The sequence below is a fragment of the Eleutherodactylus coqui genome, chromosome 2 (assembly GCF_035609145.1).
Source record: "Eleutherodactylus coqui strain aEleCoq1 chromosome 2, aEleCoq1.hap1, whole genome shotgun sequence".
Classification (NCBI taxonomy): Eukaryota; Metazoa; Chordata; class Amphibia; order Anura; family Eleutherodactylidae; genus Eleutherodactylus; species Eleutherodactylus coqui.
In genome coordinates, this window is record NC_089838.1 from 214,175,245 (window position 1) to 214,247,333 (window position 72,089).

Genomic DNA, 72,089 nt, shown 5'->3' on the forward strand with positions numbered 1-72,089 from the left:
GTGAGCAGATTGAGTTTCTGGAGCATCACATTTGTGGGGTCAATTAAACGCTCAAAATGGCCAGAAAAAGAGAACTTTCATCTGAAATTCGACAGTCTATTCTTGTTCTTAGAAATGAAGGCTATTCCATGCGAGAAATTGCTAAGAAATTGAAGATTTCCTACAACGGTGTGTACTACTCCCTTCAGAGGACAGCACAAACAGGCTCTAACCAGAGTAGAAAAAGAAGTGGGAGGCCGCGTTGCACAACTAAGCAAGAAGATAAGCACATTAGAGTCTCTAGTTTGAGAAACAGACGCCTCACAGGTACCCAACTGGCATCTTCATTAAATAGTACCCGCAAAACACCAGTGTCAACATCTACAGTGAAGAGGCGGCTGCGGGATTTTGGGCTTCAGGGCAGAGTGGCAAAGAAAAAGCCATATCTGAGACTGGCCAATAAAAGAAAAAGATTAAGATGGGCAAAAGAACACAGACATTGGACAGAGGAAGACTGGAAAAAAGTGTTGTGGACGGATGAATCCAAGTTTGAGGCGTTTGGATCACAAAGAAGAACGTTTGTGAGACGCAGAACAAATGAAAAGATGCTGGAAGAATGCCTGACGCCATCTGTTAAGCATGGTGGAGGTAATGTGATGGTCTGGGGTTGCTTTGGTGCTGGTAAGGTGGGAGATTTGTACAGGGTAAAAGGGATTCTGAATAAGGAAGGCTATCACTCCATTTTGCAACGCCATGCCATACCCAGTGGACAGCGCTTGATTGGAACCAATTTCATCCTACAACAGGACAATGACCCTAAACACACCTCCAAATTGTGCAAGAACTATTTACAGCAGAAGCAGGCAGCTGGTATTCTATCGGTAATGGAGTGGCCAGCGCAGTCACCAGATCTGAACCCCATTGAGCTGTTGTGGGAGCAGCTTGACCGTATGGTACGCCAGAAGTGCCCATCCAACCAATCCAACTTGTGGGAGATGCTTCTAGAAGCGTGGGGTGCAATTTCACAAGCTTACCTCAACAAATTAACAGCTAGAATGTCAAAGGTGTGCAATGCTGTAATTGCTGCAAAAGGAGGATTCTTTGACGAAAGCAAAGTTTGATGTAAAAACAATGTTATTTCAAATACAAATCATTATTTCTAACCTTGTCAATGTCTTGACTCTATTTTCTATTCATTTCACAACGCATGGTGGTGAATAAGTGTGACTTTTCATGGAAAACACAAAATTGTTTGGGTGACCCCAAACTTTTGAACGGTAGTGTATATATATATATATATATATATATATATATATATATATATATATACGTACGCAATTACATTACATATGGGCGGTGTGGGAAATATACACAATAAAAAACAAGTGTACCGCGTATGACAGTGTGCATAAGTACGCAGTCATGCACATTGCAATTTCGCCACTGTACACAGGCCAGCTACACAGCTGTAAAAACTGGGTAAAATGCCTTATGAGGATTTTTTTACAGCAAGGCTAGCGTAACAGCTCTTAACACAATGGCTGGAGTAGTGAGTCTATTTGCAAGGGCTGTGGACCTGTAGGCTTTGTATTTGCCAAGTGTAAAGCCCCATTTAGACACGTGGATTATTGCTCGAAATTCGTTATAATGATAAAAGTGAGCGACGGTTTTGCTTTTAAAGACAGACGTTTTTTTCTTAACGAAAATTGTTGGAAAATGTCTGGCTTTTCAGTCGTTGTATTATCGTTGTGTAATGTTTGCATTGAAAACTGCCCTAAAATCGCTGAATGACTGAACGATGTCATTTTAACCAAACGAAAAGCAAACGGCCAAACGACGGATTTTAAGCGTACTGTAAGACAAACGATGAGTGAATCTTTAATGAAAACTGTACGACGGGCGCAAGATAGACACAACGATTATCGCTTAAACTACGGCCTTTGAGCGAATTTCGAGTGATCATTGTTGTGTCTAAATCAGCCTTAATATGAGATGAGGAAGAGGGTTTTTTAATGTCAGTAAAGAGGAAACTAGATTTGTGCCACTAGTGTTTCTGAGTGTCATGTTCTGCCACCAATATGTTCCTCTATCTCTTATGGTCCTTTTACACGGGACGAGCAGTCAGGCAAATGATGCCCGACCTTCTCCCAGTAAGGCTCATGTCCACGGGCGGGTCGGATTCTGCATGTGGGAGTCCGACCCTGCCCGCGGCCACGCACCATACGTACCTGTTCGAGTCTGTACAGCGGATGTGAGTGGAAGACTTGGCCAGCGCCCCGGGGCACATGCGCAGAACTTTTTTTTTTTAAACTCCTGTTTTCCCGCAGAATCCATGGCATGTCTGCAATGTCAATTGTGGAGGAGCCGCGGATTGGACAGCTTCCATTGATTTCAATAGAAGCCGTCTGTGCGGGAACCACACCAAAATGCAGCATGCTGTGATTTGTTTTCCACATGTGGAATCCGGAAAACAAGTGTGCATGTCAAAATTAAAGTGCAGATGCCCATGGTTCCCTATGGGTGGCTTGAACTGCAGATCTTCCGCACAGGGCACAATTCAAATCCGCCCGTGGACATGAGCCCTAATGCTTGTTCCTGTGCTGCTATACAGTAGCGAGTATCTCCAGCATCGCTCACAGAACTGCCGGCATGGAGGTGGAGCGGGCCATAGAGTGTTCTCCCCGATGCATCCATTTACAGTAAGCAGACCATCGTTCAGGGGTGACCGACTGCTGTTTACACTGCATGGTGCATTGTTCAGTTTTCTGCATGCATAAACACGGGACGATTATCAGTCAAATTCGTGTGCAGGAATCTGAACGACAATCATCCCGTGTAAAAGGACCATTCGTATCCCTCCATGTGATTGGGGTCACTTCATGATTGTGAGGATTTTCAATATCTTTTTATATTTGTACTAGTACAGTTATCCGCTCTCCCTTTTTAGCTGTATCTTAAGAAAGGTTATGATTAGCATACCATTTCTCTGAATACGTATATAATCATAGGAGAGATGGAGGGATCTTTTTATGTCATTCTGTGTGACTAATAAGTGAAAAAAAAAAGATTTTAATAAAGTGTAATAAAAGAACATCCCAATAAAAAAGCCTCACATTTTCCTTTGTGCTTTTGTTCAGAAAAAAAAGGTTAAAACTACACGATTGATATTGCCAGGTTCATAACAACTTCACTTCTAAGGCTAGGTTCACATGACGGAATTAGTTGTGGAGTTTTCAGTGGCGAATTCCACCTGGAAAAATGCATCAAAATCAGCATTTTTCTGTGGAATTTCAATAGCAAAATCCGCTTGTCAAGTTCTGACACTTAAAATCGGGAGTCTGCATCAAGAAGTGACATATTACTTCTTGACGCAGAAATTGGGTTTTTTTGCAGTGAAATTTGGTCAATGAGGAACATCCATGTGTGGATATGTGCCAAAAACTGCGAATTTTGACACGGTTTTTCAGGCAGAATTCACCATGGAAAATTCAGTGGCAAATTCTGCAGTGTACATACGCTAAAAGGTTCATGCTAAAATGATCATGATTAAAATCGCTGTTTTTGTTCATCTGTCTCTCAGAAAACTGAAAAATAGATATCAAGAAATTGCATATATCCCAAAATGGTAACAATAAAAATTACAATTGGTCCAAAAAAATAAAATTATGGGTCTTTGAAGCATGCAAATGGTTTTGGTGAAGTATTTTTTCCATTGTTGAAATGTCGAAAAACGTAAACCAAACTACATAGATTTCGTATCACTGTAATCATATCGGCCCACATAAGTTTATCATGGTTTTTATACTGCATGGTGAATGTGGAAAAAGGCAGAATTGCTGCACTTTGTTCAGCCTGACTTACTAAAAAATGTAATACAAGATGATCAGAAATAGAGATGAGCGAACGTGCTCGGCCCCGCCCCTTTTTCGCCCGAGTACCGCGATTTTCGAGTACTTCCGTACTCGGGCGAAAAAATTCGGGGGGCGCCGTGGCGGCGCGGGGGGTTGCGGCGGGGAATGGGGGGGGAGAGGGAGAGAGAGAGGGCTCCCCCCTGTTCCCCGCTGCTACCCCCCGCACCGCCGCACCTCTCCCCGCCCCCCGGCGCCCCCCGAATCTTTACGCGCGAGTACTGAAGTACTCGAAAATGGCGGTACTCGGGTGCGTAAGTACTCATTACGAGTACGTTCGCTCATCTCTAATCAGAAACTCTCATATAACCCAAAATTGCATCAATGAAAAATATAACTTGTCCTGCAAAAAACAAATTCTTACTCAACTCTATCGATGGAGAAGTAAAAAGGTTATGAATTTTTGAATGTGACCATAGAAAAAGACAATGTTTTGTTCTTTCTAAAAGTGTTTTTTTCTACAAAAATAGTAAAATATAAAATCTATGTAAATGTAATATAGCCATAAACATATTGAACTAGATAATAAATGTATAATTCTATTTATGCTGCATGTAAAACCACGAAACAACTGTGTCAAAATTAAAGCTTTTTTTCCCCAAAAAATTAATAATAATTATACAGTACATTACATGTATCTCACATAATGAGATTTAAAAAAGGCATCTTGCAAAAAACAAGTCCTCAAAAAGCTATGTCAGTAGAAACATAAAAAAGTTATTAGGATGTGACAATGAAAAAAGTGTAAAAAAAATGTCTGGTCAGTAAGCCCAAAATATGCCAGTCACTAAGGGGTTAAATATTACATTCATGATATAGATCATAAAAAAAATCATAGTGTTTGCAATTAGTTGTTATAGTGCCACCATGTGTCCAAATAGTCCAGCAGTGTGCATGCTCACCTGATGAGCTGAGTGCTGGTGGACATATTCACCTATGGTGCTTTTACACGGAACGATTATTACATTTACGCTTGAAATTGCTCAGTGTAAACAGAGCCGACGTTTGAACGATGAATGATAATTTGCTTGCTTAGCATTCATTTTATGCAAGCATGAAAATCATTGTTGGCTCATTCACTAATTGTTCGGTTTAAACACCTATGGTTCAGTCGTTCTCATTCACTGATACAGTTAACTGAATGATCCTGTTAAATAAAAAAGAAACAATTTATCTGTATACTGAACACCCGAGCAAACGGGCAAATTGGGATTTAATTTTTTTCTATAATAGTACAATGAAAAAAAAATATACCAAATATACTCGAGTATTAGCCGACCCGAGTATAAGCCAAGACAATAAGTTTCACCACAAAAAACTTTGAAAACTTATTGACTCGAGTATAAGCCAAGCTATACTTGAGCATATACTAGGTAAAAAAAACATCCATACTCACCTCCCAGCCGGCGTCTGTGTCTGTGCCACAAGCTGCTTGAATTCTCCCCGCTGTCATGCCCTGCCATCCTCTCTACTTGGCTCTGTCAGTGCTGTGTAAGTAAGCGCTGTGATTGGATTGAGCACCAGTCAATCACAGCTGGCGCTTGATCCAATCACAGCTCTTACTTACACAGCGCTGACAGCGGGGGATGACAGAGCCGAGCAAAGAGGACGTCGGGGGATGACAGCAGAGAGAATTCAAGTAGCCTGCCGCACCGTGCCAGAGACACAGATGCCGGCTGGGAGGTGAGTATGGAGGGTTTTTTTTTTAAGCCTTGCCTGACTCGAGTATAAGCCGAGGGGGGCTTTTTCAGCACAAAAATATGTGCTGAAAAACTAGGCTTATACTCGAGTATATACAGTATATATTAATTCACTTTCACTGTAATCATACTGACACAAAGAATAGAATTAGCATGACATTTTTACTGTCCTATGTTCACTGTGAAAACAAAACGATTCCAAAAATAGTGCAATTACTTTCCTTTTTTCAACCTACTCAGAAATTTTTCAATATACTTTATGTTATAGGTGGTACCATTTTAAAAAAATACAACTTGTTTCTCAAAAATCTAGCCCTCACATGGCTAAAACAATGGAAAAATTAGAGTTCCTTTTGTTTTTTAAAGTAGGGATTATGCGATGAAAATTCAAAAAATCTCTGATCCTCAAAAGGTTAAAAGGATTATCCCAAGATGTCAAGTTATCCCCTATCCACAGGTAAGGCATAAGTGTTTGACCGGTGGGGGTCCGACTACTTGAACCCCACTGATGAGAAGAGGGGGTTCCATGTCACCCAATATGAATAGACTGGTGGTTGAACATGGTTGCTGCTGCTTCATTCATCTCTTATGTGACTGTCTAAGTTTAGTATGGCTATGTCAGGCAGTCCTGAACGTGCATGGCGCAGCGGACATGCTCAAGCACGTTGACATCTTGGTGTAATCCTTTTAACAGTACAGCATCATCTATATGCCAATGCTGTGTAACTAACCCGGTTAAAAGGTGAATCTATGATAACAAGGTACAAAAGCTTATCAATTACACAGCTTAATTCCCTAAGTACATAGAGAGATATCATCTAGGCTATCTTGTAAGTGGACCTCTTGTTGCGCTAAGCCAGTCAGATTGATTTAAGAGCATTGGTCATGACACTCTTAAATCTTCTGGCACTGGTAACTCACTTATTTACTCAGATGAAAAATATCTGTCCACGATCTCTGCTTCTTCTTTGTCATGTGGAATTATACTTCTCCGTCTATCTTGTAGAGAGCTTCCGTGGCTACATTTAAACATCTAAGTATATTTTCTGATATTACAATAATTTAACATTTTTTATAAAGATAGAGATACATTACTAAAACACTGTTTTTTATGTCTCACCACATTTTTTTAATCAAACGTCCATGTGAATTACATTTGCTGTATAGATCATAAGACAAATTTAGGAAGAAGATCACTACACCAAATGTCAGTCTGTGATTCAGCCAGAGGATCAGCGGAGTGCACAAGACAGCTGTGATCAGCCTGACAATTGCTAGCAGACAAAGGAATTCCGACACCTCTGATATTCAATAAATCTTCTTTCTTCACTGCAACATGTTAAAACATATTTAAACAAGTAGATCATAGGAGAGCGTTCAATATAAGCATTAGACACCAATCAGAACAGGAGATAAAATGGTTGAAACCCATTAAATAGTTTTAAAATCTGTTGTCATATTTACCTGCATTGGAATGGAGATCTAAGATAATAAAATCAATGAAACATGTTAAATCTAATGGATATATTGTATTAAAACACAAACAAAATTTATTTTCTAGACTTTTTTTATGCACTACATGGCCACTTTATTAAAGACAACCATCTAATAACACGTTGGACCTTCTTTAGTCTTCAGAACTGCAGCAATTTATCTTGGCATAGATTCCACTAGTTGTTAAAATCGTTCTGCAGGGATATTAGCCCACGTGGATAGAATAGATTCTCGTACTTGTACCGCAGATTAAATGAAGGTTCTGGCATGCTTTGAACATCTGATAGGAAGGGTTCATTGATTCATACGACTTGTGCCAAATTCTGGCACTTCCATCAGCATTTTGCAAGAGAAATCTTGATTTACCTGACCAGGCCATGTTTTTCCACTACTCAGCGATACAATTTTTGCATTCTTTTGCCTACTGAAGTCTTGACTTTCTTGAATAGACAAATTTTGTGTTCAGACATCTTAATTAGAGTACCAGCGTTGTATTTGACTCAGGTTTGCTTGGCTATGTACCACCTGTTTGGTAGAATGATTCTTAACCTGTTAAGGACCAAGTGCGGTAAATATACAGCGCTTGGTCCTGGACTTTAATCCTGGCCGATAGTAAAAATACGGCAAGGGATTGAAGCCCTTCTCTTGCAATTAAGCAGAAGCAGGTCAAGTGGTCAGCTGTTAGTCACAGCTGAGAACCCAGAGAAGGGAGAAGCGAGTTTTAACCCCTTCTCCTTTCCATGGTACATAGCGCTTAATGAGCACTATGTACTAAGAAGTGAAAGTGTTTGTTCCACTGCATGGGTCGGTGGTCACGTGACCACCAGGATCCCCTGGCACAGCAGACCTGCAGGGTCCTAGCAGACCCTGATCAGCTCTACCAGTGTCTATTGTCACTACAGGGGATGTTTTTTTTCCTGTAACTGGAGCTCTTATGGATGCCCCAGCTATAGTGGGAAAGTGTGTATTAAAAAACAAAGTGACTGTCTTATATAGGTCTCATATGACGTCATGGGGGACATAGATGGTAAAAAGAATAATTACATAAGTTAAAAAAATTACAGAATAATATAAAAATATATACATAAGAAAGAAAATAACCCAAAGTCGGAGCCAACCAAAAGCGTCGCCGTATGCATCCTGTAACCCACAACAATATATATTAAATATCAAAATGTCTGAAACAAAATGAGAAACTCATTCCTATACTTTACTTTAGCGTAAATATACTAAGTTAAAAAAAAATTTTAAATTAGCGGGGAAAAAGTAAGTGAAAAATATATTTAAAAAATAGCGCTGTATGTCACAGAAAAAAAAGCAGCAAAAATAATTTTGGTCACTGAAGGAAAAAAATAGGGCAGTTAAGCCACCACATAGATAAAATCCCTAAAAAGTGGCTAGTCCTTAAGGTACCAAAGAGCCTGGTCCTTAAGTGGTTAATATCCTCCTCTGAACCCTTGCATCAATACATTATTAACATCCTCCTTTCACTAGATATTCCTCGAACAAACCATTTTCCGTATACACATAAAACCCCACAAGTTTGACAGCCTTTGGAATACTGGCACTGGCAAGTCTAGCACTGATGAAAATGCCTTTATTCGAAGTTGCTCAGATTGCTCAATTTTTCTATTCCTATGTGGATTCACACTGAAACTAATCCTCAGAAAGCCTTCTCATGTAATTTTATGCTGCACTCCTGAATTAATGGTCTAATTTGCATACAGGGAAGGTCCAATCATTAAGGGTCAAGGTGTCTGTAATAAAGAAACCATTAAGTGTAGTTTTAGTAATAAAATACTCTTGTCCACCACCTTTGTGGTAGTTTACAAACGTTGTTTTAATACTCAGTGAAACCACTTCAAAAGGCCACCTCTTTGGGAAACCCAACCTCCTATGCAGACCAGGAACTTTTAGTTCCACCATATATTATGCATACTGGCCATCTTCTTTGGGAAGAGCAGCCCCTTTAAAAAACACATGTAATGTGAATTTTGGGTAGTCGCCCCAGAGGTTTCGGTACTGTTGTACTTTGTCGACACCGGAAGCGAGGGTGTTGACAGCAGGTAACGCCTAGACCGTGCCCCTTGTTGGTGATTGGCGGCATGGCAGGGCTAGAGGGACAGGAGTGAAGGCACCAGAGTAACAGGGGAGCTGTGAGCCCATTGTGACTGGCGACAAGCAGCATCGATGGTAGACCGCCGGAGAATGGGATGCTGTAAAAGCATCCATTCGGAGGAGGCAGTAGTGGGAGCACACACACACCGCAGGCCGCACTGTAACTACTCCGCCATCTGTCAGCCGTGCTTTGCCTCTCCCCGGCGACAGTGTATTCAATGTGGCTGCAGCATGCCACAGCTTCGGTGTCTCCTCCAGCTGTGCCATGTGGACTCCGGCAGTATTCCGACTCCTGCTGCTGCCACGTACTTCTCCTTCACAGCTCCTGTAAGTTCGTAGGCCAGTCACCCTCCTGTGGCCCGCTCATCTTCTGAAGCCGGTTCCCCCTCAGGCGCTGTGATAGCTCCTTAATCTATCACAGTGCTGAAGGGTACAAGTGCCAGCCAATCCACATGTGGAGGTGTCAGGTGTTTAAAACTAAATTGATACAACATGCCAAAAATTCCACACACATTTTCTGTCCTTCTCTTCCTACTCCTTAACTAAAATATTATAATCCTAAGAATTGAAAGGCTTACTTTTTTTTAAACATAGAAACAGTGGAACTCTTGACTTTCAGCTATGTCTAGTATCATTTCCATGATTTATAAAAGGCCGAGCTGCTACACCAGCCCATGGACAAAAGTTAGGACCGTTTTACACGGATCGACTGTTAAAAAAAAAAAAAAAGAAAAAAATTGTTCAATTGTGCGAATTTGAACGATATCGCTCAGAGTAAACTCAGCCAATGATTGGTTTACGAATGAGAATTAATTCACTTCTCATTCCTTGTTCATTTTATGCAGGCGCAAAAATCATGGTTCATTTGTTTGCACGTCGTTGCGTGTAAACAGAGATCGTTTAGTCATTGTCATTCACTGTACACTGAAGGTGAATGACTAAATGAGCAAACAAACGAAATCTAACAGATTTCTCTCCCTGTGTAAAGTGTTTGGGCAAGCGAACTTTGTCATCATTCACTCGTTCAAACGAGTAGAAGGAGCCTTAGGAAATATAAAAAACAACACTGGTGTTACAGTGCAGCCTTACAAAGTATGAGATGAGAATAGATCCAACTTCTCTTTTATTAGTCAATTAAACAACCAGTAAATAAGACGTGTTTTGGAGTAAAGAACCCCGTCATCAGTTTAATGGATTAAGTACTACAATTAGTAAAAGACATAGAGGGGGGTCAGATAAAGGGTAGAGCAAAGATAAAATATGTGAGACTATATATACATATATATTTTTATTTAGGTAAGATACAAAATACATATAAATATGACTTTGCATAAAAACAATGTGATTTTCATTTACGGAATTAATATGAATAAACAAAACTGAATACGCATGGGATGGTTAATACATAGAAAACCATAGAAAAGTAATAGATAAAAGAAAACCAGACATTTATACATTAAAATAATATAATACTACTATAATAATATGATACAACACAATAAAGTAATGTAACAGGACTTGTATACCATTATAGATAGATCTATGGGCTCAGTCAGACGGGCGGTTTTTCGCGCGATTTGCGCATGCGCCCGGCGATTTTATAAAACCATTGCTTTGCAATGGTATCGGACACATGAGCGCTTTTTATGCGCTCGTCCGATAAATTATAGAACAGAAATCGCAGATCGCACCTATCTGCGATCTGCGATTCCTGTTCTCTTCTCTATATGCGCTCAACGGGGCCGGCGGCAGCAGCGCCGACCCCATTGAGAACATATAGTAGACAAATCATTCTCCTCTGCCACAGCTGTAACAGCTGTGGCAGAGAAGAATGATGTTTGCTCATTGAATTCAATGGAACCGGCAATACAGCCGGCTCAATTGAAAGCAATGGGCTGCCGGCGTGCGCGGGGTGAATTGTCGGGAAGGGCTTAAATATATAAGCCCTTCCCTGAAATTTGTCCAGAAATGTGTAAAAACAAAAAAAATATATATACTCACCTTGTCCCGGCAGAAGGAGTTCAGCCGCGGCGGGCATCAGTTCTCCTGAACTGCTCAGAGTAGTATTCAGCAGCCGGGGATTTAAAATCCCCGCCTGCTGAATGAGCTGCCTCTGATTGGTCACAGCCTGACCAATCAAAGGCAGCTCTCACTCACACCCATTCATGAATGGGTATGGGTGAGTGAGTGCTGCCTCTGATTGGCTCAGCGCAGGGACCAATCAGGGGCAGCTCTCACTCACACCCATTCATGAATGGGTGTGAGTGAGAGCTGCCTGTGATTGGTCAGGCTGTGACCAGAGGCAGCTCATTCTCTGAGCAGTTCAGGAGAACTGCCGCCGGCCGCGGCAAGAGCTCTGTCTGCCGGGACAAGGTGAGTATATATATTTTTTTGGTTTTTACACATTTCTGGATGCATTTCCGGGAAGGGCTTATATATTTAAGCCCTTCCCGAAAATTCATCCCGCGTTCACCCACAGCGCATTGCTTTCAATGGAGCCGGCTGTATTGCCGGCTCCATTGAATTCAATGCGCTGGACAGCTCCGGCCCGTTTCTATTGAAACGCGGCTAGGAGCAGTATTTTCGGGCGATTTTTCGGCCCCGGTCGCGCGATTTGCGGATGCGCATCCATCATGCGATCCGCAAATCGCGGGAAAAAACGCCCTTGTGACTAAGGCCTAAATGTGTATTATTTTCCCACTTTTAATAATAATAATATTATTATTAACTTAAAACATATGAATTTAGTGGCATGTGGGGTGATTGCCACTCTTCACCTATAAAAAGGCTCCCAGGGACTACTTGTGTGTCGTGGACCTCTTTTTCCACTTGCGTAATTTGAGAAGGGGCACATTATTGGCATGCAATATGCTGAATATATATTCTTACATGTTTTTTTCTATATTTTTCCTTATCATTTTTCTGACCCCCTCTATGTCTTTTACTAATTGTAGTACTAAACTGATGAAGCTGTTCTTTACCTTGAAGCACGGTTTTATTTGCTGGCCGTTCAATTGACTAATAAAAGAAAAGTTAGCTCTAATCTCATCACATATTTTGAAGGCTGCACTGTAACTCCAGTGTTGTTTTCTATACTTTCTAAATGTATTTACACCCGTCCTGGTGGGCGGCACTTACACCTGTACAATACCTTGTTTTCCCTACGACCCCACATCATCCAATAGGCCTTATCTGCCTATCCTATCGGGTGTTGCTCTAACCAATTTTTCTCTTTGAACCCATTCCATGGACAAGAGTGGCACTGTTTCTAAAATAAAAAGCAGACTTTTAAAATTGCACACAACCCCTTTGACTGATCTCATGCTTTCTCAGAACTGACACAGAATTAATGATAAATAGACTGATGCTTAATTAGGGACATAGACATATTGGTGCCATTTTAACCTTAAAGTAAATTTTAAATGTTGGCAGCTTCCCATCATATTTGTCCCAGCTTTCTCATACTACTTGTTAGTTCATTGAACTGTCTACTTATCGCTACTTCAAAGTTCCTCTATCATTCCGAAAACTTGTAGTTCTCAAAATTTTCATTCCCCTTTGATTTGTGTAGGTTAGTGGGTTATAGTAGCAATTAACACAAACTATTCTCTAAAATCCTATATTTTTAGAAGCAAAATATTGTTGCCAATTATAAATTTCCCATGATAGTCATAGCTGAAGACCTGAATATTTTTTTCTGGAATGTTGTTTCTATTCCTAATAAGCTTTTTGCATATTATACACTACCTTTGTTGAATTAGCAAATGGAACAGTCTCAGGTTGATCATATAAAGACTGTATATTTACTGTATTGAGGGAGTGCTGTAAAGTTTTATCCTAAATCAAAATAGCAATCAAAACAGTGGAGAGACAGTGGTTTCCTGTGTCCAGAGTGCAGAAATAGTCACCCAAGGTGATGCTATGTCTTTGGGATACACATGGGAAACTTCTTGTGACATACCTGCCAAAGGGGTCTACTATCATGGCTGTGTATTACACAACACTTGCTGATAAATTGAAGAAAAAAGGGTGTGGAAAGTTGACCCAAAATGTCGTGTTCTTGCACTACAATGCCTTATCCCACACAGCGAACATCACCTAGAGCAAGCTGGTTGACCTGGGCTTCAAGGTGTTGGATCATCATCCTTATTCACCTGATCTGGCACCTGCTTATCATTTGTTTTCTAATTTAGAGGAAACACCTCAAGGAAAACAAATTTGCCTCCATTTTTTAAAGGAATTACAGCGGCTGACACTTAGTTTGCTGCCCAACAATAGAAATTCTATCTGGATGGGTTGTAAAAGCTGCAACACCACAGTTAGAAGCGCACTGATATCATAAGGGACTATAACCAGAAGGGTTGTTGATCCGAGGATCTTCCAACTGCCGGACTTGCAGTCAGGTAGGAATTTTTCAAAGTTGATTCAAGGATTATTCTGACTGCCATTATGAAGTCAGGAAGGAATCACCCCCTCCCCATCCCCAAAATGGGGTACATTGGCTTTTGACTAATTGTAAGTGCTGTGGAATTAGTTGGCGCTATACAAATAACAATTATTATTATTAATTGGGGTTTTTTTTGCCTTCCTCTGGATCAACATGGAAAGGGGGTGGAAACAGACTGAACCGGATGGACATTTGTCTTTTTTCAGCCTAGCATACTATGTAGAATAACTGTGAAATTTGATTGTTTTATGTCAATTATTTGTGGATAACTTATCATTACACCCAATTATTGGGCACAAACGCATACATGTTTATTTGCCAAATCATTGGGTAATATAAATGATTAGCCGATGAACAAGCAAACAGTCATGTAGTAAGCAGTTTGTCTCGTTTATACAACAATAACAATTATAGGCAGCACATCTTCCTGTGTGAATAGGGGATGTGCTGCTGACAATGATAATACAATCATTTGTTTCTAATACAGCTGGCATCACCTGTTTAAAGGCGATTTATATGAGTTTAGATCGAGTTGATTGCCATGCATTTAAACAGTTTCTGTTCGCCCAAATAAATGGGCCCTAATTCTAGACCACAGCACACTCAAGTCAGCGATTAGAGTTGGGTGCACATCTTCAAAATACCTTTCCTGCCATAAGGTATCACTCAAAAATATGTGTGTGTGTATAAACAACTAAGGACAGTACTCTAATTAATGCATGTATGATGAAATTACAAAGCCTTTCATAAATTAGCAGAGCTGAACTTCAATCCCACACTCAGCCCATGAACAGACATAGCACTGTTTCTGCAAACACAATAAAAACTTTTTTTTCTAACCCTGGACTTGGGTTGGGACTTCGACACAAAAATATCGATAGTATCGACTATCGCTGAACAAATTATCGATTATTGTAAAATATCGGTGGAAAACTATTGATATTTCGATATATCGACTTTTTAAAATGCTGTATAAAAATAAAACCGGTCTAGGGTTAATAAAGCAACATGATCAACAAGAAAATTATAGTTTTCTTTTAAAACATTAAACTGTTGAATTTATTATTAACTTATAACTATTAATAACCATGAAAATATATTAAAGTTACAAATGAAAAAAAAAATTTACAGATGAAGCATATAATTAAAATTAGGTATACGAAAAGAAGTTTTTTATCATTGGCCCCAATAATCGTTATCTAATGAGCCAACAAACACACTGAAACAAGGTCCTGCCAGCCACAAGGAAGCCAAAAGATGGACGCTGGACCTGACTGGATGTGAGCATGATCTCTTTATGTGTGTGTTTGTGGGGCTGCGGGCCATGCATTTTTTTCAAGTTGCCGCTGAGGGACCAACGGGACCAACAATGCAGGGCCAGGTAACGCGAACACAGTGCTCGAACACAATTGTAATTGTGTTAGATGGGTCTCCCATCTTTTCTATGAGCAGTGTGTTCGCGTTAGACGCTGAACACGTGACAAGTCGCGTCTCCTTTTCTGGACGTGATTTTCGTGGATTCAGCGCAGCCCTCCACCTGCATGTGGAAATGCTTTTATTTAGAAAGCATTGCCCACAGCCATCGCGTTAGACGCAAGCGTTCAGAGCCTATGTCTAACGCGATGAACAAGCATGTGGAGAAGGGGCCTAAGACCCCACTTTTTCTGAGAGTTTTGCCTGAAGCAAACCTTATTGGTGACAAAGAGTCACCTCAAACTTTCCAAAAGTTTCTAGAACTTGTTTATAAGTTAATTAGTGCCTCGAGCAAAACTACATCCTGTGCCAACACAAAGGAAAGGGCAGAATTTAAAGAAAAAAAATCTGGTCACTAGACCACAAGACATGTCTCTTCTTTACAAAAATTGATATTATAGTCGCCTTAAACTATCGATGTTACCGATATATCGGACATAACTATCGATGAAAAGTATCGCCAAAGCATTAGCGATATATCGATATTTCGATGTATCGGTTTTCGATGTCCCAACCTTACCCTGGACCCTCCATTAACCCCTTTAGTGGCAGGTTATTACCATGTCAGGCCTCACAGGACATGTTTTTTAACCCGTTCCCGCTGCAGGGCGTAACTTTACGTCCTGGCAGCCTGGTAGTTCCCGCAACAGGACGTAAACTTACGTCCTGGAGATAGCGCGGGATCACATATGATCCCGCGCTATCCTGCAGCAGGAGCCGGCTGTCAGTCACAGCCGCCGTCCCGCTGCAACAGCGGGCAGGCATTGGATATGCGCCCCCCGCTGTTAACCCCTTCCCTGCCGCGATCTAAGTAGATCGCGGCAGGGAAAAAGTTCACAGAGGGAGCGGACTCCCTCTGTGTCTCCGGCCGGAAGTTGCGTGGTCATCGTGAGAGCCCGGCCTGTCACCATGGCAACAGGACGCTAGACACTGGCGTCCTGTATTGCCTATGCCTATGATCGCTGTATAAGCGATAAGGCATGGCAGAGCAGTAGCTCTGCCATGCCTTATGACAGCGATCATCAGGGCAGTGGTTAAAGTCCCTCAGAGGGACACAAACAGTGTAAAAAAAAAGAGATTAAAAAAATGAATAAAAAAAAAAAAAGAGTAAAAAAACATTTTTTATGCTTTTTCTCAGATTAGCATAAAAAAAGGTAAAAAAAAAATAAAACCCCACATATTTGGTATTGTCGCGTCCGTAACGACGCGTACAATAAGTCAATAAGTTGCACATGCTTTTGACTGTGCACGGAAAAAAAACGCAAAAAAAAAACCGCTAAAAAACTGAGGCAAAATGCAAATTTTTAGCATTTTGCCTCACTAAAAATGCAATAAAAGTGATCAAAAAAGCTGTATGTACCCCAAAATGCTACCAGTAAAAACTACAGCTCGTCTCGCAAAAAATAAGCCCTCACAGAGCGCCGTACATCAAAAAATAAAAAAGTTACAGGACTTTGAATGCAGCAATTTAGAATATAAAAAAGATTTCCAAAAAAAAGGGTTTTTATTGCAAACAAGTGGGAAAACCTAAAAAAAATGTAAGAATTTTGGTATCGTTGTAACCGTACCGGTCCGCAGAAAAAACGGAATGTCTCATTTATGCTGCATGATTAACGCTGTAAAAAAAAAATCTATGGCAGAATTGATGCGTTTTCTCTCCCTGCTATCATAAAAAAAAAAAAAAAAAATTTTTACAATATAGTCTATGTACCCAAAAGTGGCACCAATAAAAACTACAGTTCGCCACGCAAAAAACAAGCCCTCATACGGCCGCGTCGACGGAAAAATAAAAAAGTTATGACTTTTGATAAACGGAGAGGAAAACCCGCCAAAAATTGTTGCGTCCTTAAGCCCAAAATAGGCCATGTCATGAAGGGGTTAAAGAGTCAATAATGCAATTTAATCTCGCAAGTATTTATTAAGGAATGCAACAATCACATTGCAACATTTTTTTGTAATGAAAGAATACATTGGAACAATTTTAACTGCATGGTCAGTGCAGCAAGCCCCGGAGATTTTCCAGGTGTGCCACTAAAGGGGTTAAAGGAGGCAAAAAAATTATTTTATTTTCCCCCATCTTTACATCCTTAGGGTTCTTTCTCACGAGCGTATATTGGCCGGCCGTTTTCAGGGTCGGTCGATATACGCTATGATCTGATGCATTGGATTCCAATGCATCAGATCACAAGGCCGTATTCCCGAGATGTAAAAGCGCCCAGCCAGCCAATATAGCGCCGGGCCCAAAAGATAATCCTGGAACTATCTTTTGGGCCGAAATACTTCGGCCGCTGCATGGGCTCCTATGGGAGCCAATGGCAGCGGCTGGAGAAGGAAGGTGGGCGGGAGTTTAGCAGCTTTGTGTCGTTGGCAAATTTGATCAGTTTCTCATCAATTCCCTCCTCTAGATCAGTTATAAAAATGTTGAACAACACTGGGCCTAGGACAGAGCCTTGTGGTACCCCACTTGATACATTCTTCCACTTGGATGTGCAGCCATTTATGACCACTCTTTGAGTACGATCACTCAGCCAGTTGTGAATCCACCTAACAGTTGCCTTGTCAATCCCAGATTTGTTAATTTTTTTCAATAAGTATAGTCTGAGATACTTTGTCAAATACTTCACTAAGGTCAAGATATACTGTATCCACCGCATTTCCCTGACCTAATCAGTCAGTGATAGTGTCATAGAAGGAAATTAGTTTTGTCTGGCATGACTTGTTTGTTACAAACCCATGCTGGCTCTGGTTAATTACTCCTTTCTTATTGAAGTACTTGCATACATGCTGTTTAATAATTTATTCAAAGATCTTTCCCGGTATAGAAGTCAGGATCACAATAAATATTTTTAATCCTTTTCGGAGGTGGGATGAACAAACAAAACCATGCAACTCCGGAATTATTTTTTTATGAAATAATTAACATGTTAACATTATTAGGTGGGTTGCTGCAATTATGATGATACCATTTTTTTTCTGCTAGTTTTACACAAATTTTTTTTTCAGTAATAAAATTTCCCTTATGTTTAAAGGGAATTTAGAAAAAAAAAAACAAAAAAGGAAAAAACACAAAACATTGGGATAAAAAAAAAAGAAAAAAAAAAGCCACATAAAAACAAAATGATCCGAAAAGAATCCTATGACTTCTCCTAATAATGCACACATTGAGAGGGAAATATATACATTTGTAGGTAGAAAATACGATTATATGTATACACATATACATATATATATCGTTATTTTCTTTCTTTTTATATGTATACTAATTCTATTTTTCTATACATACTAATTCTATGCTATAGTACAAAAAATTGATATGTAGCCTTGAAAATCATAGCAGATATTCCAAAGCTTTGCAAGGCAGAGAAAAATATAATCCAGGGACGAAGTGAAGGTGAAGGAGAAAAAAAGGATATAAAGACTGCGTGCGTGAATGCTTTCTCAGAATTGAATACGTGATTCTTTGCACAGAAGCCAGAGACCAGATATGCCTTATCAAGATTCCTAGTGACGTAACCAAGAGTATAAGATCCCATGTAATTCTGTAATAAAGTGGGTAATATTTAAGAGGACTAAATGGATCAATGGCCGCACTAACATAACAGCGCAAATGTTTGAATAAGCCACTGGAACACTTCATGACAATCAATTTCATATCCAATCCATATTTATTGAAACTGGACTTTTTTATACAAATAATTCATCGAAAAAAAAAATTTGCAAATTATAGACTGGTTGACTAATATTGACAGATATAATACTCGCAAAAAAATTGGAGAAAAAAAAAAGGTACGTTTATGACATGAACCATTTAACAGTTGAAATTTTTGACAAATGAACTCAACAAAGTATATTAAGTTTTAAAGGAGTTGAGCTTTGTATGGAGGTTTCCACTAGAAATGTACGCCTGCTCCATGAAATGGCTTCAGTTATTCGGAGTTGTCCAAGCAGCAGGAAAACTTTGTCTTATTCATAAATACGTCTGGGTTCACCTAACACTATTCCTCCCTCAATCATTGCATTCCGAAATCTCTGCACCTAGAAAACAAAAAAGTGAAAAGAAAATGAGAAAAGAAAGTGAATATAAAGGCAAGAAAATATACAGGTTGGGTCACGGAGAAGTAGCCTAACACCACAGTCTTATGAAAGCTATCTAAAGTAAGATCTTTTTTATTGCCCATAGCAACCAATCACAGCGCAGCTTTCTTTTTAATTAAGTGCTATAAGAAATAAAAGGGGTGCCATGATTGGTTGCCATGGGCAACAAAGAGATTTTCTTTTAAGGCATTTTCACATTGTTTGATTTCTCCGAGAGTAATCCGTGACACAAGTCATGTAACCTGCTGGAGTGCATAGTACTCATGATCCAGCTGATACAATCATGAACAGCCTGTAGAAGGAAGATCTTCTTCAACCCACCCCATTCTACCCTGCTCAGCCAGATCACACCTGAAATAATAGTTATCACACTGAGAACTGGCTTTATACTTACTTGACTAGTACATCCTTGCAGTTTATGTATTTATTTCCATGCGGCACAACTGTCCGTCCAGGGCAAACTACACAAATTATTTTTAAACACTGGGCGCTTCAATCTTGATGATCTACTTTCAACCCTGCTCTTGGATGTAGCACAGCCAGCACAATCGGAGTATGCTCTGTGGTGTGTGCTCCAGTAATGATGAACAGCTGAAGGACGTGCTCAAGAGATACTCCTGGCATTGATGAAGAGCCTGGGAATACGTTCTGTGCATTGAGCAAGCTCAAAATGTAAAAATGAATATGCCTTTTGATAGTTTTCATAACAGTGTGGTGCCAGGCTACCTTTCCGTGGCCCACCCTGTACAATGAGGTAAGGTGCTATCAATATATTAGTACCTTGATAACATTGAAAATCACTGTTACCTTAAAAATGGGGCTCTCACATATGTAAATGACCTATTATAAATCAGAAGTAATAAGTGTTCCAGCATTTCAGTAGTTCAATTCTAGGTTTGACCAAGGCCACATAAAACAGCTTTCTAAAGAAACATGGCTCTTAAAGTTTTGTAAAATGAATTGCAATTGGTCATCTTGCGACAGAACAATGATCTAAAGTAAGCTTCCAAGGAATGCAACCTTTGACTGTCTTTGATGGACCGGCCAATCAACCACTAGATCTCATGGGATGAACTTCACAGACCGTTAGGGAGATTTACTTACAAATAAGTTGCATCTGAAATGTCAGTTGTTACAATGTACTGCCTATATCCCAATGATCAACATCCTTAAGGTTTCCATACACGGTGGCGCACGTGTTTTACCGCCAATTGCCAGGCTACACCTGCACTTGCCATTATTTCCAGTTGTAAGTTGAGGTGTAACCTGGCAATTTGCGGTAAAATGCCTGCACTAACCATAAGTGGTAGGGCGTTTAGGAGTTTCTTACAGATGTTTTGCATGGTCATTTGCAAATATTGCACACATCTGTATCATCATATAAGTTCTAGACTGGTGTTCAACAGTCATCATGAAGTCCCAAAATCAGTGATATAGGAAGACTACAGCTTTCTTCTCATAGAAATATAAAACTTCAGAAAGTGAATCTAGAGGGCACACACACATTTTTTTTGCTACTTTGGCACCTGATTTGTTTGACATTCCGACATGTGATTCGCCTATTTTGTTTAGTCAAAGCCTCATCATGGCCATATTCCTTGCTGCTTATGGTTGGTCACTTAAAGGAAACCTGGCATGTATGTTTGCTGCCCTCACTTTGTTGTTCTCTGTGAGGCCAATATGACATACATCAAGTTCCCTTAAGGAAGTTCCCTTAAAGTTTGTTTGTATGTGTTTTGTATGCTATCATAAATTAAGTTTTATAGCTGTCAGAGGTGGGGCATTTTTTGCAGCGTGCGAGAATGGCCAAGTGGTCTAGTCGCCAGACTCAAGAGCAAATTCTTCTACAAGGTTGAACATACAATAGATATCAGCAGCACAGGAAATGTAAACTTATAAAAGGTGCACACGCCTTACTAAACCCCATGCAAAAAAGGTCCTTGTAAATGCAAAATAATAGAAATCTGGGCGGCAAACAAGTGAAGCTCCATTACTGACCCATAAAACACTCCAGCAAATGTGACCCCTATTTATACAGAGCAGAGGTCATAAAAAGAAGGCAAAATTAATTATTGTGAAAATCTACACAATAATAATTCATAGTGTGCAAAACAAATACGTGACAATGAGCCTGGTTATCTCATATTGATCGTGTGAAAAGATGTATAAATATGTAAACATTTCATAAAGTGACTACTGCATAGTACTAAAGGGCTCTTCTGAATTATTTTTAAACTTAAATATATAAAAACTTAATAATTTTTTTTACATAAGCTGCCCGTGTTAAAAAAATAAAATATAATAGCCTATAAACACCCGTTCAGGATCCCTGCAGTTGCCGCCGGGGAGACCATCACGCCGGGGACACAGATGCAGGCTGGGAGGTGAGTATTGTGGGTTTTTTGTTGTTGTTTTTTTTTTACCTCACTCGAGTATAAGCCGAGGGGGGCTTTTTCAACATTAAAAAATGTGATGAAAGACTAGGCTTATACTCGAGTATATATGGTAACAGTTGAAATGTTGTATGGGTCAATAAAGTTGGGTGTTCTTGTTACCCCATGGACACGTGGGTTCAGCTTCCACTCTTGCAGTTTGTCAGGATGGCCGAGTGGTGTAAAACACCAGAAAAAAGATTTGAAAGCCCCGTCCCGTACGAAAGGCTTCTTATAGATACATCCACCAAAGAAATTAATCCCGATTATGGAATAGTTGGTAAAGACCTCCAAATATCCAAATAAGCTTCTAGTAACACAGATGTATAGCACACACACAGCCCAATACGAGCTGTATCAGGCTAATTAGCCGTTATCAGTGCAGGATATGGAAAGCAGCACTCTTGGGGAGTACTAACCTAGGTGAGGTCCCAAGATGAAAGTGAGGAGGGTCCTTGCAACTACCAAGGAAGTTAGGACCAGCCTCTTTATAAGTCATCTCTCAGACTTCTCTAAGCTTTATTAGATTTTTACATTATTTTTAATACATTTATTTCAACTTGCCTCATGGATGCTTCAACCGAGATCTGCTCCTACATGTCCATCCCTTAATGACCTAATCACAAGATAGGAACAAACACAGACCCTGCCAGAACCAAATGCACAGATGAGCTTTGGAAATGACCACACTATTTAGATATCCTTCATCAACAGCACTAACTAAGCCTGACCAACTGATGAATACATTTATGAACTGCTACTCCACTTCCAAGATAAATAAAGACGCTTTTAAGCTCAAACAGAGCAAATAAAAGGGACATATAAATCAATGACAACATGAGAAAACAGTGTGGGCACTCCTGTGTATATATTGACATGGCAATGTCCTTGTTTGTGCATCTAAAATAAAGGAGAACAGAGACAACCACAGGGGTTCGCACGCACATAATCGTGAGATTAAATAGAATAATCAACCACATTGAGTACATATAAAACACTGCGGATCTGTGCAACCAATTCAGGCTATTTTCAAGTACATCTATGATGGTTCGTGGAGATATAAGAGGCAATCAAAGCTTTCAAGAGGTTCAATTTCCTCATCAATTAGCATCTTTATTAACTAATGAGAAAGGGCAAGAATAGGCTATAAAATGTAATTTGTCTGTAGTTACATATGGAAAAAAGGTGATGAGAAAGTGTCTGTGTACATGGCCATGGAGTTCATGCTGCCCACGGCCATATTGGTCGGGCAGACTACGGCTTCCTTCACACAGGCTCAAAATTGGCCGGTTGCAACAAGAGACGATCAACAAAGCATATCTATCGCCATGGTTTACTGCCGTTCACAGATGGCGGAGGTTTGCCTGCATGGGGATGAACAGCTGTTAATATGCTTGTTTGTCCCCATACAGGTATAATTTATTGGACGTGCGTCTCCCTGTGTACAAAGGAAGATGTGCAGTCCAACGAACCAACATTATTATTCTTGCACAAATGAGCCAACCGGCTGATGAACGAGCATTTGCTAATTTGTCGGCTTATCATTACACTTTTTACATGGGGCAATGATTGGTGAACAATTGTTCTAATGAATGCCCGTTCACGATCATTGGCCTACTTCTAACTAATGATGACCTATCCTCTGGATATCATCTGCTCTTGATGACCTGAGGGTCTGCTGTTTGGGACCCCCTCCGATCAGCTGTTAACGCTGGCCGCAATTCTAATGTACGAAGCTGCTGTGTTGCTGCAAGCAGACAGCTCCCCGTTGAAGTGAATTGGGCTGGCAACAAGACAACTTAGTACAGTAGAATGGCAGCCTGGGATTAATAACTAGAGATGAGCGAACGTACTCGGTAAAGCCGATTTCGCAATCGAGCACCGCGATTTTCGAGTACTTCACTACTCGGGTGAAAAGATTCGGGGGGCGCTGTGGGTGAGCGGGGTGTTGCAGAGGGGAGTGGGGGGGAGAGGGAGAGAGAGAGAGCTCCTACCTGTTCCGCGCTGCTACCCCCCGCTCCACCACGCCACATCCCCGCCCCCCGGCGACCCCCGAATCTTTTCACCCGAGTAGTGAAGTACTCGAAAATCGTGGCGCTCGATTGCGAAATCGGCCTTACTGAGTACATTCGCTCATCTCTATTAATAACCTATCACAAGGATAGATCATGTACAGTTAGAATTGGAGAACAACCTTAAGGTCATTGTTAGACACCTCTGACAGCAGCATATGTTGCTTTTTCAATGTTTCACTACTTTAGTGTCACTATACCTCAAGCTCCATAACATTTTTATTCATCTGTTGATGGGGCTGTCTGTGGACTTGGTTTTTGTGGGATAACCTGTGGTTTTCTGTGTTACCATTTTGGGATACATATAACTTACATGAACACTTTTGATTCGGTCTTTTTGAAAGGCAGACAAATAAAACATGCAGTTTTATCACTATCATTTTAATGGTGTTCACTGTGCAGAATAAATAACGTGATACTTCTTTACTGCAAATCGTTAACACTGTGGCGATACAGATTGTGTCGTTTTTTAAATTTGTTTGTCAAAGTATTTGTGATGGGGAATAAGGTATTTTGTAGGGTTAATTAAAATATATATTTTAACATTTTACTCAAGCATGGGATTGCTTGATTACTGATCTAATATACTGCAATACTTTAGTACTGCAGTATGATATATCTCGGGTAGAATTTAATAGGAGTACAAGATGGCAGACCTGGAGGCCTTCATTAGGTCCTTGGTTGAAATGCAAATCCATTGTGACTCCATGATCACTTTGCGGGGCGCAGATTTGATGACAGAGTGAGCGTTTTCCTTCGGTCTAACCACTTAGATGCAATTGTCACTATGGACTACAGCCTCTGAGTCTAGTGGCTGATATGGGCCTGCCTGTACATAAAGCACAACATTCAAAAGGAAAACACACTAAAGGTCCATTTACACGCAAAGATAAACTTTCAAATAATTGAAAGTTTTGCATAAAGTACTAATGGGAACTAATTGCATGCAAATGAGCCTCCAGGAGCTGCTTGCAGAACTCAGCAGGTGGTCTGATCTCTGCAATTAGCTCTATTGTTCTGGCATGGGCTGCTAAGAGAAAACAATGTTATCTCTAGCTCCCATGGAGATAACAGCCTGTGGTCTATTTTCTCACAGAGGCTGCAGAGAGAATACAATGTTATCGCCTGCTCCTGTGGAGAACACAGCCTGAGATCTAAAGGATGGTTTTTCAGCTCACCTAAAAATCATCGTTCAGACAAAAAGTGCATGATGGTAGCATTTACACGCAACAATTATTGTTCATATGCCATTGTTTTAATGAATTTTGAGCGATAATCGTTGCGTTTAAATAGGCCTTAAGGCTTTCTTCACTTTGCATCAGAGGTCTGCTCAGTCAGACATTCTGAAAACAATACAAATAAAGTTGGACACCATAATGTAACCCCCTTGTAGTAAATGAGGTTTGTTGGGCACCCTGGGCGTCTAGTTTATGGTGATCCATCCCCACCATCACTAATGTGAACACAAACTAATAGCATGTTTAACATAACAAATATGGGTAGACGCATACTTATATAACTGAATATATAACCTCACTTACCCTACATACAAAATGCTGGACCAAAAATGATGTCATTAAAATCCTTTCAGCCATAATATTTGATTCTTAAGGACATTATCATACCAGTGACACAATGAAACAGCTCTGTAAACTAAAAGGGGCACTTTTAAGATGTATTCACACATCACCGATTTGCCTACAGATTTTGGTGCAAATAAGCAGCAGATTTCACTCCTACAGTTGAAACGAAGAAAATCCACACCAAATTCTGTAGCAAATCAGCAACGTGTGAACCCTAGAGGAGTTTCTGCATCAAAGTGACGGCATATCGCTAGGATATGGTACCACTTTCTGACCGGTGAGAATCTGGTCTTTTGGAATCCCTGATAATGAATGGACAGCGGTGCTTGGTTAGATTTCCTGGCCACCAGCTGTGATAACACAGCCTCACTCAGTTTATTGCTGTGCTCCTTTCATTCTCAGAGCAAGCTACGTGAGGGTTGTAAATTTTAAAGAGCATCAGTCACCTTGAATTTATTCTACTTATCAATTGCCTACATTGGATTAATATTCCTAAAATTAATTTTTACCTTTTTTCCCAGTAATCGTTACAACAATATTTTCAGGACCTTCCCTCTATAAGAGTAGTGAGCCAACATAAAGAGTCAGTCTTGCTAAGAGTTAATGGAAATAAATGGCCAACTGCATCCTCCACCTGCTGATGGCCAAGTATTTCAGCAGCCGGACCTGCAGTGCTCAACTTCTAAGCGCAGTGGCTTCATTCTGAGGAGCTGTTCAATCCCCTTTAATGCTAGGAGGACTCTGCTTAGTTTCTTATATATCTACCCCTTACTCAGAGTTGGGATGCAGTTGTGTATAACAGATGTAAAAACAGCGTCTAGTTGTCACCGGCCTAAGGTTGATGGCACACAACTGTATTTTGGCCAAAATACTGCAGCTGTAACTTGCTATGTGCCGGACTAAATTTATTGCATAACTTTCCCCAGTCTCTGACGTAAATTAAGTAGAAACCTGTTAGGCTGGGGCTGCCATGCCCTCTACTGATAAACCACACACTGTTTGCAAAAGTGGTGTGAGTCAGTATCCACGAAAAATTTTTGCAAGCCAGATTTGCACCAAAAACTGCAACTTTTGAACGCCACTTTATATTGAATAAATTTCCCCCAAATTCCATAAAGCAAAAAAGCAAAGTAATGTCTTTGTTCCAACTCTTGTGCTAAGAAGGGACTACTCTGTGGATCATTACATTTTGCTAGTCTCTAATAAAGTGCTTTCATATTTCTATGTCACCTGGACTTGCTACATGATTTGAGGACCAATACAGCTGTGTCTTACTAACATCAATATTCCAAGCTAGACATAATTTATTAAGACTGAAAAACTTGGCAGAATATGCAATGTGGATTCAGAAAACATTTTCAGCTTACCGACTCACAACGGAACACCCATGGAACCTCTCGAAAAACCATGAAATGTATTCCAGCCTCTAAGCAGCGCTCAGCCAAAATTCTGCCAATGTTCTCACATGCCATGGCATCTTTTGTACTGTACAGATGTTTCTTTACTGCCCACTCTTGGGTGGAGGCACAGAGTACAACATTACCATCAGCATGTTCAACTGTTGCATTCACGTGATGACCACTGCGTTCCAGCCGCACCCTTTAACAGAAATAAGCCTGTATTAGTTACAGAATTACATTAGACACAGAGCGTTTCTTTCTGATATTTGTCCCATGAGATTTAAAGGAGTTATCCAGGAAGGGAAATACTTACCTAATCCAGTCAAGTCAAGCTGTGCCGGTACTTCCAGCCAGGTTTTGACACCGGGTCACATGGTATGAAGTCTACCTACCACATCATTGTTGGTGAAGTCATCAGAGGGAACAGATTGACTGGCTCATTGCAATAACTATGCCAGCCCCTTTATCTAAATGAGCCAATAGGAGGACATCGCGATCTCTTGCCGCAGCTGTGACAGCCACGACGGGGATGAAGGGAACCCCTGCAGGAATGTGAGGCTGTATCCATGTGAAAAAGCCTCGCATCCAGGGGACTTCAGTAGGATTGCGAGGGCGACATCGGGCCGTGAGTCACAGCCCAATATGGCTCTCGCCAGTGTGCAGGAACCCTAAGCCTTATAGGAACATACAGTGTGGTGTAAGGCTCTACCCCAATCCCCTTCCTGTCTACAGCTGCCTTCCTAGTTAGTTCCTAGGACAGGGTTCCAAGAGGCTGCAAAGACAGTCTTTTTTTTGTTAATTCCTGTATACTCTTTTAAAAGGGGTTTTCTGAGATCATAAAAAAAAGTGTCAAAATGGATAAAATAACAGAAGAACCAATACCCACTTGTTAAATCCCCCTGCACCACCACTCTGATGGTCCTCGCTGGTTATTAACTTGTCTGCAGCGATGACATGTCCGTATAATCACATGAACACTGCAGCCAATCACTGCCTCAGTGGTCTCATGTGCACACGGTTAAAGCTAGTGATTGGCTGCAGTGGTAAAGTGGACATACAAGTACTTCACTGCAGCAGTCAAGCTAACCAAGACCGTGCAAACCACCGGAGCGGTGACGCAGGAATAGAGACGAATTTACAGGCAAGTGTTGGTTCTTACACAAAATGCATTCTAAAGAAGAATTCACAGAGCCAACTTTTTTATTAAGGAAATTTCTGCAATTGCAAATCAGTCCCATTTATCTGAATACGGTTGTTTTTCTGGGAAGAACATGGATTTCTGCAAACATACTCAAATTAATGTAACAGTATCAGTAAATTTCATCTGCTGCGTGTGAATATAACCTAGGGACCAAATATGGGCATGTCCTATATGGGCGGTATGGAAGAAGGATCTCCAGCACTTCCTAAATATTAAAATGTCTCCTTTATCGTAAACACATTAAAAGCAGGATGTTCCCACTGGGTTACAGTGTACAATGCTTAGACCGGTTTGGCATAAGTGGTGTATTCTGTAACCCAGTGGGAACATCCTGCTTTTAATGTGTTTACGATAAAGGAGACATTTTAATATTTAGGAAGTGTTGGAGATTCTACTTTGATATTACAGCACCCAATAGCTGACCGACGAGTCTCTCCTACTGCACTCTGCCATCCAGAAGGACTACATTGATGTGCGGAGAGAATCTCATTGCTTTTTCTATATGTCCTACATGACCCTGTCCAAAAAAATCCAAATTCACTTCCTTAAAAGAGGCCCTATAAGCTAAACGTATAGGTGAGTACTGAAAGCCACCGCTCAGTGCATTGAGGGCGCTAAGTAGTCTGCCTATTCTAATGTTATAATGGGCGGACTACTTACCAGCATCGCTCAGAGCACTGAGCAGCAACTTACAGTGCTGATGCCGGGGGAACGACAGGTGACCCTGGACTCAGAGGGTCACCTACTTTCAGCCCATAAGCTTAGCTTATAGAGCTAACAGTAGGTGGCAGAGTCTCTAACATATAGTATAATTTATATGAACACACACTCTCATTTCTCACTTATGCCAGTGCTGACGTGTTGTCCATACGGTGCTCCATCCCCGATCCTTCACAGCCAATGCAAGTCGTTCTAGGTTTCGAGGATTTCTATTGGTGAAGTCTGGGTTAACGATTTCATTCTCTTCTGTATCTACTTTGACCACCTCTGAGGTATGAACGCTGGCAGAAGTACTTGCTGGACGGATTGCTTACAGAGAAAGAAAAATTTATTAGTAACAAGCAACTAGAAAAATTAACATGATGATCACTATATGGTGACATGGAGGTCCAGAGTATTAGGATGGGTATGGCAGCCTTCACTAGATGAAGCGAGGCTTTCCGACATAAACAATGGACTATTCAACTATACTGTAAGTGATCTATCCCCACAAAACCCAGACCGGGCAGAAATTACAATGCATAGAAGTAGAACATTCCATGATGTAAGAGAATCTAGAACGCAGTCAGGTTTATTATATGGACTATTCAGTGGACAGAAAAAGGTTATACATTCCTGTTAAAATGCCAGGTTTCCGTCATGTTAAAAACAAATCTGACAAAGATGAATCATTTCAGATTTCCTTCCACCTTCAATGTGACCCATTATCTGTACAATTCCATTAAAAAACAAACTGCAATCTTTTAGGGTGGAAAAACGTAAATGTAAACTAAAATAATACATAAATATACACACCCTAAAAACTAATATTTGGTTGATGTACCCTTTGACTTTATGACAGCATTCAGTCTTTTTGGGTGGGTGTCTATCAGCGTGGTATATCTTGATTTGGCAATCTTTGCCCACTCTTCCATGCAAAAGTGTCAGATTACAAGGGCATCTCATGTGTAGCGCCGTCTCCAGGTCAATCCACAGATCTTCAATGAGATTTAGCTCTGGGCTCTGGCTGGGCCATTCCAAAACTTTGATCTTCTTCTGGCAAAGCCTTTCTCTTGTTGATTTGGAGGCATGCTTTGGGTTGTTTTCATGCTGAAAGGTTAAATTCTTCTTCATCTTCAGCTTATTAGCAGAAACCTGAAGTTTTGTGCCAAAATGGACTGATATTTGGAAGTGTTCAAATTTTTTCCACCTTCACTAAAGCCGCAGTTCCAGCAAAAGAAAAACTGCCCCGAAGCATAATGCTGCCTCCACCATGTTTCACTGCGAGTCTGGTGTTCTTCTGGTGATGGTAGTGTTGGCTTTACACCAAACATACTTTTTGGAATTATGGACCAAAAGTCCCCCTCGGTCTCATCAGACATAACACATTCTCCCATATACTTTTGGCAGACTTGATGTAGGTTTTGGGAAAACGTAGCTGGGCTTGGATGTTTTTCTTTTAGAGAAGGCTTCTGTCTTTCCACCCTACCGCCCAGACATGAAGAATACGGAAGGTGGTTGTCACATGCAATACACAACCAGCACTTGCCAGAAACTCCTGCAGCTCCTTTAATGTTGTTTTAGTCTTTTAATCAATTTTTAAGGGACATCTAATACTTGGTAATGTTACTGTTGCGCTAAATTTAATCCATGTCTTGATGACCGTCTTCACTGTGTTCCCTGGTATATGTAATGCCTTGGCGATGTTTTGGTCCCCTTCTCCTGACTGACACCTTTCAACAATCAGGTCCCTTGATGTGCTGTGAGCTCTTCATGGCTTGTGATGGAAAGTGCAACTAAGAAAATGTCAAGAAAATCCTACTGGAACAGCTGAACTTATAATGGCATGTTGACTGGGGTGTGTAGACTTTACATCCACTGTATGTGAACGGGATCCACAGTATCTGCAGCAAGTCGTCTTGGTGGTCCAGGAGCCCATGTTGGATTCTGCACGGAATGTTCAGCATGAAGTCCAGTCCGGCAGATCGGGGAGTTATACAAGACCCAGAGCACACACAGCAGAAGCAATCCGCACAGACGGTAGGGCATGGTGCTGAATGTCATATAGCACGTCCACACGTGTGCCGCTCATTTAACCCCTTCAGTGGCAGCTTTACTATTATATATAATCGAGCCTCACAGGAGATTAACCCGGTGTGTCAATAAAGGGGTCAAAGGGCACCTGCCACCGGGTCGGGCAGCATGCCCCTGGGATGGGCATGTGCACCCCACCCATGCACATTTTACAGCATACATACTCTGAAGACTCCACTGAGGACATCTGCAAGGAGTTTGTACATTCTCCAGGTGTTTGCGTGGGTTTCTCCCACACTCCAAAAACATACTAATATGGAACTTAGACCGTGCCGCCAACTGGGGACGTCATGTGACGTACAGCGCCGCGGGTTACGTATGTGCTATATAAATGTATAATATAAACACAATATAAATGTTTCCAAGCGGCGCTACGAGTCACGGGGGTCGCGCCAACCTCCCCTAGACCGCTCTCTCCCACTTTGTATATGAGACGCTACATGATACAAGCGAATGGGGGGGGGGGGGGGGGGCGGGGCGCCGTCACACAGAGCTCCATTTTAACAGCATTTTAAAATTCATGTATATTCTGAAATTTAGCGCCGATTTAGAGTAAGGCGTACACGGGCGCAGTGTACATCCTCGCCCCGGGGTCACATGCCCAAATTTGCTGACGGGTTCCTTTTAACCCTTTACAGTGTGGGAAACGCATGTAACTGACCACAACTCTTTCTCCAGCACATTCCTATGTGGCCTTAGCATCACCTCTTGAATTATTACACCTATTGTGTTATTACACGGCAGCACTGATATAGATGGGCAGTAGTAAAGCACAATGTATAATCCTACTGTGCAGCGTCAGTCACCTTGTACGAGGCTTCTGCTCCTCCGCAGCACGGACATGGTGACATGCGTTGTAAGCATCAGTCACCTTCCGCCTGGGTTCCAGGACACAGGAATAGGCAGCAGATGCCGAATACTAGTGGTCAAAAGGACCTTTGGTGACGTATGACTGGGAGGAGCTAGATGCCGTGATATGCAGAGCCTGATCATGTGAGTATGACATCATCAAAGGTCCTTTAGCACACAAGCGCCTGCATGTCTTTGCTGCATGTAAGGAGGGTTGAGGCTAGAGTGTATTATCTCCTCGGAGGTTCTCCTAGTAGTCTATACCTTGGTACATGAGTGTGAGGGTCGTGTTGTGTATGATGTGCATGTAGTGGAGCTGTGCTTGTAATTTACGTTCAACACCCGTGCTGGGCTTCTTCACATGGCGTATTTGAGCGCGCAATACACAGCGAATAGAACCCATTAATTTCAATGTATTTATTCACATTTTCGTATGTTGCACACGTACAGTTTCGGCCGTGCATGAAAAAAAAAAATTAGAACGTTCTATCAGGCTCCTTCACATAAACGTATTGTTAGAGCGTATAGGAGCGGGTAAGCGTTTGCGCGAGAGCGGCAGCGAGTGAGCGGTTGCAGCAGCGTGTGAGCAGTTGAGTGGTCGCAGCAGCGGGTGAGGGGTCGCAGCAGCGGGTCAGCGGTTGCAGCAGCGGGTCAGCGGTTGCAGCAGCGGGTCAGCGGTTGCAGCAGCGGTTGTAGCAGCGGGTGAGCGGTTATAGCAGCGGGTGAGCGGTTATAGCAGGGTGTGAGCGGTTGCAGCAGCGGGTCAGCGGTTATAGCAGGGTGTGAGAGGTTGCAGCAGCGGGTCAGCGGTTGCAGCAGCGGGTCAGCGGTTGAGCGGTTGCAGCAGCGCGTGAGCGGAGTGTGAACAAGTCTATCTTCACTACTTCCACAAGTAAATTGTAGATCCCCATTAGGATGAGCTCCATGCCTGGCAATGTCATCCAGTGTGCTACTTGTGCAATGTATGCGGTCCTTGATCAGCCGATCGAGGGTGCATACTGTTGCGCAAGATGCATGCACGTCGCACATTTAGAAGCCCAAATTCTGGATCTAAATGGGCAACTGGCAACACTGAGAGCCATTGACATCATGGAAAGGAGTTTGGTGCTCACTGAGCAGGCACTCGCTGGGGTAGAGGCGGGGGCGGACGGTAGTACGGAAGAGCAGGGGGAGCAGGCAGTCAGCTGGGTGACAGAAAGAAGGAGGGATAGAGGGAAGAGAACCAGGGAGGCTAGTCCTGAACTGGCACAACCCAACAAATTTGCAAGATTGGCAGATGAGGGGGATGCCATTACAGAGCCAGCACCGATGCAGCACGACACGCCCTCTGAACGCCAGGGGGATGACTGCTCCTGTGAGACGGGGACGGGGAGCGCAGGGCAGGCTAGACAGGTTCTAGTGGTGGGGGACTCAATTATTAGGGGGACAGAGAGGGCAATCTGCCATAAAGACCGGGATCGTCGAACGGTGTGTTGTCTTCCTGGCGCTCGAGTTCGACACATCGCGGATCGGATTGACAGATTACTGGGAGGGGCTGGTGAGGATCCAGCAGTCATGGTGCACGTTGGCACCAATGAACAAGTTAGAGGTCAATGGAGGGCCCTCAAAAATGATTTCAGGGACTTAGGGTCCAAGCTCAGGGCGAGGACCTCCAGGGTAGTTTTCTCGGAAATACTACCTGTACCTAAAGCCACACTAGAAAGGCAGCAGGACCTTAGGGAGGTAAACAAGTGGCTCCGGAGTTGGTGTAAGAAGGAGGGATTTGGGTTCCTGGAGAACTGGGCTGACTTTGCGGTCGGCTACAGGCTCTACCGTAGGGACGGGCTGCATCTAAATGGGGAGGGTGCAGCTGTGCTGGGGGAAAAGATGGCTAGAAGGCTGGAGGAGTGTTTAAACTAGGGACTGGGGGGGAGGGCAAAATGAGAAATAGTGGGGTAGCCAGTGTAATTAGCGATCTGGGTCCAAGCAAAGGGAATGGGGGACGAGCAGGGGGTGGGGTTAGTACAGTTAGAACTGATAGATCAGCCATAAGTACGAATAGCAACAAAACAAATTTAAAAAACAAAAAAAATGATATAAATTGTATGATCACGAATGCACGAAGTCTGATCGGTAAAGTGGGTGAGCTTGAAGCAAGAATGACTGATGAAAGTTATGATATAGTCGGAATTACTGAAACATGGCTTGATGATAAGTGCGATTGGGCGGTGAATTTGCAGGGGTACAATCTCTTCAGAAGAGACCGAAGGAACCAGAAAGGGGGAGGGGTATGTCTGTACGTCAAATCGAACTTGAAGCCGAGGCTACGGGAGGATATAGGGGTAGGAGACGAACAGGTGGAATCTCTGTGGGTAGAAATACAGGGAGGAAAAAATAACAAAATCCTGATAGGGGTCTTCTATCGACCACCAAAAGCAACAGAAGAAACTGAAGACTTACTACTAAGGCAGATAGATGAGGTGTCAAAACGAAACGAAGTAATTATCATGGGGGACTTTAATTACCCAGATATAACATGGGAGAACGAAACCTGCAAATCTCACAGGGGTGATAAGTTCTTGAGAGTAATTAAAGACAATTACCTGAACCAACTTGTGCAGGAACCAACAAGAGGGAGAGCCATTCTGGACCTAGTACTAACTAACAAACCGGAACGTATAAGGGGGGTGCAGGTTGAGGGGCACTTGGGGAACAGCGACCACAATATAATCAACTTCCAGCTGTCAATCAATAGGAAGCCTTATCAGGGAGAGACAAAGAAACTAAACTTTAGTAAAGCAAAATTTGATGAGCTTAGAACTACTATCGGTAACATTAATTGGGACAACATCCTCAAAAATATCAGTACGGAGGAAAAATGGGAAAAGTTCAAAAGGATCCTAATCACCTCATGTGAGCAGTTCATTCCCTTTAAAAATAAAAGAAACTCAGCTAAAAGGAAACCAATGTGGCTCGACAAGACGGTACGAGGGGCAATAAACGAAAAGAAGAAAGCGTTCAAACTACTAAAGCAAGAAGGCAGCGAAGAAGCGCTAAAATCATACAGGGAAAAAAACAAAATATGCAAAGATACGATCAAAACTGCCAAGGAGGAAGCAGAAAGACGGATCGCAAAAGAGAGCAGAAACAACCCGAAGCTATTTTTCAACTACATAAACAGCAAAAGGATTTGCAGGGAGAGCGCTGGCCCTTTAAAAAACAACGCAGGAGAAATCATTGATGATGACGAAGGGAAAGCAAATCTACTAAACAGCTTCTTCTCAAGTGTGTTCACCAAAGAAAAGGAAATGCCACACGAGATGCAGGGGAATAAAACGAACCCCTCACAAAATATCTCATACCTAACGCAGGAGGAGGTGCGGAAGCGTCTAAAGAAAACTAAAATTGATAAATCACCGGGCCCAGATGGATTACACCCAAGGATACTAAAGGAACTAAGTGACGAGATAGCTAGGCCGCTATACCTAATATTTCTAGACACTATCAAGACCGGAGTAGTACCATTGGACTGGCGCATTGCCAACGTGGTTCCAATTTACAAAAAAGGGAGCAAAAGTGAGCCTGGTAACTACAGGCCAGTAAGTCTCACTTCAGTAACGGGAAAAATTTTCGAGGGGATTCTGAGAGACGCCATCGATGAGTACCTCAAGAAGATTAAGGGAATAACTCCTCACCAGCATGGATTCATGAAGGGTCGCTCATGTCAGACAAATCTGATCAGTTTCTACGATGAAGTAAGCTCTAAGCTGGACCAGGGAGAATCTATTGATCTTGTATATCTGGACTTCTCTAAAGCCTTTGACACCGTGCCACATAATAGGCTAATATACAAAATGAGGCAGCTCGGACTGGGCGAAAACGTGTGTAAGTGGGTAAAAAATTGGCTCAACGATAGAAAGCAGAGGGTGGTAATAAATGGTTCGTACTCTGATTGGACCACAGTCGCTAGCGGGGTGCCACAGGGTTCAGTATTAGGCCCCACTCTGTTCAACATATTTATTAATGACCTGATAGAGGGGCTGCACAGCAAAATATTAATATTTGCAGATGACACAAAATTATACAATATAATGCAACGGAAGACAATGTGCGGCTACAAACGGACCTGGATAAGATGGGGGCTTGGGCAGAAAAATGGCAAATGAAGTTCAATGTTGAAAAATGTAAGACTATGCACATGGGCAGGAGGAACGGATGTCACAAATATTCACTTAATGGGCTACCGCTGGGGAAAAGTGATATGGAAAAGGATCTAGGGGTATTAGTGGATAATAGTGGAGTAACCAATGCCAGTCAGCTGCTGCAAAGGCAAATAAAGTCTTGGGGTGCATTAAAAGAGGTATAGGGGCGAAGGACGAGAACATTATCCTTCCACTATATAAGGCACTTGTCAGGCCTCACATGGAATACTGCGTACAATTCTGGACACTGGTGCTCAGGAAAGATGTCACAGTGCTTGAAGGGGTTCAAAGAAGGGCAACTAAACTAATACATGGAATGACGGGACTGGAATACCCAGAGAGGCTATCCAAATTGGGACTATTTACTCTAGAAAAAAGAAGGTTAAGAGGCGACCAAATAACCATGTATAAGTACATGAGGGGACAACACATGGATCTCTCCCGTGATCTGTTTACACCCAGGACCACAAAGGTAACAAGAGGACATCCGCTACGATTAGAGGAAAGTAGGTTTCATCACCAACACAGAAAGGGGTTCTTTACTGTAAGAGCAGTTAGACTGTGGAACTCTCTACCGGAGGAAGTGGTGATGGCAAAATCGATAGAGGAGTTTAAAAGGGGACTTGATGTCTTTCTGGAGAAGAAGTATATTACAAGATATAAATATTAGGTTAAGTGTCAATCCTGGTATATAGGCAGGTAGGAACTATTAGGGGTTGATCCAGGGAACAGTCTGATTGCCATTAGGGAGTCGGGAAGGAATTTTTCCCCCAAAAGGGCTAATTGGCTTCTGGCCTTGGGGTTTTTTGCCTTCCTCTGGATCAACACGGTAGGATAGACAGACTGGACTAGATGGACAATGTCTTCATTCGGCCTTACATACTATGTTACTATGTTACTATGTTAGGATCCCCTGCTGTCGACCGCACATATTTCGCCACACACAAGTGAGCATGGGGCAGAAAATGTGCAGTAAAATAGCTGATATGTGAGCAAAAAAGCCTTGTTTGTAGTGCAAAAATGTTGTGCTAAAGGCATAATCACAGGCGCATAACGGGACAAATCGGAACCACTGATTTCAATGGTTCATTTTCACTATCAGGATTCTTGTCCGTTAATAGCACAAGTGAGAAATGTTAGCACTTGCCCTATCTGTGCCGCACGTAGCTAGCACTAGGGCACGGCCTATCTTCCCATGGTTTTGTCTCAGACTCCTACACTGTGGCGCAGAGTTTGAATGATTGGAGGAAAAAAGAAAAACTGTTCATGCGCAGCCGTGCTCTGTACTAGCAAGCGTACTTCTGCATACGGCCATCTGAAACAGCCCTAAGGCAGGCACTTACGCTCGTAAGAAGCCGGCTTAAGTCTGTCTTCACGTGAGCGCAAGTGCATTTGCGCACATCTTAGTGCTGCGTTTTAGCAACATGGACTATGCTTTTTTTTGTGTGCGCATCAGCGTGTTTTACTGTACTTCCCCCCCCGCTGGACATGTTCATCCGTGCGCAGCAAACAAGTGCAACGATTAAAATGGCTAATTAGTTTCAGTTGTGTTTTTTACGCAGTGCTTCTCGCATCTCTTTGTGTATTGCGTGTTCTAATTTTTTTTTTGCAAGATCGAGATGTGCGCAAAATACGGAAATATGAACGAACCCATTGAAATCAATGGGTTCTATGCGTATCGCACACGAATGTTTTAGTGCGCCTGTGTGAAGCTGGCCTAAAGGCTTAAATAAATAACGTATGTGCAAATGCACTCGCCACCATGGAGCGAATTTGCACATGAACAAGTTTTAAGTCTGTTTTTTCTACAGTTCAAACCGCACAAAAGAAAGAATCAGAAATATAGGGCAAGGCCTATCTTTTATTGCACGTATAAAAAATATGCATAGAAATTGCGTGCAAGAAATCAATGGCTTCGCTTCATCCCGTTATGCGGCTGTGAGGATCACGGACAAATACACGCCCATGTGTTTAAGCCTTAAGGTGCACGCGGCGGAGCCGATCACTGTGTATGCATCTTTATTAGAGATGAGCGAGTATACTCGCTAAGGCACATTACTCGAGTGAGTAGTGCCTTAGCCGAGTATCTCCCCGCTCGTCTCTAAAGATTCGGGGGGCTGGCGCCGGTGACAGGTTAGTTGCGGCGGGGGGGGAGAGAGATCTCCCCTCTGTTCCTCCCTGCTCTCCCCCGCCGCCCCCCGCTGGCCCCCGAATCTTTAGAGACGAGCGGAGAGATACTCGGTTAAGGCACTACTCACTCGAGTAATGTGCCTTAGCGAGTATACTCGCTCATCTCTAATCTTTATGTATAACATAGTTCACATAATTAGAAGTCTAGTTTCTGAGGAACCTCTTTTTGAGAAGCAAATCGGGCATCATGTGAAGTAGAGACAATATGCATGTATTATACATGGTCTGAGGTTTGTATTTCAGTGCCGGTTAGAATGCACCTTTATACGTTGGTTAACCATTTTGGCGGAGGTGATAAAAACCACAGAATTTTTTTTCTGCTTTAGTGTCACCCCAATCTTGTTTTTCCATAGCGAAGTCATACTTTTTAAAAGATGCTTTTGCTGAAGTACATATTTTATTGATCAACAAGATCCGACACGTGTAATCATAGCCTAAGGGCGGCTACAGACGACCAAAAGCACAAATACGCTCACGATAGCTCTGTGAAGGTTGCACTATTATGCGCATATCCGCAATTTAAACTACTTTCTGCGCTGCCAGGAACCGTTCACATCAGTGCGGGACACAGCCATACCGTGATTTAAAAGCCTGCACAGCCTAATCAGTTCCCGCTGTTATCGATTTCCCTGCAAAGTGGCGCAGTTCATTGTACAATTACACAGGGATCGGGTACGCATTGCTCATAGCATGGAAGCAGAGCAAGCCAGGGATGGTTTGGCCCGCCCGCCTCCATTCACAGTAAGCAGGCGGTCAATCATAAGTGAACAACTGCCTTTTTATACGGGCTGCTGCTGACACATTGTTCAGTTTTCTGCATGCAGAAACTGAACAGTGAGCGTTAAGCAAACAAATTCTTGCAGTTGTTCCTTTGGAGCACGCATGTACACTGAGCGATAACACAGGTCTACAAAAAGATTTCTTTTGAGACCCTTTTTAGATCCAATAACCGATTTTGTATATTCAATGTATGGATTATAGAAATTTCCTCCATTTTCCGGTATCACATCAAGTTTGTAAAAAATTGTGCATAAAAGAAATCTTTACAACCACTATTAGTGTTCACGTATATGATCAGTCAATAGAACCGTTGCCGCTTGGCTGAAAAGCAACTATTACCACTTGTTCTCTTGTGCACTCTAGTAGGATCATCACGTTTCAGCAACCAACTGTACTCGGCCATCATGGATGTATTTCATCGCCCTGGTACCACCTTTCAAGGTCCTTGATGTCCTGCTGAAACTTCTCACCTTGTTCTTCACTCACTGCTCCAATGTTTTCTGGAAAGTGGTCTAAATGTGAGTGAAGGAAATATACTTTCAAACTCATATTACAGCCTAAGGCTTCATATTTTCCTAGCATATTACTTACATGTACATAATTTGGATCTTTATTATTTCCCAAGAACTTATGAACAACTTCTTTGAAGCTTCCAAGCTTCCCTTACTGGAGGAATCATACATGCTTCAAAATGTTCATCTTTATCTAGTTCCCTGATCTGCGGCCCTACAAAGATACCTTCTTTGATTTTTTCCTCTGAAAGTGTAGGAAACGTGTTGGTTAGATACTTAAAACAACTACCATTTTTATCCAATGCCTTAGTAAATTGCTTCATCAACCCCAATTGAATATGTAAGGGAGGTAACAGAATTTTGTCAGGATCTACCAAGCTGGCATCAGTGTCTCCCTTCTAGGCCATTCTCATGTTCTCCAATGAATCTTTCTATCTCGGCTGTCCCATTTACAAATGTAACATGGGTACTTGGTGTAACCCTGTTGTTGCCCTAACAAACATGCACAAAACCTTTAAATCACCGCAGATCATCCATTTATGTTCCCTGTAATTTACTTTTTTGAGCAGCAGCTCAAGATTGTCATATGTCTCCTTCAGATGGACAGAATGAGCGACTGGGACTGATGCTAGGATGTTACCGTTATGTAGCAGCACACCTTTTAAACTTATCTTGCTTGAATCAATGAAGAGCCTCCATTCATCTGTTTTATACTCTGCTCCTAACTTAGTGAGGTTTGGAATGTCAGTACAATATACTATAGAGACTTCCTGATTAAAATACTGTTCTCTCGATGTCTGTAAAAACTTACATACGTTCCTGGAGCTAGCAGGTTCTTTTCTTTCAGCCTTGAAGCTAGAAGTTCCGAAGCGGTCTTTGGGAGATCTAAATCTCTGACCAAATCATTAAGTTCATTTTGTGTGAGAGGTTGGAGTGTGACTTCAGTGCCTAGCCAATCAGAATCTTCAGGTGATTAGACTGGCGTAGAACTTGTTTCAGAATGCAGTACCTCAAGGTTCGTAGGAGGTTTAGGTACAGGATAGAGATGAGCGAACGTACTCGTCCGAGCTTGATACTCGTTCGAGTATTAGTGTGTTCGAGATGCTCGTTACTAGAGGCGAGCACCACGCGATGTTCGAGTTACTTTCACTTTCATCTCTGAGACGTTAGCGCGCTTTTCTGGCCAATAGAAAGACAGGGAAGGCATTACAACTTCCTCCTGTGATGTTCCAGCCCTATACCACCCCCCTGCAGTGAGTGGCTGGCGAGATCAGGTGTCATCCGAGTATATAAATCGGCCCCTCCCGCGGCTTGCCACAGATGCATTCTGACATAGCTCAGGGAAACTGCTGCTGATGCTGGAGCTGCTATAGGGAGAGTGTTAGGAGTGATTTTAGGCTTCAAGAACCCCAACGGTCCTTCTTAGGGCCACATCTGACCGTGTGCAGTACTGTTGAGGCTGCTTTTTGCAGTGTTGCACTTTTTTTTTTTTTTGTATATCGGCCGTGCAGAGCATTGCGTCCTCAGTCTGCAGTAATTTTACATAGTATAGGGCCAGTAGTGCTGAGGCAGGGACAGTGAAAAAGGTGAAAGACATATACTGTCTATATAGGCAGTGGGCTTTTCCAAAAAAATTTGGGACAAAAAAATCTATTTGGGCTGCCTGTGACCGTCCTGAGTGTACTGCGTCTCTGCTGGGGGTAGTAGTCCTAATTAATACGCAGCCAGCTAAGTGTTACAGCAGGCTTGCGCAAAATTCTTTCCTGGCTCTGCTGTGCGTTCCGTAAGCGAAGTCAGCCTCCAACTACAGGCCAATAAGCGGCACATTTAATTACAGCGTTCTGTTTCTGCACTACTGGTAATACACCATGCTGAGGGGTAAGCCTAGAGGACGTGGACGCAGGCGAGGACGCGGAGGCCCAAGTCAGGGTGTGGGCACAGGCTGAGCTCCTGATCCAGGTGTATCGCAGCCGACTGCTGCGGGATTAGGAGAGAGGCACGTTTCTGGCGTCCCCACATTCATCTCACAATTAATGGGTCCACACAGTAGACCTTTATTAGAAAATGAGCAGTGTGAGCAGGTCCTGTCGTGGATGGCAGAAAGTGCATCCAGCAATCTATCGACCACCCAGAGTTCTGCGCCGTCCACTGCTGCAACTCTGAATCCTCTGGCTGCTGCTCCTCTTTCCTCCCAGCCTCCTCACTCCATTACAATGACACATTCTGAGCAGCAGGCAGACTCCCAGGAACTGTTCTCGGGCCCCTGCGCAGAATGGGCAGCAATGGTTCCTCTCCCACCGGAGGAGTTTGTCGTGACCGATGCCCAACCTTTGGAAAGTTCCCGGGGTCCGGGGGATGAGGCTGGGGACTTCCGGCAACTGTCTCAAGAGCTTTCAGTGGGTGAGGAGGACGATGATGATGAGACACAGTTGTCTAGCACTCAGGTAGTAGTAATTGGAGTAAGTCCGAGGGAGGAGGGCACAGAGGATTCGGAGGAAGAGCAGCAGGACGATGAGGTGACTGACCCCACCTGGTTTGCTAAGCCTACTGAGGACAGCTCTTCAGAGGGGGAGGCAAGTGCAGCAGCAGGGCAGGTTGGAAGAGGCAGTGCGGTGGCCAGGGGTAGAGGCAGGGCCAGACCGAATAATCCACCAACTGTTTCCCAAAGCGCCCCCTCGCGCCATGCCACCCTGCAGAGGCCGAGGTGCTCAAAGGTCTGGCAGTTTTTCACTGAGAGTGCAGACGACTGACGAACAGTGCTGTGCAACCTTTGTTGCGCCAAGATCAGCCGGGGAGCCACCACCACCAGCCTTACCACCACCAGCATGCGCAGACATATGATGGCCAAGCACCCCACAAGGTGGGACGAAGGCCGTTCACTGCCTCCGGTTTGCACCACTGCCTCTCCCCCTGTGCCCCAACCTCCCACTGAGATCCAGCCCCCCTCTCAGGACACAGGCACTGCCGTCTCCCGGCCTGCACCCACACCCTCACCTCCGCTGTCCTCGGCCCCATCCACCAATGTCTCTCAGCGCACCGTCCAGCCGTCGCTAGCGCAAGTGTTTGAGCGCAAGCACAAGTACGCCGCCACGCACCCGCACGCTGAAGCGTTAAACGTGCACATTGCTAAATTGATCAGCCTGGAGATGCTGCCGTATAGGCTTGTGGAAACAGAGGCTTTCAAAAGCATGATGGCGGCGGCGGCCCCGCGCTACTCGGTTCCCAGTCGTCACTACTTTTCCCGATGTGCTGTCCCAGCCCTGCACGACCACGTCTCCCGCAACATTGTACGCGCCCTCACCAACGCGGTTACTGCCAAGGTCCACTTAACAACGGACACGTGGACAAGCACAGGCGGGCAGGGCCACTATATCTCACTGACGGCACATTGGGTGAATTTAGTGGAGGCTGGGACCGAGTCAGAGCCTGGGACCGTTCACGTCCTACCCACCCCCAGAATTGCGGGCTCAGTGGTGGTATCTGCGGCGGTGTATGCTTCCTCCACTAAACCACCCTCCTCCTCCTACGCAACCTCTGTCGCGCAATCAAGATGTGTCAGCAGCAGCACGTCGCCAGTAGTCGGTGTCGCGCGGCATGGCAGCACAGCGGTGGGCAAGCGTCAGGCCGTGCTGAAACTACTCAGCTTAGGAGAGAAGAGGCACACGGCCCACGAACTGCTGCAGGGTCTGACAGAGCAGACCGACCGCTGGCTTGCACCGCTGAGCCTCCAACCGGGCATGGTCGTGTGTGACAACGGCCGTAACCTGGTGGCGGCTCTGCAGCTCGGCAGCCTCACGCACGTGCCATGTCTGGCCCACGTCTTTAATTTGGTGGTTCAGCGCTTTCTGAAAAGCTACCCACGCTTGTCAGACTTGCTCGGAAAGGTGCGCCGACTCTGCTCACATTTCCGCAAGTCCCACACGGACGCTGCCACCCTGTGCACCCTGCAACATCGGTTTAATCTGCCAGTGCACCGACTGCTGTGCGACGTGCCCACACGGTGGAACTCTACGCTCCACATGTTGGCCAGGCTCTATGAGCAGCGTAGAGCTATAGTGGAATACCAACTCCAACATGGGCGGCGCAGTGGGAGTCAGCCTCCTCAATTCTTTACAGAAGAGTGGGCCTGGTTAGCAGACATCTGCCAGGTCCTTGGAAACTTTGAGGAGTCTACCCAGATGGTGAGCGGCGATGCTGCAATCATTAGCGTCACCATTCCTCTGCTATGCCTCTTGAAAAGTTCCCTGCAAAGCATAAAGGCAGACGCTTTGCGCTCGGAAACAGGCGGGGGAAGACAGTATGTCGCTGGATAGTCAGAGCACCCTCCTGTCTATATCTCAGCGCGTTGAGGAGGAGGAGGTGGAGGAGCATGAGGAGGAGGGGGAAGAGACAGCTTGGCCCACTGCTGAGGGTACCCATGCTGCTTGCCTGTCATCCTTTCAGCGTGTATGGCCTGAGGAGGAGGATGATCCTGAAAGTGATCTTCCTAGTGAGGACAGCCATGTGTTGCGTACAGGTACCCTGGCACACATGGCTGACTTCATGTTAGGATGCCTTTCTCGTGACCCTCGCGTTACACACATTCTGGCCACTACGGATTACTGGGTGTACACACTGCTCAACCCACGGTATAAGGAGAACCTTTCCACTCTCATAACCGAAGAGGAAAGGGGTTCGAGAGTGATGCTATACCACAGGACCCTGGCGGACAAGCTGATGGTAAAATTCCCATCCGACAGCGCTAGTGGCAGAAGGCGCAGTTCCGAGGGCCAGGTAGCAGGGGAGGCGCAGAGATCAGGCAGCATGTACAGCACAGGCAGGGGAACACTCTCCAAGGCCTTTGCCAGCTATATGGCTCCCCAGAAAGACTGTGTCACCGCTCCCCAGTCAAGGCTGAGTCGGCGGGAGCACTGTAAAAGGATGGTGAGGGAGTACGTAGCCGATCGCACGACCGTCCTCGGTGACGCCTCTGTCCCCTACAACTACTGGGCGGCGAAGCTGAACACGTGACCTGAACTCGCGCTCTATGCCCTGGAGGTGCTTGCTTGTCCTGCGGCTAGCGTCTTGTCAGAGAGGTTGTTTAGTGCGGCTAGGGGAATCATCACGGATAAGCGTACCCGTCTGTCAACCGACAGTGCCGACAGGCTTACACTCATAGAGATGAACAAAGCCTGGATTTCCCCAGACTTTTCTTCTCCACCAGCGGACAGCAGCGATACCTAAACAATACGTAGGCTGCACCCGCTGATGGAAGCATCGTTCTCTATCACCATAAAAAACGGGGACCTTTTAGCTTCATCAATCTGTGTATTATATTCATCCTCCTCCTCCTGCTCCTCCTCCTGAAACCTCACGTAATCACGCCGAACGGGCAATTTTTCTTAGGCCCACAAGGCTCAGTCATATAATTTTTGTAAACAAATTGGGCAATTTTTCAGAGGTATATTAGTACTGTTGGTACACCAATTTTTTGGGGCCCTCGCCTACAGTGTAATCCAATTAATTTTTTGCCCACCTGCATTAAAGCTGACGTTACATCAGCTGTGCTGGGCACTGCAATGGGATATATTTATGTACCGCCGGTGGCTTCCTGGCACCCACCCATGCTGTCGGTCCACACGGAGTTGTAACTGCATGTGTCCACTTCTAAAGAACCCCAGTCTGACTGGGGCATGCAGTGTGGGCCGAAGCCCACCTGCATTTAACATGACATTACCTCAGCTGCGATGGGCAATGCAATGGGATATATTTATGTACCGCCGGTGGGTTCCAGGGAGCCACCCATGCTGTCGGTCCACAGGGAGTTGTAACTGCATGTGTCCACTTATAAAGAACCCCAGTCTGACTGGGGCATGCAGTGTGGGCCGAAGCCCACCTGCATTAAACATGACCTTACCTCAGCTGTGCTGGGCACTGCAATGGGATATATTTATGTACCGCCAGTGGGTTCAAGGGAGCCACCCATGCTGTCGGTCCACAGGGACTTCACAATAGGGAGTTGTACCTGCCTGTGTCTATGAATTAAAAACCCCGGTCAGGTTGGGGCATGCAGTGTGGGCCGAAGCCCACCTGCATTTAATCTGACGTTAGCTCTGCTGTCCAGGGCACTGCAATGGGATATATTTATGTACCGCCAGTGGGTTCCAGGGAGCCACCCATGCTGTGGGTGCACACGGAATTCCCATTGCGGAGTTGTACCTGCCTGTGACTATTTATAAAAAAACACTGTCTGACTGGGGCATGCAGACACCTTGACAGAATGAATAGTGTGTGGCACATAGGTTCCCCATTGCTATGCCCACGTGTGCAGCTCCTGATGGCGGTGGCACAGGATTATATTTCTCATTGCTTCTGTACAGCATTGTGGGCTATCGCCCCGCCCCTTTTAAAGAGGGTCGCTGCCTAGCCGTGCCAACCCTTTGCAGTGTGTGCCTGCGGTTCCTCCTCATGGCAGACGCACTTATAAATAGACATGAGGGTGGTGTGGCATGAGGGCAGCTGAAGGCTGCGCAGGGACAATTTGGTGTGCGCTGTGGACACTGGGTCGTGCAGGGGGGGGGGGGGGGGTTGGGCAGCATTTAACCCAGAAGAAGGGGCAGCGGAGTGTCATGCAGGCAGTGATTGTGCTTTGCTGGAGGTAGTGTGGTGCTTAGCTAAGGTATGCATTGTTAATGAGGGCTTTTCAGAAGGAAAAGTTGTTGGGAGGGGGGGGCCACTCTTGCCGCTATTGTGGCTTAATAGTGGGACCTGGGAACTTGAGATGCAGCCCAACATGTAGCCCCTCGCCTGCCCTATCCGTTTCTGTGTCGTTCCCATCACTTTCTTGAATTGCCCCGATTTTCACAAATGAAAACCTTAGCGAGCATTGGCGATATACAAAAATTGCGCAATTTGTTTACAATTTCGTCCCGAGTAACGAGCACCCGAGCATTGGGTGCTCGCTCATCTCTAGTACAGGAACATCAGCGCTATGTGGTACAGGCCTTCTAGCAGACTCCAAATCACGATAAATCATTCTTTTTTGTTTTTTTGTATTGAATCCTTTTACTTTACAAATACAAAACTAGCAATTGTGCAGGTGGTTTTTTGGCTTATGCCATACTATTGGAACCCCAAAGCAAAGTGACTTTATCTTTCCCTTTGACCAGTTTCTCAGCTCTGCAACACACTTTATGAGGGGCCCACGGTTTATCTTTATCCCCCAGCTTCATTCCCAAATACGCAAAATAAACACTTTTAACAAATGAGGTTATACTCTCTCTGTGTTGCGATCATAAAACATCTACAAATATAACAAAATATATTTGGATCATTCAAACACTTTCTTCTTTGCATGTTTATAGCACAACAAATATACTAAAACAGAAGAAATAGTCAACTGAAACACTCTTCTAGACATGCATCACGATATCTGACTCAGCACCGGTTGATGTAGCTTCTACCCAATGTCCGCCATTACAACAGTGAAACGTGCTGCCGTCTGATAAAATAGTATCGTCTGCTGAAAAAATGATGCAAAATGAACTAAATTAGAGAGAATGTTTACTTTCAAATACATATTTCTTTAGGTATATTGTTTATTTTTTTAATATCTTGTTAATCATAACTACTGAAATGATTAAAAATTGATATGTAAAAGGACAAAAATAAGGGCATTTTTGGATTCAGGAGAACAAATTACATATAACACAAGAGTCAAAAACAAAAAAAGAAAATACATATTGACCTGTGTAATCATTCACATTCCTGTTGGATTGCAGAATGCAGAAATGAAAATACATTTCACTACATCATAAATAAGGTAAATAAAGATGCTTTGTACTCGTACACAATGGGCCTCCTCACAGCTCTAAAATAAAACTCTTTGTTGCCCATAGCAACCAATCACAGTACCGCTTCATTTATACTTCTCTGGTAAAACATGAGTGGTGATATGATTGGTTGCTTTGGGCAACAAAGACTGTCTTTGTTTTATACAATGTTGGTAAATTAGGTCCAATATTTTCAAATGAATTGAACAGTGATTCCCTAACATTTTCCTCTGATCAAAGTATCCACCCTTAGCAGATCACATGTACTTCTGTATTCACAAATGTCTTTTGTGCATTTAAAAAAATTAATGATTTGGGTGTCGTACGGAAAGAGTGTATGTGGCATACCCCCATCAAACGGTATACAGTAGCAACAAAGTGCTTAGCACCTTAACATCACAGATCTCTCCAAAACACCATCTCTTTCAGAAAACCCCAAATCAGGATCTCTTTCCTCAAGGGCCACATCAGCCTTAGGCCTCTCACACGGGCAACAATGATATCGCTGCAAGAAAATCGCAGTGAGATCGCAGCTGTGTTCTGTGCAATATCGCTGTTTTTTCTTGTGGCAATATCGCAATTTTGTGGAGCGGCTTTGTAGTGCTTTTTTGCTAGGATTTTTGGGGGGGGCTTGAAATATTAGTCATTCCCCGAAGCAAAAAGCCCTAGCTACATTTAACGCCCCCAAAACAATAAATTACCTAAAAGGCACTGTCCGCTCCACCACACGTCTCCTCCCGCAGTTCCGCACCACTTGTTTGTAGTCTTCAGCCACCGCTTTGTGGTCAGGGGTTTCAAAAATCCTGCCTCCAGGAAGCGCTGGCTCTGATCAGTTTTTGAGCACCACGGCTCAGCCAATCACTGCAGCACTCGATCAACCAATCACAGCCATTCAATGCACTGTTGCATCGTGAGAAAATCGCATTATTTTTTCGCCCATGTGAATGCGGCCTAATGGTTGACATTAAAGGACCAGTTGTAACTGTTAGACTGTATAGCAATAGTGACCTTTATAGTGGCCACAGTAGGAATCGTGACCTCCATAGTGGTTGCAGTAGGAATAGTGCTCCCATAGTGGCCCTAACAGTGATAGTGACCCCAGTAATAATGTTGACCTTCCCCATGGTGGCCCGAGTAGTAATAGCGACCCCCATAGTGACTCAAGTAATAATAGCATCCCCCATAGTGGCTGCAATAGTAATACTGTTCCTCATAGTGGCCCCAGTAGTAACAGTGATCTCATAGTGGTCCCAGTATTAATAGAGACCCCATTAATGGCCCTAGTAGTAATAGAGCAACCTACATAGTGGCCGCAGTAGTAATAGTGTCCCTCAGTGTGGCCCCAGTAGTAAGTGACCCACCATAGTGACCCCATAGTGGCCTCTGTAGTAAGTGTTCCCTATATTGCCCCCATAGTGGCCTCAGTAGTAATAGTGTTCCCCATATTGGTCCCAGTAGTAATAAGTGACCCCCATAGTAGTTGCAATAGTAATAACGACTCCTCTATTGGCCTCTGGCCGGGCAGCATCTCTATAGGCATTCCACTCAGCCGCTGTTGAGCCTGTGACTGCGGACCTCTCCCCCCCAGTTCTGTGCTGTGCACAAGATGGCATGCAGGTACCAGGGAATGAGTTCAGCAGTCACAGGCTGCTGCAGGCTGGGTGAGTGGAATGCCTGCTAGGCTTCAGCATGGCCGGTGGGCCACATAAAATGAAATGGAGGACTGGTTTCGGCCCACGGGCTTTGTGTTTGACATTTATGCCCTAGTTCATGGAAACTAGATTTTCTGTAACTGATTTTAGGGGTGTTCACATCACACTCTATTCATCTGTCAAACGTATAAGTTTTAATAAAAAAAAACATAACTCGGTGTACCTATAGACCAGTGATGGCGAATCTTTTAGAGTCCGAGTGCCCAAACTGTAACCCAAAACCCACTTATTTATCACAAAGTGCCAACACGTCAGAGGGCGGGGCTTATCACGACATATGATTTTACCTCCGTCATTATAAAAAGGACAAGGCTGTTTCAAAATAGACATGGTGCTGATTCTGACTGCTTTTTTTGATGCAGAAATGCTGCAGAATTTGTCATGGAAATTTCCGCTGAGGACATTCTGTAGCATTTCCGCCACATGTAAACATACCCCAATAGTAATAGTGACCTCCCACAGTGGCCCCAGTAGTAATAGTGACCCCCACAGCAGCCCCTGTAGTAATAGTGACCCCCCACAGCAGCCCCTGTAGTAATAGTGACCCCCACAGCGGCCACAGTAGTAATAGTGATTCCCACAGTGGCCTCAATAGTAATAGTGATTCCCACAGTGGCCTCAATAGTAATAGTGACTCCCACAGTGGCCTCAGTAGTAAAAGTGACTCCCACAGTGGCCTCAGTAGTAAAAGTGACTCCCACAGTGGCCTCAGTAGTAAAAGTGACCGCCACAGTGGCTTCAATAGTAAAAGTGACCCCCACAGTGTCCTCACAAGTAAAAGTGACCCCCCACAGTGGCCTCAGTAGTAAAAGTGACCCCTCACAGCGGCCTCAGTAGTAAAAGTGACTCCCACAGCAGCCTCAGTAGTAAAAGTGACCGCCACAGCGGCTTCAGTAGTAAATGTGACCCCCACAGCAGCCCCACTAGTAATAGTGACCCCCACAGCAGTCCCAGTAGTAATAGTGACCCCCCCCTACAGCGGCCCCAGTAGTAATACTGACCCCCCCCCCCCCGCAGCAGCCCCAGTAGTAATAGTGAACCCCTATAGCGACTCCAGTAGTAATAGTGACCCACCCCACAGCGGCCCTAGTAGTAATAGTGATCCCCCTACAGCGGCTCTAGTAGTAATAGTGACCCCCACAGCGGCCCCAGTAGTCATAATGACCCCCACAGTGGCCCCAGTAGTCATAGTTACCCCCCACAGTGGCCTCAGTAGTAATGCTATTACTACTAGGGCCAATATAGGGGACACTATTACTAACAGTATCCCCTATATCAGCCCCAGTAGTAATAGCTCCCCCTGAGACCCTCATACTTACCACCTCGTCCTCATTGAAGCGTCACTGTTCATCTGCTCGGCGCTGCTGCTGATCCCAGGTGCACACTGAGACGTTAGTGTGTATGTCTGGATGCCTCCTTCCCTCTGCTCTCGCGAAACCAAGGAGAAGGCAACAGAGGAGGAGGATCCCGGGTGCACACTGACATCACAGTGTGCATCTGGGATCAGCACCGCTGAGTAAATACCGGCCTTTGCAGCAGCTGACTGGCATTGATTACTTCAGTTAAGTCTACAGTCAACTAGTACCCTCAGGTCTTTTTCCATCTCACTTTTCCCCAGCAGCACCCCATTTAGTGTATATTGGTGACATCCATTTCTCCTGCCCATGTGCATAACCTTACATTTATCAATGTTGAATTTCATTTGCCATTTCTGTACCCAAGCCCCCAGTTTATCTAGGTCCATTTGCAGCCGTACATTGTCTTCCATTGTATCAGTAATCTTGTTTCTGCAAATATTGATATTTCACTGTGTATTCCCTCTCTCAGGTCAGTGATAAATATATTGAACAGAATGGGGCCTAATACTAAACTTTTTGGCACCCTACTAGCGACAGTGGCCCAATCAGAGTACAAACCATTGATTACCACCCTCTGCTTTTTATCTCTGAGCCAGTTCTTAACCAAGCTGCCCACGTTTTCACTCAGACCGAGCTGTCTCAATTTATATATTAACCTATTATGGGGAAGGGGGCAAATTATTTTTTTGCAAAGTCCATTTCCAGCCATACATTGTCCTCCATTGCACTAATTACCTTGTATAATTTCGTATCGTCTGCAAATATCAATATTTTACTGTGTAGTCTGCTTAGATATTTTATTGACAGAACATGAAGTCTCAAACTGTTATCAGGCTTAGTAGCTGGAATGAAAATTGCAAGATATTCGGATTTTTTTAAACACCCATAATAACATGTAGAATAAAAAAAGTTTAATATAATAACTTGATTTATACTAGAGGTCATTTTCTGATGACACATTCCCTGTATAAGATTTACATCTGCTGTTTCTTTTTCTACTAAAATGCCTTTTATGTTCTTTGGCATGTTGTAATGTTCTAAAAAAAAAAAGAAATATAAACCAAGAAGTCTGTTTTTTTTTCATTTTTCTTTTGATTATATAAGTGTAAACAGAGAGTATAATTTATCTTGGTTCAAGCCTCCTTTTCAAACACTCTCATGTTTTATACACCCATCTAAGAAAATAGTATTGAAGTGTGTCAAGTTTATTAAGAAGGGCACTTATCTTAATACACTTGTTACATGCCTGGCCAGTCTCTTGGGCCACACTGCAAGCTGGTAAAAGATTTCAACTGTACTGTACATCAGTTCTTGTCTCATCGGTCTTGTGTAAATCATAGTAAATCCAACAAGCCCATGAGATATGACCCACTTTTGACCAAGACCACTCACTTTTCGAAAAGAAGTGCAAAATGGCCCATAACCCCAAATTTTGGTGCAAATATAGCATATGCCAAAATTTGTGACTTTTATACGCCACTAAAATATCATTAAAACACCTCAGTGAATTCCCCCCAATGATGTTGGTCTGTAGCACTCTGGAAGTGATAGATTTTTACATTCTCTATAGATTATTATATTTGCTGATAGTATTTTTTTGGAAATTTTTGCTGGAACACAGTATGATTAAACACACCAGATGTGGAGAAAAGAGGCTTCTATAAAAATAGTACCTGATAAAACCATGTGCCTTACCATGTGTCTGTTTGAGCTCTTCACTGGTGCTTTGTTCGTTAAGATCAGCAATCTGTTTGATTGACAGGAATGGAAGCTCTAATGAATACAGATAGCTATTTATCTTCTCTTTTGTTGGAGTTTTTCCATCCACTTAAATTATATAAATCACGATAATAATCAACAGATATACTAGCTTTGTCTTTTGGATTGAATTTCTCTATGACTCTTGAAAACTGTAGACTTAGGCCGGTCTCACATGACCGGATAGGAACTGTGTATTCCACAAGCATTTGATGTGTGGTAATACACAGATCAATCCAATGCATTAGATTCCTCAGTTCTGCTCACATTAGTGGGTCGGAATTGCATGGGAAAATAGAATTCAGCATGTTATATTTTGCCACCGATATCCGTGACATAGAGACCATTGTTCTCTATGGTCACTGATATACTCACAGCTAGAGATGAGCGAACGTGCTCGGCCACGCCCCTTTTTCGCCTGAATACCGCGATTTTCGAGTACTTCCGTACTCGGGCGAAAAAATTCGGGGGTCGCCGTGGCGGCGCGAGGGGTTGCAGCGGGGAGTGGGGGGGAGAGGGAGAGAGAGAGGGCTCCCCCCTGTTCCCCGCTGCTACCCCCCACGCCGCCCCGCCTCTCCCCGCCCCCCGGCGCACCCGAGTACTTTTCACCCGAGTAGTGAAGTACTCGAAAATCGCGGTATTCGGGCGAAAAAGGGGCGGGGCCGAGCACGTTCGCTCATCTCTACTCACAGCCCATATGCAATAACATTGTGTATGGGCTGCAGTTATCCGTGTCATTGCTAAGTAACGGCGCGGAAAATATAAACAAAAAAAAGTGTACTGCGCATGACCGGTCATGTGCAGTACATTATGCGGCTGTGCACATGGTCACAGCTGGGCTCATAGCTAGGATCTGTGGTAGGCCTCCCGTAGCAAATTCCACTTACGACCATGGGAGCCCAGCCTTGGAGTCTTTTTACTAAGGACGACTCGCCAAGCTCAGATGCCTGGCAGGTCGTCCCACCAATGATTGGTCATGTGCTTTTACACAGGAAAGAGCATTGCTGAGTGAATGGAGGTATAGCAGGCCGGCCCTCCTGCCTCCATTCAAGTAGACAGGCAGTTGTTCATAGATAAATAATAGAGATGAGCGAACGTACTCGTCCGAGCTTGATACTCGTTCGAGTATTAGCGTGTTCGAGATGCTCATTACTCGTAACGAGCACCACGCGATGTTCGGGTTACTTTCACTTTCATCTCTGAGACGTTAGCGCGCTTTTCTGGCCAATTGAAAGACAGGGAAGGCATTACAACTGCCCCCTGCGACGTTCAAGCCCTATACCACCCCCCTGCAGTGAGTGGCTGGCGAGATCAGGTGTCACCCGAGTATAACAATCGGCCCCTCCCGCGGCTCGCCACAGATGCGTTGTGACATAGCTGAGGGAAAGTGCTATCGTGTTGGAGCTGCTGTAGGAAGAGTGTTAGGAGTTATTGTAGGCTTCAAGAACCCCAACGGTCCTTCTTAGGGCCACATCTAACCGTGTGCAGTAGTGTGGAGGCTGCTTTTTGCAGTGTTGCACTTTTTTTTTTTTTGGTATATTGGCCGTGCAGAGCATTGCGCCCTGCAGTAATACTCCAGGGACAGAAGTGCTTAGGCAGGGAGAGCGTTAGGAGTTATTGTAGGCTTCAAGAACCCCAACGGTCCTTCTTAGGGCCACATCTAACTGTGTGCAGTAGGGTGGAGGCTGCTTTTTGCAGTGTTGCACTTTTTTTTTTTTTTTGGTATATCGGCCGTGCAGAGCATTGCGCCCTGCAGTAATGCTCCAGGGACAGAATTGTGGAGGCAGGGACAGAAGACATATATTATTGATTGAATATACGCAGTGGGCCTTTTCAAAAAAATATTGGGCAAAAAATCTATTTGGCCTGCCTGTCACTGTGCTCCGTGTGTGCTGGGTGTAGTAGTTGTACAAAATCATACGCAGCCAGCTAAGTGTTACAGCAGGCTTGCGCCAAATTATTTCCTGGCGTTCCGTAAGCGAACTCAGCCTCCAACCACAGGCCAATAAGCGGCACATTTAATTACAGCGTTCTGTTTCTGCATTACTGGTAATACAGCATGCTGAGGGGTAGGGGTAGGCCTAGAGGACGTGGGCGCGGCCCTAGTCCGGGTGTGGGCACAGGCCGAGCTCCTGATCCAGGTGTATCCCAGCCGACTGCTGCGGGATTAGGAGAGAGGCACGTTTCTGGTGTCCCCACATTCATAGCATATTTAATGGGTCCACGCGGTAGACCTTTATTAGAAAATGAGCAGTGTGAGCAGGTCCTGTCGTGGATGGCAGAAAGTGCTTCCAGCAACCTATCGTCCACCCACAGTTCTGCGCCGTCCACTGCTGCAACTCAGAATCCTCTGGCTTCTGCTCCTCCTTCCTCCCAGCCTCCTCACTCCATGAAAATGAGACATTCTGAGGAGCGGGCAGACTCCCAGGAACTGTTCTCGGGCCCCTGCTCAGATTGGGCAGCAGTGGTTCCTCTCCCACCAGAGGAGTTTATCGTGACTGATGTCCAACCATTGCAAAGTTCCCGGGGTCCGGGGGATGAGGCTGGGGACTTCCGGCAACTGTCTCAAGACCTTTCAGTGGGTGAGGAGGCCGATGACGATGAGACACAGTTGTCTATCAGTGAGGTAGTAGTAAGGGCAGTAAGTCCGAGGGAGGAGCGCACCGAGGATTCTGAGGAAGAGCAGCAGGACAATGAGGTGACTGACCCCATCTGGTTTGCTACGCCTACTGAGGACAGGTCTTCAGAGGGGGAGGCAAGGGCAGCAGCAGGACAGGTTGCAAGAGGCAATGCGGTGGCCAGGGGTAGAGGCAGGGCCAGACCGAATAATCCACCAACTGTTTCCCAAAGCGCCATGCCACCCTGCAGAGGCCGAGGTGCTCAAAGGTCTGGCAGTTTTCACTGAGAGTGCAGACGACCGGCGAACAGTGGTGTGCAACCTTTGTCGCGCCAAGATCAGCCGGGGAGCCACCACCACCAGCCTCACCACCACCAGCATGCGCAGACATATGATGGCCAAGCACCCCACAAGGTGGGACGAAGGCCGTTCACCGCCTCCGGTTTGCACCACTGCCTCTCCCCCTGTGCCCCAACCTGCCACTGAGATCCAACCCCGCTCTGAGGACACAGGCACTACCGTCTCCTGGCCTGAACCCACACCCTCACCTCCGCTGTCCTCGGCCCCATGCAGCAATGTCTGTCAGCGCAGCGTCCAGCCGTCGCTAGCGCAAGTGTTTGAGCGCAAGCGCAAGTACGCCGCCACGCACCCGCACGCTCAAGCATTAAACGTGCACGTAGCCAAATTTATCAGCCTTGAGATGCTGCCGTATAGGGTTGTGGAAACGGAGTCCTTCAAAAGTATGATGGCGGCGGCGGCCCCGCGCTACTCAGTTCCCAGTCGCCACTATTTTTCCCGATGTGCCGTCCCAGCCCTGCACGACCACGTCTCCCGCAACATTGTACGCGCCCTCACCAACGCGGTTACTGCCAAGGTCCACTTAACAATGGACACGTGGACAAGCACAGGCGGGCAGGGCCACTATATCTCCCTGACGGCACATTGGGTGAATTTAGTGGAGGCTGGAACAGAGTCAGAGCCTGGGACCGCTCACGTCCTACCCACCCCCAGAATTGCGGGCCACAGCTCGGTGGTGGTATCTGCGGCGGTGTATGCTTCCTCCACTAAAGCACCCTCCTCCTCCTCCAACGCAACCTCTGTCTCGCAATCAAGATGTGTCAGCAGCAGCAGCACGTCGCCAGCAGTCGGTGTCGCGCGGCGTGGCAGCACAGCGGTGGGCAAGCGTCAGCAGGCCGTGCTGAAACTACTCAGCTTAGGAGATAAGAGGCACATGGCCCACGAACTGCTGCAGGGTCTGACAGAGCAGACCGACCGCTGGCTTGCGCCACTGAGCCTCCAACCGGGCATGGTCGTGTGTGACAACGGCCGTAACCTGGTGGCGGCTCTGCAGCTCGGCAGCCTCACGCACGTGCCATGCCTGGCCCACGTCTTTAATTTGGTGGTTCAGCGCTTTCTGAAAAGCTACCCACGCTTGTCAGACCTGCTCGGAAAGGTGCGCCGGCTCTGCGCACATTTCCGCAAGTCCCACACGGACGCTGCCACCCTGCGCACCCTGCAACATCGGTTTAATCTGCCAGTGCACCGACTGCTGTGCGACGTGCCCACACGGTGGAACTCTACGCTCCACATGTTGGCCAGGCTCTATGAGCAGCGTAGAGCTAAAGTGGAATACCAACTCCAACATGGGCGGCGCAGTGGGAGTCAGCCTCCTCAATTATTTTCAGAAGAGTGGGCCTGGTTGGCAGACATCTGCCAGGTCCTTTGAAAGTTTGAGGAGTCTACCCAGGTGGTGAGCGGCGATGCTGCAATCATTAGCGTCACCATTCCTCTGCTATGCCTCTTGAGAAGTTCCCTGCAAAGCATAAAGGCAGATGCTTTGCGCTCGGAAACAGAGCCAGGGGAAGACAGTATGTCGCTGGATAGTCAGAGCACCCTCCTGTCTATATCTCAGCGCGGTGAGGAGGAGGAGGAAGATGAGGAGGAGGGGGAAGAGACAGCTTGGCCCACTGGTGAGGGTACACATACTGCTGGCCTGTCATCCTTTCAGCGTGTATGGCCTGAGGAGGAGGATCCTGAAAGTGATCTTCCTAGTGAGGACAGTCATGTGTTGCTTACAGGTACCCTGGCACACATGGCTGACTTCATGTTAGGATGCCTTTCTCGTGACCCTCGCGTTACACGCATTCTGGCCACTACGGATTACTGGGTGTACACACTGCTCGACCCACGGTATAAGGAGAACCTTTCCACTCTCATACCTGAAGAGGAAAGGGGTTCGAGAGTGTTGCTATACCACAGGACCCTGGCGGACAAACTGATGGTAAAATTCCCATACGACAGCGCTAGTGGCCGAAGGCGCAGTTCCGAGGGCCAGGTAGCAGGGGAGGCGCGGAGATCAGGCAGCATGTACAGCACAGGCAGGGCAACACTCTTTAAGGCCCTTGACTGCTTTATGGCTCCCCAGCAAGACTGTGTCACCGCTCCACAGTCACGGCTGAGTCGGCGGGAGCACTGTAAAAGGATGGTGAGGGAGTACGTAGCCGATCGCACGACCGTCCTCCGTGACGCCTCTGCCCCCTACATCTACTGGGTGTCGAAGCTGGACACGTGGCCTGAACTCGCGCTGTATGCCCTGGAGGTGCTTGCTTGTCCTGCGGCTAGCGTCTTGTCAGAGAGGGTGTTTAGTGCGGTTGGGGGAATCATCACAGATAAGCGTACCCGCCTGTCAACCGACAGTGCCGACAGGCTAACACTCATCAAGATGAACAAAGCCTGGATTTCCTCAGACTTTTCTTCTCCACCAGCGGAGAGCAGCGATACCTAAGCAATACGTAGGCTGCACCCGCGGATGGAAGCATCGTTCTCTATCCCCATCAAAAACAGGGACCTTTTTGCTTCATCAATCTGTGTATAATATTCCTCCTCCTCCTCCTCCTCCTGCTCCTCCTCCTGAAACCTCACATAATCACGCCGAACGGGCAATTTTTCTTAGGCCCACAAGGCTCAGTCATATAATTTTTCTAAACAATTTTTATACGTTTCAATGCTCATTAAAGCGTTGAAACTTTCACCTCAACCAATTTTAATTTTAACTGGGCTTCCTACTGGCCTAGTTACCAATTAAGCCACATTAACCAAAGCGAATAATGGGTTTTACCTGCCCTCTTGGTTGGGCATGGGCAATTTTTCAGAGGTACATTAGTACTGTTGATACAGTTTAATTTTTGGGGGCCCTCGCCTACAGTGTAATCAAATAAATTTTTAGCCCACCTGCATTACAGCTGACGTTACATCAGCTGTGTTGGGAACTGCAATGGGATGCATTTATGTACCGCCGGTGGCTTCCTGGCACCCACCCATGCTGTGGGTCCACAGGGAGTTGTAAATGCATCTGTGTCCACTTCTAAAGAACCCCAGTCTGACTGGGGCAAGCAGTGTGGGCCGAAACCCACCTGCATTAAACATGACATTATTACCTCAGCTGTGATGGGCAATGCAATGGGATATTTTTATGTACCGCCGGTGGGTTCCAGGGAGCCACCCATGCTGTGGGTCCACAGGGAGTTGTAAATACATCTGTGTCCACTTCTAAAGAACCCCAGTCTGACTGGGGCATGCAGTGTGGGCCGAAGCCCACCTGCATTAAACATGACATTATTACCTCAGCTGTGATGGCAATGCAATGGGATATTTTTATGTACCGCCGGTGGGTTCCAGGGAGCCACCCATGCTGTGGGTCCACAGGGAGTTGTAAATGCATCTGTGTCCACTTCTAAAGAACCCCAGTCTGACTGGGGCATGCAGTGTGGGCCGAAGCCCACCTGCATTAAACATGACATTATTACCTCAGCTGTGATGGGCAATGCAATGGGATATTTTTATGTACCGCCGGTGGGTTCCAGGGAGCCACCCATGCTGTGGGTCCACAGGGAGTTGTAAATGCATCTGTGTCCACTTCTAAAGAACCCCAGTCTGACTGGGGCATGCAGTGTGGGCCGAAGCCCACCTGCATTAAACATGCCATTATTACCTCAGCTGTGATGGGCAATGCAATGGGATATATTAATGTACCGCCGGTGGCTTCCTGGCACCCACCCATGCTGTCGGTCCACACGGAGTTGTAACTGCATGTGTCCACTTCTAAAGAATCCCAGTCTGACTGGGGCATGCAGTGTGGGCCGAAGTCCACCTGCATTAAGCACGACATTACCTCAGCTGTGATGGGCAATGCAATGGGATACATTTATGTACCGCCGGTGGGTTCCAGGGAGCCACCCATGCTCTGGGTGCACACGGAATTCCCATTGCGGAGTTGTACCTGCCTGTGACTATTTATAAAAAAACGTCGTCTGACTGGGGCATGCAGACACCTTGACAGAATGAATAGTGTGTGGCACATAGGTTCCCCATTGCTATGCCCACGTGTGCAGCTCCAGATGGAGGTGGCACAGGATTGGATTTCTCATTGCTTCTGTACAGCATTGTGGACTATCGCCCCGCCCCTTTTAAAGAGGGTCGCTGCCTAGCCGTGCCATACCTCTGCAGTGTGTGCCTGCTTTTCCTCTGGCAGACGCACTTATAAATAGACATGAGGGTGGCGTGGCATGAGGGCAGCTGAAGGCTGCGCAGGGACAGTTTGGTGTGCGCTGTGGACACTGCGTCGTGCGGGGGGGGGGGGGGGGGTGTTGGGCAGCATGTAACCCAGGAGAAGTGGCAGCGGAGTGTCATGCAGGCAGTGATTGTGCTTTGTTGGAGGTAGTGTGGTGCTTAGCTAAGGTATCCATTGCTAATGAGGGCTTTTCAGAAGTAAAAGTTGTTTGGGGGGGGGCACTCTTGCCGCTATTGTGGCTTAATAGTGGGACCTGTGAACTTGAGATGCAGCCCAACATGTAGCCCCTCGCCTGCCCTATCCGTTGCTGTGTCGTTCCCATCACTTTCTTGAATTGCCCAGATTTTCACAAATGAAAACCGTAGCGAGCATCGGCGATATACAAAAATGCTCGGGTCGCCCATTGACTTCAATGGGGTTCGTTACTCGAAACGAACCCTCGAGCATCGCAAAAAGTTCGTCTCGAGTAACGAGCACCCGAGCATTTTGGTGCTCGCTCATCTCTAATAAATAACTATTTGTTTAAACAGAATTTATAGAAGAATAAAACACCCAACTAGTGGAGGCTATGGAGGGGGCATCATCACTGAGTGGAGTCACAGGGGGGGGGGGGGGGGGGCAATATCTTTAAGTGGGGCAAGCCACAGAAGAGTACCATTACTTTGTGGGGGCACCAATAAGATGGGGCATGATTACTTTATTAGGGAACTGAGAGGAGAAGTTAGCAGAAGGATGAAGAGAGTGTTCATCGAACAGTTGTGGCTGGAAGAAGACTTCACGAGTATTAGGACCCAGATAAGAAAAGAAGAATCGTTGCAGGAGGTAACTGCACTGTAATCACTCAAAAAGCACTAGTCTAATACCATGATATGAGAAACATGTCTCTACCTAAACACTTTTTGAGATTTCACAATAAAGATACTGGTCAATTGAAAGTGATCCCTCTTGAATTGATAGAAAGGTGAAAGGGTTAAAATCTCTAACTGAGCTGTAAATGTATTGCACCTTTTTATTCAAAAGTATGGTATCAGACGGGTTGAATGAGAGCCTGGAAAATGTACAAAAGGAAGGAGAGCTGAAATGACCAAGAGCAGTGTACTGTTGGATCAGTGTCGGAAACAGCAGGATGGCCAGCTATGTGAAGGAGTTATACTAGCTCTACAACATAAAATTGTGCAAACCTTTAGATGACGACTAGGAAATTTGCTTAATTTTGCATTTAGGAACCAAACAAACAATAAAAAAATAGTGCAAGTGTGTCCATAGTCATTCCTACTGCCATGGTTGGGGATATACAGCCTTGAATGTGTGATACTGTGTTCAGGTCTAAGGTCATTCAATACCTGATCTTGAACCTATAATCCACCTCACCTTCTGTATACTACGGACCCCAGGAATTAGCTCAGGTTATGAGATCATGAGCCACTGACCCTATAAGGTTTCGTTATTATTCTTACAGTGTATGTAAATGAACACAGAATTCCATAAATAACATTATCTAAAAGACAACACAAAATTACCATAACTAGAGGGACTTTTCAGCTCAATGTCCTGGAAGCATTCAAATGTTATTTATATCATTGAGCTTCTCAAAACTTTCCAGACATTTGTGCCTCATAGGAATATGAATGATGTATAGTTGCAGCCAGACCCTGATGTCACTTTAAAATATAAGCTTAAAATGCCTTTTTATGCTAAAGTATGTGATAGGTTATATATGTGACTGATGAACCAATCTATTTAAGATCCACTTGATATACCAACCAGCTTCTGGTGTGCAAAATAGAATTTGTCTAGTGCCTGTTACTCTGTGAACATAAGAAGTGTTTTTAAGCTGAAATTTGTATAAAGCAATTAAGCTATAAGTTGTTATTAACTTATTGAGGAATTGTATGTATTAGATCCAGAACAATTTTCTGTATTATAAGATGCTAAACATAACATTTTTTCAATTGGAACCATGTGTCTTGATATTGCTGTCAGATACTTGTCATAGCGCCCCTTGACATTTCTTTGATACTCTGTTAAAATAAAGCGGGGTTGTCCACTTGATAATTATTATTAAAAAATACTTTGGTAATGTGATTGTTAATGGGGATGAGCGAGTATACTTGCTAAGGCACTACTCGCTCGAGTAATGTGCTTTAGCCGAGTATCTCCCCGCTCGTCCCTAAAGATTCGGGGGCTGGCGCGGGGCGGGGAGGAACGGAGGGGACATCTCTCTCTCCCTCTCTCCCGCCCGCACTCCCCTGCTCCCCTCCGCAACTCACCTGTCAGCTCCGGGGGCCCCTGAATCTTTAGGGACGAGCAGGGAGATACTCGGCTAAGGCACATTACTCGAGCGAGTAGTGCCTTAGCGAGTATACTCGCTCATCCCTAATTATTAACTTACTAATGTACTTTTTAATCATTCAGAGGTCCAATTAACGGAATTTGTGAAGCCCTGCCCCTACTAGCCCTACTTCTTTATCCCATTCTGACTGCTCCACCATAGATAGGATGGCTGTACATGGAGGTGCATGTTACCATAGATCTCACTCTGCCTTCTTTACTGGGCTAATGTGCCATATATTACTATAGAGGAGGCCGTGTGACTTGCAAGGTCACACGCCCTTCCATATACAGAAATCTTATGAATGGAGGAGCAATCAGAGCAGGACAAGGGGATAGAGCTAGCAGGGGAAAAGGCTACAGCACAACATACCTCTGCATGAATAAAAAGTATATTAGTAAGTTAATGTATAGAGATGAGCGAATATACTCGTTTCGAGTAATTACTCGATCGAGCACCGCGATTTTCGAGTACTTCCGTACTCGGGTGAAACGATTAGGGGCACGCTGGGGGGCAGGGGGAGGCGTGGCGGAGCAAGGGGTAACAGGGGGGAGCCCTCTCTCCCTCTCCCCCCCCCCACTCCCCGCTGCAACCCCCCACTCACCCACGGCGCCCCCCGAATCTTTTCACCCGAATACGGAAGTACTCGAAAATCGCGGTGCTCGGGCGAAAAAGGGGCGTGGCCGAGTAGGTTCGCTCATCTCTATTAATGTATATTAGTAAGTTTTCTTTTTCCTTACACAATGCTTTAAATATTGAAAAATTGAAAAAAGAACAAAAAAATCTACACATAATTGGTATTGACACATTCATAAGAACCGGTATATAGCATTATTCAGCATGGTAAATTCTGTAGAAAAAAAAAATGTTAAAATTAAAATGCCAAAATAGTGGTTTTCTGTTCATCTCGCTTCCCCAAAACATGAAGGAAAAGTAATCAAAAAGTTGTAAACATCTCAATTTTGATAGCAATAAAAACTACAAGTCATCGTGTAAAAAAGAAGGTCTCATACCGTTCTGTGGACAGAGAACTAAAAATGCTCTGGTCTTGGGATGTGGTGACACACACAAAAAACAAGAGTGTGTATGTTGTGCAAAAGTCGTTAACATAACAAAACTTATATAAATTTGTTGTTGTCATAAATGTAATGAAAGTTTAAAAAAGTAGAAAAAAGGTAACATAATAGTTATACAACATATACGCTGTAAAAATAAATCCCAAAAAACAATGGTTAAATTCCTTTTTTTTCATTGCTGCTTAGCAAAAAAATGAACACAAAACGTAGTCAATACATTATATGTACCTGAAATTGATTTGTATAAAAGCTAGTACGCGTCTATCAAAACACAAGTTATGACCATAAAGCACAAATGGGACATGATTTACTGGCTCTTGAGGCTAAAATTAGTTATGTCAGATATTTTTACATGAAATATACAATCAAACTCTACAGTACAAAGTGACATTTTCAGGAACGTTTTTCCAATTTTAATATAACTGTTAGGCGGTTAGAAGGGTTGTCAAACAAGGTTGAAGAATGGGGTTCCATGTTGGCAACAAACCGGTCTTGTTGTGGCAGATCCAGCCTGGAATTTGAATGGTGGCCATGTATTATTACATTTCTACTGTACAGGTTGCTGCGGAGGAAATGCGTAGTCCGGCTAGAGGAACCAGACCCCACTTAAGTTTTTATAAAAGGTCTGTCTCCAGTAAACACAGTTATGCAGATATTACAGTACGTGGCCAACTTTGCAAAAATGTTGTACATTTTCAGGGTTAATAATGTTACAATATGATTAGTATTATATGTTTTAGAATATTGTGTTTAAAATATCTTCGTCATTCGATTCCAAACCTTTTCCCACGTCTTCTATGTCTTCTTCATACTCGGGTTCTTCATCTGCTTTATAAATATCCCAGTCTGTATTTGTTATTTTCTCCAGCTTCGGTCTCTGACGGTCTTTTTGAACTTCCAAAATCTTTTCTGTGCCATTTGCTTTGCCCTCACTTTTCTTGTTATCTTCTGCCATTGTGATGTTTTCTTTTGAGTTATGAGTAAGTGCTTCATTTGTAAGAACGTTTCTGTCTTCTGTTCTGCTGCCTTGATTTGTTAGTTGTATCCTTTCAGTTTTGGGATATTGAGGATTCGTAACATTCTCAATCTTGGTTTGGTTATGTTTTTCAAACTCTGTAGTCTCATTTAGAGCAGGAAGTTTTTCATTCCTTCTTGTTTGTTGTTCTGGGGTTTCTTTTTGACTTTCTACTTTTTCTTGCATTGTGATATTTTGGGGTACATCTTTTTTATTCTTTTCAGCCTCTTCAGTTTGTGATTTAAAAATATTGTCTTCTGTTGAATTTTGTGTTTTCTCAAGCTTTATACCCTCATCTTCATTATCTTTAGTAAAGTTTAATACGTTTATTTCTGAAATCACATCTTGTAATGTCTGTATGGCCTTCAGGCTGCTTTGTTTATCATGACCTAGAACAATGCCCATAAATTAATTAGTATAACATTGTCTAATAACACATACAATGTTTGCTATATCCAGATGATTTGTTTAGTGGCTACTAGAGATGAGCAAGTATACTCGCTAAGGGCAATTGTACGATCGAGCATTGCCCTTAGCGAGTACCTGCCCGCTCGGGAGCAAAGATTCGGCTGCCGGCGGTGCGCGGGGAACTGCGGGGGAGAGTGGGGAGGAACGGAGGGGAGATCTCTCTCCCTCTCTCCCCCCCCCCGCTCCCCCCTGCTCATGACCGCAATTCACCTGTCACCCGTGCCGGCAGCCGAACCTTTTCTCCCGAGCGGGGAGATACTCACTAAGGCCTCAGTCACACGGGCGCATCAGCACCTGTATACCGGCGCCGATGCGCCCGTGTAACTGACACCAGCAGACGGACGTACCTGCAGACGGCCGTCTCTCTGCAGCGCTGGAGGAAAGAACATGTGACCGGCTTCATTGCCAGTCATGTGTTCTTTCCTCCGGCGCTGCTGAGAGACGACCGTCTGCAGGTACGTCCGTCTCCTTCCTGCAGTCACACGGCCGCATCGGCGCCGGTGTACGGGTGCCGATGCGCCCGTGTGACTGAGGCCTAAGGACAATGCTCGATCGAGCAATTGTCCTTAGCAAGTATGCTCGCTCATTTCTAGTGGCTACCCATTGTCTGAAATAATTTTCACATTTTGGATAAGAATCTGTACATTTCATACTATACTATTGACATGGGTCCATCCATAATTGTCAAATTTAAAACACATTTATTGAATAATTGCTGAATACTTAAATCAAGAATCACTTTGTGATCCCAGAGAGATGAGTTAAAGCTTTTGCAGCCCCCTCATTTTAAAACCTTCTGTATATTTATGTAATTGAAGTGTTGCCTTGTATGTTGATCAGCTTTTACAGATAAATACTATATACTGTGTCCATCATGGTGTGACACATAATTTAGATGACACACTGCCACCTGCAGGAAAATTACAAGATGGACAAATACTGCTGAAAAATTGCTGAAGATAATACCACAGTAAATGTGCATCTTTTGAGTGAATGTTAGTTTATTTAGTTTTGCACTACAAATAGCATGAAGTTGTAGTGTAAATACTAAACTTACAGTTTGAATTGAGAAGGGTAAATCAGGACTGCAGCATAAAAAGGAATTAAAGTTCCAGCGTACTCTTCCAAGACTCGGGGTGGCAGTATACATTTTTGATCAGAAAAATTATTAAAGGGGTATTCTCATCTTGGACACTTATGGCATATCCACAGAATATGCCATACATATCTGATAAGTGCAGGTCCCACCTCCAGGACCTGCATGTATCTCTAGAACAGAAATCCCCAGACCCTATCCTGGCTCATCCCCACTACCTGAGGTGGCTACAGGAACCGGTGTACTGGTTGTTCTTTATTTTTTCTGTAACTCCCACTAAAGTGACTGAGAGTTGTGTAAAGATTATCGCACATTAAGCTGTGTGGCTTTGCACCTCAAAAGTTATGGAAATAGTGTAGCTTATTGTGCTACACTATTTCTTAACTCCTGTTCACTTCTATGAGGGTTACAGAAGTAGCATAGAAATGCCTTTTCGGCTATTTCCATAATCCTAGCTATCTGTGGCTGCAGAAAGCAGCCTTGTCTCTTTTTATTGCCATTGGTATGGATGAGCTGAAATGGAGAAGAGTAGAGAATAAGGAAAAAGTGCTAAGTGGAAAGTAAAAGAAAAGATATGCTCTCATAATACAGAAGGAGAAAGAAACAGATGGAGGCCCTTTTTAGAGCTTCGTCTTTGGGCGACCACTTTTTAACAAAAAGAGACAAAGCATTGGGGCAACTGGATATTAATCGATACTAATACCACATGCCAACCACCCATGCTCTACTGTCTCTGATCTAGCTCCATAATCCCGAAATGAAGGGATGATAAACCTAGCCCCATACTAAATCTATTTAGAAGACCTAATAAAAGAACTAATGGGTTATTAATGCCAACATTTAACCCATCTCAGTGAAAAACCTTCTATAACGTGAAGATATCTAAGGATAATAACATAGTATGGGGAAGATTAACTAAAGAAGGAATTCAACATCTACATATCAGTTCCTGCGTATCTTTCTACCACTCTATCACTACCTTACCTGCATAAAGGACCTCTTGGTACTGATAAGAAGTGGTAGTAGTCTCTTTTGACTGAGACTTGTACACCTCTTCAAATATAGAGGTTTATGTGTAGTGCCCTATTTGTGTTATATGGTTTTTATCTATAATTTGTCTAAACTGTGAAGGGCTTTCTATTTGACTATTAGACATTCTGCCCCTGTGATCAAATTGTAATTATTCCCATTATTGTGTGGTGTTATAAGGAAAATACTCTAATTTCAAAAGGCCTCCTCTAGCTATCTTACTTTATACTTTTTCACATTTCTCAACCTTACACCTCTTTTTTTGTTGCTGGATGTACAATAAAGTGTGACAATTCAGGCTTTTCAGCTATAAAAAAGCAACCTTGTGTCAGTTGCATCGGGAATGTTACTAAACACCTTTAGATATTTTACCAGGATAAGTTTAGTGGTTTTGTATCATTCCATATTTGTGAAATATCAGTGACCATAAAAAAAGCTTCATCGTCGCTCTACTGAAGAACTGTTAGTAATAAATTCATCCTGCCACATTAACATTATAATATAATTTAACAGATCAAGTCTTCAGAAAGTCTTACCAAAGTTTGTTGTGGTGTACTTTGCAGGTGGACTTCGGAATTCTGTACTGTGTTTCTCATTAGTTTTATAAAAATCTTGTGGCGGTGACACCAATAAAGTGCTTATGGTAGCTTTTTCTAAAGCACTTGATTGTATTCTTGGTCTTCCAATGAAAGTTTCATTTGGTTTTCTTACTTGTGTTATTTTTCGGATCAGGTTTTCTTTATTGCACAGCTCACTCAGCTTACTAATGACACTCATACACTGAGTCCTACAAGGAATTAAAACATATTATTACTAAAGCTAAACAAGATGTTATTTAACCAAGTGGTGGCATGCATCGTACATTCACAGTGCTGCCACCAAGGGATTTGTGCAAGCCGCAATACATGTATGGTTTTGTGTTGGCTTGGGCTCAGGAGATGACCCAGTCCCCCAGTTTGCCATCTTAGTACACTTGCCAGAGGCAAGGCCTAATGTGATACCTGTCAACGTTACATGTTATGCAAAGATATTACACTGAAATATGAAAGTACTGTAGTGTATTACATGAACAATCAAGCAAAACCTCCACACCCTATTAAAATGCTTTATTATGTCAAAAGGAAAAAAATACTCATAATTGGTCCATAATAATATTCCGTTTATAGTGGCCTAAACCATAAAACTGTTGCATTGTTTAACCTGCATTACACCGAATGATGTAAAAAAACTGAGATAATGCTAGAATTGCTGTTTTTGTTCATTTGCATCCCAAACAATAGAATGTAAAGAGATCAAAAATGTATACGGTACCAATGAAAGCATCAACTCATCCTGCAAAAACAAGCTCTCATTGACAAAAAAATAAAAATGCTGTGACTCTCGAAATATAATGACACAAAAACAATTTTGAAATTTTTTTTAAATGGCTTATTGATCAAAAATAGCAAAACGTTGTAGAATTACTAATTTAGCATGTCCGTAATCATACTGACATACAGAATAAAGTTAACATGTTATTTATACCGCACAGTGAATGCCAAAAAAACAATGGTGGAATCGCAAAAAAATAATTTTTCAATACATTGAATGTACCCTAGAATACTGCTATTAGAAAATGCAAATTGCAAAGAAGAAAATAAGTCTTGATATGATATTTCCACCTAAAAAATAATAAAATTATGCGTCACTGGTGGTGATGAAAAGACGGAAAAAAATTGTCGTATTTGAAGGCCAGTATAGTCTGTGTTCTTGTGGGGTTAAATACATTACACACATACACAGCCATGTGACAAAAATGTCTTATAAAACATAATTTCATAACTATTAATTCTTTTTAAGTTATATGTTTCTTATTTTCCACATTTCAGTATTTTGTAGAGTTCTCCTTTCAACATCAGTAATAGAGATGAGCGAGCATACTCGCTAAGGCAAACGACTCGAGCGAGTAGTGCCTTATGCGAGTACCTGCCCGCTCGTCTCTAAAGATTTGGGTGCCGGCAGGGGTGTGAGGAGTGGCGGAGAGGAACGGGGGGAGATCTCTCTCTCACTCTCTTCCCCCCATTCCCCTCTGCTCACTCCCGCAACTCACCGCTCTCCCCTGCTGGCACCCGAATCTTTAGAGACGAGCAGGCAGGTACTCGCATAAGGCACTACTTGCTCAAGTAGTTTGCCTTAGCGAGTATGCTCGCTCATCTCTAATCAGTAAGCATTAAAATGGGTTTGCCACTTGTAAAGCTCATTTGCTGTGCAAATAAAAGTACTATAACGTTGTAATATGCTGTAGTTTGTGTTTCAACTTCTTATGATTTTGAAGATGTTTGTTTCCTGTCAGTAAATTATAACACTGGGGCTTATTTGCAGTTGAAAATGCAACAGTTTTTTGACACAAATTGCACATGAAAACTGTCAAACACCCTTTGCGCCACATTTACTATGTTTTTCAGACATTTTTAGACACTTTTTTGCTGTGTCTGACAAAGCGGCCTTCCTTTGTAATAAAACAAATGGGGGTGTGGCCTAAATTGCACCATAATTTGTTGTGAATTGTGCCAAAATATTGTCATAAGTTTTGAAGTAAATTAAAGCAATTACGAAATAGTCTAAACTTAGACTAGAGAGTCTTACATTTTGACAGGTTCCACAGCAAAATCCACAGCATTTCCACAAAAGACACAGGGCTAAAATATGTAGCATCAATGTGGATTTTGACTCAAAAACAGCTGTGGAAGTGCAGCTGATTTCAGAAGATACCGGGCTTCCTCTCACTTCCAAAGGCTTTGCGCTCTTGGCGCCTCCTTTTCCGGGCTCTGGGTGGCCTTTTGTGAGCACCACTAGTAAGGTAAAATGGAAGTGGCGAGCACCTAATAGAGGATGCCGGGTGCCCAGAATATTAGAGGTAATTCGAGGTCATAAGGTATTCCACACAAACTCTTTTTTGTAGGAGTGTCCCGTGGTAACATTTTTTTCCATGGGGTGCTCCAAGGCTGAAAAGTTTGAGAAACAGTGATAAAGATGTTAAAAAAAATTGTGTCCTGCAAAGAACAGGTTTTATAACCATATGAAGAAGTCCAAAGCTAAATAAAAATCTTTTACTAACCCCTCACTAAAAAATAATGTACAATTATCATCTGTGCTTTGTTCCTGTTTAGATCCTGTGGCTGGTGACTGTTAAACAACTGGTGCAATTGATGGGGACAATATAATTTTTTATTACTTACGACTGAGTTGAAAACTTTTCCAGAAGTCTTGATTGATTTTTTTCAAACTGCTGCATTACAGACCGAAGATGTTCAAAATGATACTTTAAACTTTCATACTGAGCTGAAGTCATAAAAAAATACATTACAAATGTCATCTTTGTCTAAGAAAGGTTCATATACTTCACACCAAAGACTAAGGCCGGGCTCACACGAACATATTTGGATTGCGTATTACGCTTGCAATGTAGGCCTCAGTCAGACGGGCGTTTTTTCGTGTGATTTGCGCATGCGCATGCGTCCGGCGATTTTTTAAAACCATTGCTTTGCAATGGTATCTGACACATGAGCGCTTTTTATGCGCTCGTCCGATAAATTATAGAACAGAAATCGCAGATCGCACCTATCTGCGATCTGCGATTCCTGTTCTCTTCTCTATATGCGCTCAATGGGGCTAGCGGCAGCAGCGCCGACCCCATTGAGAACATATAGAAGACAAATCATTCTTCTCTGCTACCGCTGTAACAGCTGTGGCAGAGAAGAACGATGTTTTCCCATTGAATTCAATGGAGCCGGCAATACAGCCGGCTCCATTGAAAGCAATGGGCTGCCGGCGATCGCAGGATGAATTGTCGGGAAGGGCTTAAATATATAAGCCCTTACCTGCAATTCATCCAGAAATGTGTTAAAATAAAAAATATATATATACTCACCTTGTCCCGGCAGACGGTGTTCAGCGCGGCCGGCCTGCAGTGGGTGTGAAGGGGGTGTGAGTCAGAGCTGCCCCTGATTGGCTCAGCGCTGAGCCAATCAGAGGCAGGTCTCACTCACACCCATTCATGAATTCATGAATTTATATATTTAAGCCCCTTCCCGACAATTCATCCCACACTCGCCCGCAGCGCATTGCTTTCAATGGAGCCGGCTGTATTGCCGGCTCTATTGAATGCAATGCGCTGGACAGCTCCGGCCTGTTTCTAATGAAACGCGGCTAGGAGCAGATTTTCGGGCGATTTTCGGGCACCGGTCACGCGATTTGCGGCTGCGCATCCGTCATGCGATCCGCAAATCGCGCGAAAAAACGCCCGTCTGACTAAGGCCTGAGTCATCCTTTCAGAGGGAGCTATTTCTACTAAACTACAGTTGGAACTTCTGTGAATTACTATTTTTTGCTTGCTTGGTTGTGCTGATATTTTCACTGCAGTTATTTTTTTGTGAAGCATACAAGAACCCTTAAAGGAGTTGTCTAGTACTTTAAGGATCTATCCTGAGGTTAGGTCATCAATAGATGATTGGCAAGTGTCTGCTGTTCGGGATCCCCGCTGATCAGCTGTCTGCTGCGCCACTTTATTAGTGCACTGAGCTGATTTCTACAGGAAGCAGACAGCTCTGTTCTCACTGCAGTGGCCAGGCTTGGTATTGCAGGCCATTCACTTCAATGAGAACTTTGACCGCAATACCAGGCCATGCCACTACAATGGAAACAGAGCTGTCTTCTTCCTGCAGAAATCATCATAGTGCACTAGCACATCAGCTTGGAAAATCCCTGGTGATAGATCCCCACCAATCTGCTGCTGATAACCTATTCTGAAGATAGGCTATCAGTAGTTTGCCACTGGACAACCCCTTAAAGTCCAAGATCTTTTTAAGGTTTATATATATTAGGCAATAAAAGATATTATTCTGAATCTCTAGTAAATATATCTATTATACACTCAACGAGTATGAAATGCTACAGATACCAAAAACTAGTAAAGGGTTAAAGCACTATGACATAGATTGAATTCACAAGCACAAATACAGCAGCTGAGTAAATATAAAGACAGGTCAATAAGGACAGGCTTTTGGTCTTAAATAGATCTAATTTGCTCTCAAGCAGAAATATCATTACATAAATAGTAACAAATGAACACTGTCTGCTCCAATTAGATAACTTGCTTTTAGATTGGACGTGCAGTCATTCTTATCTTGTAACTGCAATATGGTTCTAATTACAATGAGCAAAAGTAATTTGGGTGACTAGAGTATCTACATGTCTTACTTACTCTGTTGGAAGTTGTATTTATTCCAGTTCCCACAAGAGTATTATTTTTCCAGCCAACAACCAAATTATTGGTGAGCCGTAATTAAAGAGAACCTGTCATGGCAGACATATTTCTGTACTTAAAAAGCCCTACAACTTAGGCCGCCTGCAGACGAGCGGGTCGGATCCGGCAGCGAGAATTCTCGCCGCGGGACCCGACCCGAGAGCCTGCAGGGACGAGCGCGTACTCACCCGCGCCTGGCGGCCCCGGCTCTTTCATGTGCCGGCTGCGGCGCAGCCGGCGCATGCGCAGACCGGAGCCGGCGGCCGAGTGAGTGCGAGCCCCGCACAAAAATAGGACATGCCGCGGATTGTTTGCCGCGCGAGATTTCGCGCGGCCAAACCGCGGCCGTCTGCATAGGAGTGCGTATTGTAATGCACTCCTATGCAAACTTTCAGTGGCGGAAATCCCGCGGGAAATACCGCCGCGGGATTTCCGCCCATGTGCAGGCGGCCTTCCAGTCACCTCATCCACCAGACAGCAGCTACCAGCCACCAGCCTGTAGCCACAAGCCACCAGCCTGCCACAAGCCAAAAGCCTGCAGCCACCAGTCATCAGCCACCAGCCTGCAGCCACAAGCCACCAGGCGTAACGAATAATGATCGACATGGGCAAACTTGTCGCAATGATGCAGGACTTCCCTAGCATATGGGACAGTAACTCCTCAGAGTACTTAAACAAGAATCGAAAGGAACAATCCTGGCTTCAACTCTCCGCTCAGGTTTATGGGGATGCCTGGACGAACGCAATAGAAGCGGA

The 72,089-nt window shown here is 44.0% G+C and overlaps 2 protein-coding genes across 2 annotated transcripts in view; both read right to left on the reverse strand.

The window, feature by feature from the left end:
- Positions 1-18,755: 18,755 nt before the first annotated feature.
- MRPL18 (mitochondrial ribosomal protein L18) lies at positions 18,756-31,630 on the reverse strand. The gene is made up of 4 exons (XM_066592471.1): positions 31,502-31,630; positions 28,745-28,931; positions 26,669-26,900; positions 18,756-19,154 (listed from the first exon to the last, which is right to left on the reverse strand). Exons 1-4 carry the CDS (start codon positions 31,557-31,559, stop codon positions 19,083-19,085), a joined length of 549 nt encoding a protein of 182 aa, XP_066448568.1. The 5' UTR covers positions 31,560-31,630; the 3' UTR covers positions 18,756-19,082.
- A 31,096-nt stretch (positions 31,631-62,726) lies between these two features.
- The window catches only part of LOC136612255 (myb-like protein X), a 50,064-nt gene continuing 40,701 nt past the window's right edge, over positions 62,727-72,089 (reverse strand). The window contains exons 6-8 of the mRNA XM_066592472.1: positions 69,268-69,370; positions 66,586-66,836; positions 62,727-63,845 (exon numbers count right to left, since the gene is read on the reverse strand). Of these exons, the coding sequence (XP_066448569.1) occupies positions 63,178-63,845; positions 66,586-66,836; positions 69,268-69,370 (1,022 nt within the window). The 3' untranslated portion in view covers positions 62,727-63,177. The remainder of the gene's footprint in view (positions 63,846-66,585; positions 66,837-69,267; positions 69,371-72,089) is intronic.

What these genes read in the sequence shown, in the direction of transcription:
- MRPL18 (XM_066592471.1), bottom strand. Translation starts at nt 31,559, where the DNA reads ATGCTTACAACGCATGTCACCATGTCCGTGCTGCGGAGGAGCAGAAGC. An exon ending in GAGCAGAAGCCTCGTACAAG is followed by an intron (nt 28,932 to 31,501) that starts GTGACTGACGCT and finishes TTTCTCTGTAAG; the next exon opens with CAATCCGTCCAGCAAGTACT. An exon ending in GGGTGTTCCGTTGTGAGTCG is followed by an intron (nt 19,155 to 26,668) that starts GTAAGCTGAAAA and finishes TTTGTTTTCTAG; the next exon opens with GTGCAGAGATTTCGGAATGC.